The sequence below is a fragment of the Mytilus trossulus genome, chromosome 3 (genome assembly GCF_036588685.1).
Source record: "Mytilus trossulus isolate FHL-02 chromosome 3, PNRI_Mtr1.1.1.hap1, whole genome shotgun sequence".
NCBI classification, from domain to species: Eukaryota; Metazoa; Mollusca; class Bivalvia; order Mytilida; family Mytilidae; genus Mytilus; species Mytilus trossulus.
The window spans coordinates 1,981,352-2,053,440 of record NC_086375.1 but is presented as its reverse complement, the minus strand read 5'-3'; the positions used below and the strand labels follow the sequence as shown (position 1 = coordinate 2,053,440).

Below are 72,089 nucleotides of genomic sequence, written 5' to 3'. Positions count from 1 at the left end.
TTTCCTCTTCTTTGCAAATTAGTTTCAAATGATGAGGAAAGATTCAGAAATAGAATTGTTTTTTTTTAGGCAACCAATATCACTGTTCAGGGAAGAACTTAATAAAATGAGTATTGAAAATAAGAAGCTATATTGCATTTTGGTCATATGTATGTTGTATAATGGTTCGTTGAGTAAAAGTATATTCAATATTAGTCATGGTGTAAAAATTAGCACAATAATGCAAGCTTGCGGACTTCAAACAAACATGTCTATAAAAGAACTGAAAGATAGCGCTGTGTCTGCTGTAGGGTCCTATTTCACTGAAAGACGTACCAATTTTCTGTTCATTCATGATGCTCTTGAAGAGACTGTCGGCTATCACTTCTATAAGTTTAATCCCAGAGTTATGCTTACATACTGTGATATTTTGTTCATCAGAGATAGAGTCAGATAGTGCGGTGACAGAAGTGTAAAAAGTCGTCTAGATCGCGAGTTTAATCTCCCCAAATAACACACGGCTGAAAATGGTCTTAACTTAAAGACACATATGTCTTCTTTAGTTTTTGCCCTGTAGTGGTCACATTTTTCTAAATAGTCGTTTTAATGACTAGTAGTACATTGGAGAGTTTCAACCCCCCTTTTTCAAAATGAAAAATTGTGTATGTTTGCTTACATTTAACTGAAATAGTTTTTCCTGAAGCTATTTTCATATATCGAATTATTCTATTTAGTATTTCATTTTCTTATAATCTATAAAATTTGCGAAGTTTAGACTGTTAAAAATTGAGGTAATTTTGATTGCAAATTCAGACACAAACTTTAGTTTCTTCTTTATAGTAGTAATAAAAATTATCCCATAATAATTTTAGCATATAGTATTTCATGAAACTAATCAGTGATAAAAATTTCGGAACCAAAATATGAAAAAAAACCTTAAGAAATCAATGGAAAAAGAATGGAATAAAAAACTTCAATTTCAACACGGAACTTAATCACTTGCCTTCCGTCACATTTTGTGTTTTAGTCAATAATTTGCTCTCAACTGATATATGATATTACTACCTTTTTCGCTATTATATACACATATTTGCACTGATATATGCTACATATTTTTTTTGTATGTGTTTATATTCTATGATTTTTTTGTTATAAAACATTAAATATACTTGTCAGAAAAGTCTAATTGTAAAATCAAAATAATTGACGGATAGTTTCAGTAAATATTCCGTGATATGTCAAGTCAGTTGCAACTTGCTCCATTAAGTCCAAAGAAAAGACAAAAGTTGTTAAATTTTATGCAGTGCTTATTATGCAAAGAAAAGAAAAAATGGACTGAAATTTTGAGTCAATTTACCAGTAAGGGATAGTCGATTTTTGTACCTGCATTGAATAAAAGATTAGATGAGGTGAACATCAAGATGTTTCATGCGAAAGCTGTTAATTTACAGGAGTCCGTGCAGGCTGCTTATCATTGTTCATGCTACAAAAGTTACACAAGTAAACATATTTGTTCCCCCTTTTAGAGCGAGGAAGCTTCTAATCTGCTATTTAATGACGACATACAATTATCGGACTGTTGTTCCTCAGTTTCGGGTATGTGTACGCGTTCTAGAATGCAGTCGTTCAACTAGAGCGCTTGTATATTTTGTTGCAACAAAACATTTTAGAAAGATCAAAAACTACTCAAGTTTGAATCAGATGAGCGTATTAAGAATGTTTTAACCGTGTCAGTTAAAGTTAAAGTTAAAGTTGAAATAGTTTCCCGTCCATCTTTTAAACTTCAAGCACTCTGTCATTTTGGTTGCATTACAAATTATTTGCTAAAAACGAAAAAAAAAGCAAATATCTCAGATCACGATACTGCTTTTACTAATTTTATTTTGGCTATTGACAACGATGTAATGGTCATTCATCATGACACCGTTACTAGATAAATATCTTACTTAGTTGTAGATCTTTTCTTCCAGCTGATTCTAATTTAAAATATTCTACTTGTAAAATGCAGTCTAAACTCATTGATTTCTATAGAAATAAAATTGTCAAACAACTTCAACAAGTTCAAGGCAAATATAACAATATTTTGTAGCAAAATAACTATTTGAGATGCCATATCAGCTGCTAGTTAATTGAAAACTGAATTCAAAATTTTAATGTCAAATGTAAAAGACACAAATAACGGACAGATATATGTCATTCCGCTGCAAGTATACAATAGAAAAGACATCTCTACAAACTCTACAGAAATATACCCAACTTCGGAAGAATTGTCTCCTTCTTCTTCAATTCAGTCAATGCCTTCGTCTTGATTGCAATTAATTTTATGGTAACTCGATGAAACTGCATAGCCAAGACTATTCTCAGGAAACCGTTTGTGTGGCCATTTTATTTTACTCCTTTTCATTTTGGATTGGCTTTACAAATGTACCATGAGTTTGATTCGAAACACCTTGTTGAAATATTGAATGCCAATGGATTTTATGCTTCTTAAAGTAGAGTGCGATGCTCTCTAATGTGTTGCCAACCATGAAATTGAGCGAAATCAAGATAGTGTGTACGTCTCATGCACAATGTTTCCCCATCATCTTTGCAGACAAGCATATGGATGTCATCTTAATATAAAAAAGAAGATGTGGTATGATTGCCAATGAGACAACTATCCACAAAAGACCAAAATGGCACACACATTAACAACTATGGGTCACCGTTCGGTCTTCAACAATGAGCAAAGCCCATACCGCATAGTCAGCTATAAAAGGCCCCGATAAGACAATGTAAAACAATTCAAACGAGAAAACTAACAGCCTCATTTATGTAAAAAATGAACGAAAAACAAATATGTAACACATAAACAAACGACAACCACTGAATTACAGGCAAATACATAAATAATGTGGCGGGGTTAAACATGTTAGCGGGATCCCAACCCTCCCCCTAACCTTGGACAGTGGTATAACATAAGAACGAACTATAAAAAGTCAGTTGAAAAAGGCTTAACTCATCAGATAGACAAAAAATACAAGTGGACGTGGCAGGGTACTTATACATCCCGACAAAAAAAGACACACTGAACAGATCTGAGAGTACTCGCAGTTATCTGACAGCTAGTTCAAAGCCACTAACAACTAATTAAAAACCATGCCTCTAAGACTAAGCACTCAATCCGTACACATCCAACATACAATGGATTTAGTGTAAAGACGTCATAAACAGCCAGAGAAGAACATGACCGTGTTCAATGCCAAGTTACAGGTATCGACAGATTGTAGATCCATGAAAATGTATATAACCCCATTTAATAAGATCTCTGTAAAATCTGGGATGAATTGAAAGGGATGGGTTAAAGCTGGTATTTCTTTGGGAACAAATGTCTTCGGACTTCCAACAATATCTTGTCTGTATTTGAAAAGGAAAACTCAAAATAACGTGTTTGCTTTGAGCAGAACCTTTCATGTGCATACCTGTGGCCATGAGTGAAATGTGTAGAAATATTAAAAACATGTCTTGTGACGGTTGGTGAAAATGAAAATGATGGAGATAACGGTTGATTAGGTATAGAGCTGGTTGAACTGATACACATGGTCCCAGCCCCCGGGTTTGGGGAGTGTTGGCGTGCCCTTAAAAAAGTCAAACCCCCGCCACATTCTGTTTGTGTCTGTTTCAAGTCACGAGACGGTAATGCAGTGTTTGTCGCATGTTTCTATATACTATATTTTTTTGTTTCTTATTCATTTTGTACATTAATCAGGTCGAGAGATTTTTCGTTTGTTTTACAATATTCATTTTGTGAATTGAAGACTATGCAGTATAAATTTTACTCATTGTTGAAGCCCGTACGGGACGTATTGGTAATTTATGTCTCATTTGGAGGGTTGCCACATTTGCAATCATATCACATCTTTTTTTTTCTATATGGAATACTTTTGAAATACGTTGCAAGGAAAAAAAGGGGGGATATAGGTACAAAACTTATAAAGTTATAGATATTAACCAGAGTAAAATACGCAACAAAAGATAATATTATATGAAAGCAGTAATAATTGTGAAAAAAACAAAAGCAACGAATAGTCTATGATAAAACTGGAAGTATCCGAAATTCAATTTGAGGTCATATTTGACTGTAGTGTTCTATTGCTTTGATTTGATACCTCACCCAATATGATAAAGTTTAAAGTATTGTCCTGCATGACACTTGATTTTTACCTGAAATTGAAATTTTTCAAAAGGTTCAGGTGCTCTAAACATTTTATAGGTTGAAAACTTAATTTTTGAAGTTTTGTTTATAAAACGTCGTTTTAGGATTTTTTTGATAGAATAAATCTTAATGATTAAGGTTTATGTATAATAACAAACATTAATAAAGCCAAAACAGTATCGTTTGTATTTATGTAGAGTTTAGAAATAGAATAAAATGTCAAAATTGAAACCCTCCCAAATTTTCACAGATTTTCACATATAACCTTTGACCTCAATTTAAAAAAGTTGTGACCATACAAAGTCCTGACGACAGGCATATTATTATAGTACACGATTTCCTCTTTCCAATGATATATTATATAGGTGTGTGTTCGGTGGGGAGATTAAAATCCAAAAAATCTACCTTCAGTCACCGCACTAAGAGTTTATTCTAATGAAAACAAGAATGAAAATGTTTATGAAAACATTGTGATTATTTTGGAAGACGAATTAAATGAGGACCATCTTCAACCGTTGTATAAAAGATTGTGGAATGAATTAATAGTTGGGAGATTTTCCAGTTTGTTGATGAGCAACATTTTTACAAATAAAAGATTTGTTTGTAAATTTGGAAACCAATTTGAAAATATGAATAACAACACTTGTTTTAAAACAATTAGTTCCGAGCGGTGGGAACGAAGCGATAAGTCAATCTTCAAATATAAGATTCTATCCAATAATGAATTACAAGAAAAAAAGGATGCCATTAGTCGAGTTATAGAGGCTGTAAATTTTAGAAGTACCCTTATGTACTGGATTGTGGCGTTTGGCTGCTATGAATTCTTCATATATGCATGGCGTAAGATGACAACTTTAGATCGTTCTTGTATTTTGGGTAGAGATTATAAAATCATACCGTCAGGCACGTCCTTCCTTCCTCTAGCTGTTCTTGGTGGTAGCTTAGATATTGTAAAAGAATTAATTCGTAGCGGTGCAGATGTGAACTGCTTTTCCGAATTTTGGGAAACACCTTTATATCTAACAGTTAAATCAGATCGCTATGAATTGGCAAGCTTACTAGTGAGAAATAGAGCGCAAGTTAACCGACGAGGCTGGTTTGCAATGAAGATTCCGATAGTAGTCGTCACTTCAAACAAACAGGAATTTACTAGTTTGATTCTTGAATACGATTCAAACCAGACTGAGCTTCATAAAGCAGTCCGACATAACGAATTAGAACATTTGAGATCAAATATTCGATCCGAAAATATTGATTCTAAAACAAAGAGTGGATGGACAGTCCTTCATTACGCCGTATTGTTAAATAATTTAGAAGCTGTGCAAGTTTTATTTCATGAAAAATTGTTCCAAAAGCATCTTCCAAATGTTGACCTTACGCATGATAAGCAACGAAAATTGTTGTATAGAGAATAAACACCTAAAGTAAACATAGCTGACAATAATGGACTTACTGCTTTACATCTAGCAGTCATTAACAATAATATCGAGATATTATCTCTTCTGTTGCGTTACAAAGCTGAGGTAAAGATTTGTGACGTATTTGATAGAACCCCTTTACATTACACAACGAGTGAAAGTGCAACACATGCATTGCTGACTCATATCTCTAGGAACATGTGTTCAAAGACCAATCGAAGCGCAGAGGACGAGAAAGAGTCTAAAAATGCACCAATGTCAGCTTTTATGACCATGTGTTTAAATATAAGTCTGCAAAGTTCTTTCAGAAATATGTTCCGTGAATATGTGAACATGCCAGATAAGGACGGTAATACACCGTTACATTCTGTTATACACAGGCGCCTTTTAAAAGAAGAAAGCAGTCATTGCATAGAAGCATTGCTAAATAAAACGGCCAATCCTCATTTATTGAATGATAGTGGAAGTTCAGTATTAGATTTAATTAAAAACAGTGGTGATACAGCCAAGTACTTCAAAAATAGTGCTAAATATAAAAAATCGATTGAAAAGATTTATACAATATTTGCTTTAGTCATGATTTTCTTATTGGCACTAACTTTTGTCCTAGCATTTTATCTTATCTTTGGAACTATAAAGAAAAGTCAAACTGTATCTTGCAGTGCAGTAACTGGAATTATTTATAGGGACATTAGTTTGGTGGAGATTACGAGAACCATAAACTTTATATCACTCATAATTGTACTCCCTTGGTTATTATCACTAACGTTTTACATGAGGACTTCATTTCGCTTTGATCGATGTCATTTGTTTGTTTTAGTATTAATTATATGTGTTTTTTTCATATCAGTTGGTGTATTGGTGTACATTCGAACCATGAACAAGATAATGATTGCAATGATGCAGGTTGTGTTATGGTGTTTGACATGTTTGATGTATATGCAAACATTGGACTGTTTTATAGCAGTTCTACTTTTGGACATACGTGCGTTCGTTAATAAAATATCATACGTCATACTAGCCCTATTTTTCTGCTTATTTGATACTTTCTTTGCGATTATAATAACTGTTTTCCTCAATTTCGAAAGTTTCATATACGATATAAATACACTGCATATAAGAAATTGTAGAGGCTTTTGGAAAGGTAAAGTCTCGTGTACAAATTTAGTGTATGATATTTCGTATAAGCAAGATGTTCATTTTTCTGTACACTGCCTAACCGACACAAACTTAATAGGTGATTATGGTACACTTACCGTAGAATCAGGATTTATAGACGGGTTAGACATTAGACTGATGTTTTTATTTTGTTTGAATCTTTCGTTACATACATCATGTGCATATTGTTTAGCAAGCTGTTACAAAAAGTTTTATTATTCAGTATCGTGGTCTTTAATTTATTATATTTTTTTTCTCATTGGAATCCTAAGTGTATTTACATTACAAATTCAATAAGCATTTAAACCTGACCACATAAAAGTATTTATGTAATTGATTAAAATCATTATCTTGATTAAGAAATATTGCATTGGTGTTAAATTTTAGAAACTGTGTTGAATACATACTACACCTATCCATTATAAGGACCATTTCGTACTTTATTTGGCCTTTTTAACTTTTTTTTGTTGGAATCGAACGTCACTGATGAGTCTTTTGTAGACGCGTCTGGCGTATATACTAAATTTAAAAATATTCCTGGTATCCATGATGAGTTTATTCACGCTTACCATTGAGATTAAGCGTGGGTTTATCACTGTATATTGTATACTGTTTTATTGTAAATGTCTAAGATATTTAGTTATCTAGAGTTGTTGATTAAATGTTTCATCGATGTGTTCTATGAACACATTAGCTCAATGTTTATGTTAGAAGAATACATTAATATCTAGACTTTTATTGTACATTTATTGATATTCAATTATCATGAACATGATGAATGTATAGCTCTTTTACTGTAATTAAAGTTAATGTGTTGTAAACGGAAATGTAACTGTAACGTCTTTCAAAAGTAACCATTTGGTATTACTATTTGTTTTTTAATCCGAAGAATAGTTTTAAAGCCTGATATATTTCTTCATAGACACTATAACATGTTTTTTGTTATTCTTACTCGATTTATCTTTTTCTAACCCGTTGCAGTGGCGGATCCAGCCATTCGTAAAAGGAGGATTCAAAACTATATGCTCCCATTCAAATTGTACAGAATTTAGATCTGTAAAAAGTTTAGCCTATTATATTACTTATTGGAATTATGTCGATTTCTAAGTTCCATGTCGGTTAGACCCAAATAATTCAATTTAAAATATTATACATGGTACACTCGCAATGAAAGCATCGTTTATAGACTGGTCAAAAATAATCCTAATACTGTTATTTTCGTTGACTATGTCGTTACATTTAACTTTAGTCTATTGTTTTTTTCAATGTATATTAGGACAATTTGCCAGTCCGTTTTTTCGTCAGTGGTATTCTGAAAAATATATCCTTTCTATGTATTATTTTCTAACTGTCCTATTATTTTCCTTTATGATAATTCTTAAGAATCGTTTGCCTTACTAAAAATTTCCATTATAATAAGCGATACCTAGAAGTAAAATGTGAAGGAGATACAAGGTGCTCCAGAAATGTCTTATGTTGATAAGTAACATAACAAATGATAATCTTAGTTTCACAAAAGATGTACCTTGGCATGTTTAACTGACTGGGAAAAAATATGAAATCACCTAAATTAAACCTTGGCAAATCATATGTTGGAAATGATTAGATTTGTAATTCAATACTCATACTTAAAGGGGCACTGGCTACGTGATATATAAAAAATCTCAAGTTTGATTTTTTCCTTTCAATCAATAATGAAAGTTAAATAGTGAAATAACAATTCGTTTTTTGCAGCCAAAAGGTTCAATTTTGTCAAATTACGCTAAGAAACATTAGTTATTCAGTTGAATGAGTCGATCTCTTTAAAATGCGTATTTGTGTGAACTGTAATTCAACCCCTAGCTAGAGATTGACAACTGATGCATTGTACGTGTACTGGTTATTTAAAGAAAAAGAATGTCAACAATGAAAGTGAAACTACGGTAAATCATTTGATTACTAATTCGATGCACATAAAATCATTCTAACACGGTTAAAAACAATGAGAAACATCTATTTTTAATCTATAAAATAAAATCAAACAGACCTATAAAATCAAATTGCACGTGTTGGTTTAATCTATTCATATCTTATTTATGTTTACATAGCTTATATGGTCATCTGAGGTCAAATCGATAGTTAATTAGATAGCGTCTGAACTAAATTACACACGAAACGAACCTATATGTCATGTACCCCATACTCTCTAAACTGTTTATTTTAGACTTTAGAATGTTTGGATGAATGTTTTACATTGTTATGAATCAAATACGAGAATTTGAGTCAAATCGGTAAACATGAATTTGACAGCTAGTGCCCCTTTACCAACTGTACGTAAACCATAGTTAGACCAACCTAAGAGTAATACTGTGGATTCATTTATTTTCGTTGGTACCAATTTTCGTGGATTTAGAAAAACTTGCATATTCGTGGATATTTAATTTCGTGGTTTTGCTGAAGTCTGCATTCAAACCTATAGAAAAATTATCATTCGTTGAATATTGAATTTCGTGGTTTGACTGTGCCCACGAAATCCACGAAAATTGGTATCCAACGAATAATAATGAATCCACAGTAATACGAATTTTATGAAACTTTCTGACGAAAACAAATTAATTTGACTTTTAAGTAATGAGACACAGGAAAGTTCAAAACGGAAAGTCCCTTGAGATAGTGTAACAATAATTATAATTTATCATCTTTAAAAAAACAAAAAAACAACAAGAAATATATGTACTAATTAAAAATCAGCTGTCCCCCTTAATTATTCTGTGAAAGGAGTAGGTCCAGTATGACCCCTTTTTGGCCCAAAAATAGAGCAGTTTTACAAAATTGTTAAAATGTAAACTTTTAGTTATTTAATGGACAGTAGAATGCTTCTGCTACATAAATATGTGCTGTTTTACAATACAATAGATATAGGGAGATGTGGTGTGAGTGCCAATGAGACAACTCTCCATCCAAATAACAATTTAAAAATTAAACCATTATAGGTTAAAGTACGGCCTTCAACACGGAGCACATATATCGGGTACTAGCACCAATAAGTCATGCTAAATTACTTAAATCTTCATAATTCTAGCATTTCAATTAAATTTTAGACGTTTTCCGTGTAAAACGAAAGTGGCCGCATTCGTGTTCATCCTAAATATTGAAATGTAAGTTGTATTTGATGATAATACATAACATATTTAAAGGTTGAGGATAAACACGGATGCGGCCACTTTCATTTTTGACAAAAAACATCTGAAAAGTGACATTCTTTGGCATATTTGGTAGATTTTTCATATTTAAGCTTGAATCAGGACGTTTTTAATGACTAAATTAGTTTAAATCTTTCACATAAATTAATTGGATCAAATGAAATAGACATGCACTGAAGTGTTAAAAAATTGTCAAAATCTTTCGTCAGATGAATCTGAAATTTGAGGCCAAAATCGGTGCTTACCGGACCTACTCCTTTATGTGTTCCAAGTGGAATTCATGTTACTGTTTTCTGAAAGTTCACCAGTATATTAAATGCAGCTTTTAAAATTGTATATTAATGAATGTTCTGATCATTGCAATTATGATTAGTGTTGTATGTTTTGTAGCAATAATAAATAAACTAAGTATTCTTCTGTCATTCGGCCAATTCTGATTAGTCAATAAAATTATTCTATTTTAATGCATTGTATTGTTAATTTGACTGGCAAATCGTTTCCACAGAATTATTCAATAAAAGTATACAGGACATGTTCAACTGACTGATAAAATACCGCAGGAGAATCTTTCTTTCAGTTAGAATATATAACGACATGTTTAATTGAGGGGTAAACCATCAAAAGAGAATCACCATTTTACTAGGTGCACAATGACATATTTTATTGACTGTTTAAACCTCACACAGGAATCATAGTTCCATTAAGGGTACTAGTATACAATGATATATCAAACTGAATGTTCAACCATCGGGGGAGATTTGCCGTTTAACCTAGGGTATACAATGAGACGTCCACCTGAATTGTAAAACTTAAGAATACTAAAATCATGCCACGACATATATAACTGATAGGCATATCATCACATGAAAATCTTTGTTTCACTTAGAAAATACATGACACTTTAACCTGAATAGTTAAACATCACTGGCTATTCTTAGTTTCAATAAGGCAATTTATGACATGTTTATCTGACCAGTAAATCACGGCAGTGGAATCAAATATACTCTTAAGGTCAAAGGACGTTTAACTAAATGGTAAAATTTCAAAAAAAGATCAAGATGGCCGCTGAGCTGATAACACTGTGAAAAGTCAGCTCCCAATTTTTGCAATATTTTCAGCAGTTTAATTGTCTGAAATGGATTAATTTTATGGCCAAGAAGTAGTTTTTGAAGTGATGCATCCATTGATATGCTTTTTGTGTGATATATTTCAAGAAAATAGGAAATATTAGACATTTTCAAGGATTTTATTGTGTAATCTTGAATGATTGGATTTATCTACAATAGACATATATAATTATATTGTGTGCAATATGCCTGGAGGTAGTAACCCTTCAAATAGACTTTCAAGTCAATCAGCAGATAAACAGAAACAAGTTAAAACTGTTCAGTCTTTATTAACAGCTAAGAAAGATAAAGATATTAGTAAACAACCTACAAAGAGAACTCGCTCAGATGTGTCAACAGATTCCAATACAAGTATGGATTTATCAGGGATAATTAATTTTCAAAAAGACCTAGATGAAATCAAGTTTAGCCTCAAGGATGTAACAACAAAAGATGATCTGAATGAAGTAACAAAAGACCTTGTCAAAACAGCTAACCTTGAGAATATGGTTACTGGTATCGTGAAAAAACTTTTTAGTAAATTTGAATCCACTTTAGATAAAAAGATGAATGAGAGATTGAATAAAATCCAAACAGAAATGCAAGAAAAAGTGGAGGCCTTATCGATTGAAAATGAACATTTGAGAAGGAAGATAGATCAAAATGAAGCCAAAACAATATCAATTAAAAAAGAACTGTCTGAAACAACAGAAATTGCTAAAGTAACAAATATAAGCAGTAACTACAATGAACAATACTCCAGAAAGAATAACATCAAGGTATTTAATTTTCCCTGGAAAGAGCAGCAAGATCTCCGTCAAGATTTTATACAAATGGTAAAGTCTGACTTAAATATAACACTGCATGACCGAGATATTGTAGCCATCCATCGTTTACCTGCACAGCGAGAACCACGACCATTAATCGTAAGGTGTTTTAATACTGACGTTAAGAGGAGTATAATGAGAAAAAGAAAAGAACTAAGAAACAAAGTAAAATTTGTAGATGATGTTACCACCAGAAATATGGCTCTTATAAAAAGACTTGAAGATAGTGGAAGGTTTGATCAGGTGTGGTATTTCAAATGTGGCATTTATGGCAGAACGGATAATGGTCTCCAAATGAAATATGGGTTGTATGATGACATCAACAGAAGACTGAGAGAAGGGAAGTAACTCTGACTTTTTGGAGATTAAGAAATATACATGTACTTTGTTGATTTATACTCAATACTGAAAGAAGGGAGATAATTCTAGATACTTAAAAAAAAAAAAAACACAATTATTACTTAAAGTTTGTATATTATTTCGAAATTTCTGATCTGATTATATATTATGTCAATCAAAATAAAGATTTATTAAGATAGCTGAGTGAATATTTAACTAAACAGAGAAAAATATTGCAAAAATTGAAACTGCATCATTACATTGTATGCAGAAAACAGGAAGAATGCCTGTTGTCTTGATACTGTTTATAATTTTTTATCTCATAGCTTCATCACTTTTTCAAATTTATTTTTTTCCTTTTTTGTTTTTTTTGTTAAAACAAGATACTTTTTCAGTACAAATAACCCATCTGATGAATATTGCTTTTAATTTATTGTATTCTTTTTGGACTTCACATTTTGTTCTTCTCATAATTGAATGGGGTCTCTAAAGATATTATCAGTTAACTGTCAAGGTCTAGGTGACATTGAAAAGAGAAGAGATGTATTTAATTTCCTTGAGACTTTATTGATGGAAATCAGAGGATAGACTATTTCATATGCAAGTTATAAGAAAAAAGAAAAGGATAAAAAGGTTCTAGATTTACAAAGGGAAATTGATTTATTAGAAGCAAATTTTAAGGAAGAATTAATAAATCAATTAAAAGATAAAAAGCAAGAACTGGAGGATATAAGGAAAGAAAAGATGAAGGGTAAATTAATACGTTCAAGGGTAAAATGGATTGAGGAAGGAGAAAAGCCAACTAAATATTTTTGTGGTCTTGAGTCAAAAAATTTTACTAGTAAAATTATACCAAAAGTCGAAACAGAAGATGGAAGGATTATAACAAAGCAATGTGATATTTTAAAAGAAACAAAAGTATTTTATGAAACATTATATAAAAATAGGGACTGTAGTTTAAATGGCTGTAAATTAGAACAATTAGAAAATGATTTAAAAAATTTAAATTTTGAAAAATTGACAGAGGATGAAAAAAATAATTTAGAAGGGGAGATAACTATAGCTGAGGCAGGTTTAACATTACATAAAATGAAAAATAATAAATCTCCTGGATCTGATGGTTTTTCGACTGAGTTTTTTAAATTTTTTTGGAAAGATTTAAAATATTTTATTGTAGAATCTCTAAATTATGGATTTCACATTGGATCATTATCAGTCACTCAAAAACAAGGTATTATCACATGTTTGCCAAAGGATAACAAGCCACGCCATTTTCTGAAGAACTGGCGCCCAATTTCATTATTAAATACAGTTTATAAAATTGGGTCAGGGGTGATCGCAAATAGATTTAAAAAAGTTTTAGATAAACTTATCAATTTAGATCAAACTGGCTTTATAAGTGGGCGTTATATGGGAGATAATATCCGACTTATATATGATATTTTGCAGTATACCGAGGAAAAAGATATACCTGGTTTATTACTGTTGATAGACTTTGAAAAAGCTTTTGATACAGTATCCTGGGATTTTCTTTTAGCAGTTCTGACTTTTTTCAACTTTGGGAATTCCATAATCAACTGGATAAAAGTACTTTACAATAATATTAGCTCTTCAGTCATTCAGGGTGGAAATTTATCAGAGTTCTTTGGTATTGGACGAGGCTGTAGACAGGGGGACTCATTATCACCGTACCTTTTCATATTATGTGCAGAGATTTTGGCAATAAAGGTTAGAGGTAATAAGAAAATACAGGGTATAGAAATTTCTCAGGTTGAACATAAACTATCTCAGTTTGCAGATGACACTTCTCTGATTTTAGATGGAAGTGAAGAATCTATGGAAGAAGCTTTATTAGAGCTAGATTGGTATGCGAAACTTTCTGGACTAAGGATAAATTTTACAAAAACTCAAGTAGTATGGATAGGAAGTAAAAAAATACAGTAGAGAAATGTTATGCCAGAACAGAGATTTATCATGGGGGTCAACTTCTTTTAAGCTGTTAGGGATAAACTTTGATATTGATCTTGATAAAATTTTAAACTTGAATTATACTGATAGGTATCATCAGATAAAAAATTTGATAAATACATGGTCTAAAAGAAACTTAACAGTTATTGGTAAAATATCTGTGGTTAAAACTCTTATTCTTCCAATACTTAATCATCTCTTTTTAACATTACCAAACCCAAATGCTGAGATGATTAAGAAAATTAATGATGCTATTTATTATTTTTTATGGAACTCACCAGTTCATAGAGTTAAAAAAGAAGTGTTACACATGGACTATAAGAATGGTGGTTTAAAGATGATAAATATTCATCTATTTATGATAGCTTTAAAATGTACATGGATAAGAAAATTGTTTAGTTCTAACTGTAAATGGTCAACTATTTTATTTACAAATATGGATAAAGAAAAATTGTTTAAACTAGGAAATAGTTACACAACAAATACTATTTCAAATGTCAAAAATAAATTTTGGATTGATGTATTTAAAGCATGGCAATATTTTGTAGATAAAGATATAAATTCTACATGGGAATATTTTCTTGCTAGTCCATTATGGATGAATAAGAATATAAATATCAACAATAAACATGTATTTTATAGAAGTTGGTATAATAAAGGTATTGTTTTTGTAAATGATGTGATTAGTAATAGTGGAAAGTTTCTCTCATATGGGGAAATAAAAGACAAATTTGATATTTCTGGGAATGTAATGATGTATAATAGTATCATTTCAGCATTAAATAAGACAAAGAAGCTGTATTCAAGGGGAGATAATAAGCTCACAGAACCTTTTATTCCCTCTTTTGTTCAAACCATTTTAAAAAGGAAAAAGGGAACTAAAGATATATATTGGATGTTAATACCTAAAGTGGTTCCTAATGGGGAGAAAAAGTGGAATCAAATTTTGGAACTTAATGAATTGGAATGGAGAGAAATTTTCAAACTTCCTTTTGCAGTTACTAATAACACAAAATTACAATGGTTACAGTTTAGAGTAAATCATAGAATATTAGCTACAAACAAATTTTTGTGTAAAATTAATGTCATAAATAGCCAGCTATGTAATTTTTGTAAGGAAGAAATAGAAACTATAGAACATGTACTATGGAATTGTGAAAATGTCCAGAATTTATTAGAAGAAATAGATATATGGTTTTTATCTAATGGTATAAGTATTTCATTCACCAAAAAGAATTTTTTGTTTGGTGATGTCTCACATGTATACAAGGGTGAAATTTCAAACCTGATTTTTCTGTGTCTTAAACAATATATTTATAATACAAGATATTTCCAGAAAGTTTTATCAATTCATGCTGTGAAGAAAGTACTAAAAGATCTATATAATCTAGAGAAGTGTACAGCAGTAAGCAACAATAAACTTGAGAGTTTTAATAAATTGTGGATTCTATTTACTCATTTGTTTCAATTGTAATTAAAGTCCTATTATAATTCATATGTGAAAAACATGATAGAATGTTAATTTTTGAACTATCAAAAAAGCTACATAAAAAATATTCATCAGAAAATTATATTTTTTTTTTTTTTTTTTTTTTTTTTTTTTTAATTTTTTTTTTCTGTATTAATTTTTAATTTTTTTTTCTTTATTTTCAATTTTGATTAATTTAAATTGATTAATTTAACCTCAAATTTTCCATTCTTAAAAAAACGAAAAAAAATCTTGAATATCTGTATGTTTGTTAAAATGATTATTCTAATATGATGAATTCATGTATTTGTGGTCCTTATTTTTGAACTTTTATTATGTTATTTTTTATTGCAAATGAAAAATGTTGTATTATATTGTAACTACAGCTGATATATTTTTTTGTAAAATGAACTAACAAATACTAACACATATATATTTACATGATCTATTGCTAACATTAACGAGGCCGGGATAAGGTACCGGTATTCGATGTTTTCATTACTAACAAATGTACAGATTTCAATAAAAAAATGAAAATTAAAAAAAAAAAATAAATGGTAAAATTTCATTGGAGACTACTTGTATCACTAAGTTGATATCATGACATGTTTACCTGAATGGTTTTACACTGAGGTGGAATCGAAATTCTCTGAAGGTAAAAGAACGTATGACTTAATAATAATACCTTATTGGAGAATTTTAGGTTTACTTAGTGGATATCATGACATGTTAAACTGTTCAAATGGTAATACACTGTAGTGAAATCGAATTTTCTCTGAAAGTAAGAAGTCATTTCACCAAATGGTCATACTTCATTGGAGAATTCCTGATTCACTAAGGGTATACAATGACATGTCTATCTGACTTACAAAAAATCACATGATTATCTTAATTTTACCTTTTGTATCCAATGAGATGGTTATCTGGCATAGATACCAGTAGCCGTATTTGGTTCAAATTTTTGGAATTTTGGGTCATCCATGCTCTTGAACTTGTATAGTTTTCTAACTATTTTGATCTCAGTGCCACTGATGAGACTTATGTAGACGAAAAGCGCGTCTGGCGTATCCAGTTATAAGCGTTGTACCTTCGATAATTAGTACATTACCGGATTATTTAGTTATACTAAGGTATCAGGAAAAAAACACCACAGGTGATTACAAGTCGCACGTAAAGGAAATTCTAGTTTCATTAAGGGTACTAGTATACAATGATATATTAAACTGAATGTTCGAGCATCGGGGAGATATGCCGTTTAACTTAGGGTATACAATGACACGTTCACCTGAATTGTAAAACTTAAGAATACTAGTGTCAATACTATCATAGCACAAAATATTTAACTCATAGGCATAACATCACATTAAAATCGTCCATAGATTTGATTGTTAAAAGTTAAAATGGTGGAATATAATTCAATTTTGTATGTATCCATTGCAACATTTTGCATTAATATTCCATAAAATATTGCAAAAAAGGGGGTAAATATGTCACATTTTCTCCCAAAATTTGGTTCAAACTAGAATATCAATGCCTTTGAGTGATACCTTTTCATAAATTGTTGATATTAATCTATCTTATGATTAAATGAAAATTGGTGTCTGCCGTCTCCTTTTTTCGTAAAATTTAATCGCATAGTTTGTGCGACAAAAAGTTGGAAAAAAAAATTACAATAATTGCCGGACCAATATATGGTATGGATGTAAAAATACGGACTTTTTGGGCCCTTTATAGCTTGTTGTACTTTGTGAGACAAGACTCCGTGTTGAAGGCCGTACATTGACCTATAATGGTTTACTTTTATAAATTGTTATTTGGATGGAGATGCACACACCACATCTTCCTTTATCTATGTCATACAGAAAACAGACCTTATTACATAAATTACATAATCGTGATGTTCCTATAAACCCACGTTGAAGGCTATTTTTACCCTCAGCTATCCAAAAAATTATTTTATTCTACACTAACTATCAGATTTAAAAAATCCACAGGGACCAAAATACGAAACCACACACCTAACTGTAGAGTACTACCTATACACAATACTTGTTACTGGACAACTCAGATCTTGAACACACTTGCGAAGCTTCACATGTACTGTTCTTGAGTTGTGTCCCTTTATAATGTTGAATTTCGGAACACGTTTTAGAAACTTATATGTGACGTCACTTTGGGCGCTGCATTGACTATGGCTTACAGGACTGTGATTTTGTTCGTATCTAATTCTATTGCCAGTCACCAGTTCAGTTTATTCATGTATTCCTATAATATAGTCATTTATAAAATTTACTATTTGCAAAACTATGTATCATTCTTGATAATAATGATGTTTCCTCAGGCGGATAACCCTGGCCTTGGAGCTTTCGGTTCTGGGCGATCTTCAACTTGATATTTGTTATGGCTCTCAAATTTTTTAAGTCTGAGCATGGTTTTGTGTGAACGTAGCGCGCGTCTGGTGTATAAAAATATTTTTTATAAATAAAAGGAGAATATTGTCCCAATAGTTTTATTACCAGGATTATAATTTAGTACGCCAGACAAGCATTTCGTCTACATTAGACTCATCAGTGACGCTCAAATCAAACAAATACAAAGTGGAAGAGCATTGATAACCAAATATTCCAAAAAGTTGTGCCAAATACAGCTAACGTAATATGTTTTAAACGAGATTGTAGTCACTGGTTTTAATAATTTGTCATTCAAAGTTTTTCCAGAGGAAACTATATAGCTAGCTCTGTAGAAGAGCCATCCTTCCAGCTTATTTAAAAATCTAACTGGCTGATAGGATACTATAAAGAGTTCTGACCTTGGGGTTGTTCCATAAATAGATGTAAGAGGATGTGGTATACGAGACAACTCTCCATCGAAGAAACAATTTATAAAAGTAAACCATTTCACGTCAAAGTACGGCCTTTAACAAAGACCCTTGGCTTACCCTGAAAAGCAAGCCATGAAGGGTTCCTAAAATGACTTGTGGAAAACCAAAAAATGACAAACAACAGGTTCCTGATTTATAACAGGTGCAAACACATGCATGTTTAATATCCAGGGTACTTTGGATAATTTTACTTGTATTTTTTGTAAAAGTATATGTGTACATTGTGCCATCGATTGGTTGTGTTCTATAAATGTTAAAGACAATATAATTTCTTTTACCATACATAAATTTACAGCCTAACTTCGTGAAAAGTATGTCTAGATAAGTAAAATTACTACATTTTTTTCAAATAACTGCAAAAATGAGTTCACCTAGTTCAAAACAATGAGTTAATAGCTTGATAGCTAATGAGACGTTTCCACTTTCAGTCGAGGTCCAATAACATGTCATCATCCTGCCTTTTCAACAATTGGAATTACTAATGTGGTATAGCTTAACAGGCTGATAAACGGCTATAAGATTTTAACAATTTGTGGCGGACATCGGATTGCAGGCTACTAGTATAGGACATGGAAACACTAGCGATGTAGCTTGTTGTCGAGCCTGTGATTTTTGCAGAACGCTAGACTTGGGATTGTGATCCGGCGTTAGCTAACTCCTTAAAAGCTTTATATTTTAGAAGGTATGAGACCTGGATGCTCCATACTCTGTATTGGGATGCCTCATGTTATGAAGTTTCCGTCAGTCGCATGTCCAATGGCATTGACCTCATTTTCATGGTTCAGTGACTACTTGAAAAGAAAGTTAAGCCTTTTTGTAATGCTAAATTCTCTCTTATTGTAAGTAATAGGATAACTATATCTGGTGTGTGCGTAACTTGCAAGGTCCTCATTTTATGGATCAGATACTATAAGCAATAGGTCAAGTATATTCGGTGTGTGAAAGGACTGTAAGGTATACATGTCTAACTAGCAGGTATCATCTAACCTTGACCTAATTTCCTTAGTTCAGTGCTTATAGTTAAGTTTTTATACGACCGCAAAAATTTAAAAATATTTTGATCTTATATTGGTATCACGTCGTCGTCGGCGTCGTCGTCGTCTGCGTCGTCAGTGTCGTCCGAAGACGGATTGTTTCCCGGTAATAACTTTTGCATAAGTAAAAAGAAATCAATAAAATTTTAACAATGTTTTTACCACAAAAGGAAGCTTGGAATTTTGATGGTTATGGTCCAAAAAGTTTGGGAATAAGGGGTCCAAAGGGGCTAAAAACAGCATTTATCTAGTTTCAGGACCAAAAATTGTATATAAGTATTTCAATTGTTCTGATATTGTACCACAATGTTTTCTACCATAAGTAGAAGGTTTGGATTTATTTTAAGGGGTTATAGGGCAAACAGTCTAGGAGTTAAGGGTAAAAAAGGGGGCCAAAATACAAGCATTTTTCCAGTTTCAAGACATTAATATGTGTGTAACAAGTACTGGATGGATCCCTCTGACATTGTACCACAACTTTCCATATAACCCAACATATACCCTCAAGACACTTAACAAAGAGGAAATACTGGATAATCATAGGTTTGTTCTATGTTCCTTTGGAATTTCAACCAAAGATGATGAACTGGATCTTCCATCACTATAACTAGGAAATCCTGGATAATCATAGGTCTGTTCTTTGTTCCTTTGGTATTTTAACCAAAGATGAAGAACTGGATCTTCCATCACTGTATTGGATACCTAAACTACATAAGTGTCCTTACAAACAACGGTATATTGCTGTGTCTTCCAAGTGCTCCACGAAACATCTTTCTAAATTATTAACATCTATTTAATCAACAATCAAAGACGGGCTTCAAAGTTATTGTGAAACTGCCTATCCTAGAGGTGGCGTGAATCAAATGTGGATACCTAAAAATTCTAAAGATCTTTTAGAGTACATACAATATACCTTTCTTTCATCTTGTAATTGTATTGAAACATTTGACTTTTTTACCCTTTATACAAGTATTCCACATTCCAAACTAAAAGACAAATTGAAAGAGTTGGTATTACTTTGTTTCATAAAAAAGAATGGTCAACAAAGATACAAGTATCTTGTAATGGGAAGGGATAAATCCTACTTTGTAAAGAATCACTCTGATTCAAACAAAAAAATATCTGAAACTGACATTATCAAGATGCTTGATTTCTTGATTGACAACATATTTGTTACGTTCGGCTAACGTATTTTTCAACAGACTATCGGCATTCCAATGAGAACGAATTGTGCCCCGCTTCTTGCCGACTAGTTTCTTTATAATAATGAGGCTTCATACAGGAACTTCTTAGGAAGAAAGATAAGACGTAAGCAATATCCTTTAACTCCCCTTTCCGCTATATAGATGAAGTTCTTTCACTAAATGATTTAAAATTTGGTGTCTTTGTCGAATGCATCTATCCCGTTAAACTATAGATAAAGAATACAACAGATACAGTTAAGTCGGCCACATATCTTGACTTACATCTAGAAATTGACAATGAGGGTCGATTGAAAACAAAACTTTACAAAAAAAAGATGATTTCAGCTTTTTAATTGTGAACTTTCCATTTCTAAGTAGCAACATTCTAACAGCACCTGCTTACGGTGTATATTGGGTATATCTCCCAATTGATACGATATTCCCGTGCTTGCATTTCCGATCATGATTTTCTTGATAGAGGGTTGTTGCTCACAAGGAAGCTATTAAATCAAGAGTTTCAAATGGTGAAGTTGAAATCATCTCTTCGTAAATTTTACGGACGCCATCACGATTTGGTTTATCGTTATGGAATAACCGTTTTACAAATGATAGCTGATATGTTCCTTACGTAGAAACTACAATCCCCTTCCCTTGCATAAATATGACATATCGAATTAGACTATTTCCCGGATTTGATATCTCATAAGCAGCACGACGGGTGCCACATGTGGAGCAGGATCTGCTTACTCTTTCGGATCACCTGAGATCACCTCTAGTTTTTGTTGGGGTTCGTGTTGTTTATTCTTTAGTTTTCTATGTTGTGTCATGTGTACTTTTGTTTGTCTGTGTGTCCTTTTCATTCTTAACCATGAGTTTGACTGTCCCTCTGGTATCTTGAAAGGGGGCCCAAAATAATCAATCATTTTTGTAGTTTTCAAACAATAACTTATGTTTAGGTGTATGAATCTCTCTGAAATTAAACCACAAGTTTCCATGCCATGAAGGGGTAGTTTGTATTGCCCTTGGGGGGTTATGGCTCAAATGTTTCGGAATAAGGGATAAAAAAAAAAGGGAAAAACTAGGTATTTCTGGTCAATGGACAATTAAGGTGGTACCTAACACCTTCATTAAAATTGATTTGTGTCTTTTAATTTTCATAAAATTTAGACAAAGTATTTACTTTGACCCTTTGACAAAAATATAAAAAATTCAAAAAAATGAACCAACAATGTTATCACAAAAAAATACGCTGGTTTAAAGCAGTTTAAGAAACACTAATTTTGATCATTGAGAAGCTTGATATTTCATTAACAACGAAATATAATCAAAACGTTCTGCTGATTGGACCAATGGCAAAAAAAAGAGGGGGTGGTAGTTGTTTTTAATTTTGTATATCTTATAATTTCTGAAATTCAAAATTTCTGAAAAGTTAAATTCAGAGTTGTATTAAGCTTGACTATTGTGTCCATACTTGCACCAACTGTTCAGGGTTCGACTTCTGCGGTCATATAAAGCTGCGCCCTGCGGAGCACCTGGTTGTGTTTAGATTTCTTTTTCATATACTGTGCAATATGTCTTCTATCTTTTGTGTATGGAATGATGTTAAGCTGTATATGTCTAGCTTGTAGGTTTAATCTGACCTTGACCTTGTTTTCATAGTTACGTGATCATAGTTAAGTTTTTGAGTTTTGGCTTTAAGCTCAAGGTTCTGTCTGGTGTAAACTATTTCAAACATCTTCTCTAATAAAAATAAACCAATTCCAACCAAACTTAAGCTGAATGATCCTTATGGTGTCTAGAAAAAACTTTGTGTTTTATTTTCTGTTTCGTAAAAAAAACATGGCCACCATGGCTAAAAATAGAACATAGGGAAGTAAAATGCAGGTTTTGGTTTATATTTCAAAAACCAAAGCAGTTAGAGCAAATCTGACAAGGAGTAAATGTGTTCGTAAGGTTTAGTTCAATCATCCCTGAAATTTTCAGGTGAATCAAAAAACCCATTCTTGGGTTGCTGCCACTAAATTGGTAATTTAAAGGAAATTTCGCAGTTTTTGGTTTTTATTTTGAATAGTATTTATGATAAAGATAAGCTGTAAACAGCAAATATGTTCAGCAAAGAAAGATCTACAAATAAGTTCATATCACCAAAATTGTCAATTTAAAGAGTTATGGCTCTTATGGAGAATTTGACACATTTTGTTTATCTTGTTTTCTAACTTTAGATAATCTTCACCTTTTAACCCACTGAAACAATTCCAACCAAATTGACTCTGATTGATCCGTAGGGTATCTAGGATAAAGTTTGTGTTTTATTTTCTGTTTTGTCAAAAAAATGGCTGCCATAGCTAAAATCGGACATAGGGGTAAAATGCAGTTTTTGGCTTATATCTCAAAAACTAAAGCATTTAGACCAAATCTGACATGGGATAAAAGTGATTATTAGGTCAAGTTCTATCAGCCCTAAAATTTTCAGATGAATCTATTAACCACTTGTTGGGTTGCTGTCACCAAATTGTTAATTTTAAGGAAATTTGGCAGTTTTTGTTTATCATCTTCAATATGAGCGATTCAGGCTCTTAAGAGCTTTTTGTTTTCTAATACTATATCAATAGGTCAACAATTTTTTTGTATGGAAATTTTTAATGATCTATATGTTATCGCGATTGTATAAATGGACCTTGACCTCATTTTTACAGTTCATTGCTCAGTGTTAAGTTTTTAGTGTTCCGATAAGTTTGTCTTAAACAATAAGCAATAGGTCTATTTTATTTATTTTATTAAAGAATTGTTAGCTGTACCTGCTTGCCTGGCATGGTTAATCTGACCTTGACCTCATTTTTCTGGTTCATTGGTCAGTGTTTTCTTGATTAATGTTAAGTTTATGTCAATTTTGTAATATTTAGGACTTTCAACATAATACCAACGATAAGTAAAGAAGGCGTGTGTGCACTCTTGTTTTATTATTAAATATGTGTCAAATATGTAAATACAATCCAAATTCAGACCTGTATCAAGCGCAAATATAGTGTAAACCAACTTAATTTCGCGAACGATTCATTTTCGCGACTTTCGCGAGAAGAAATATAACGCGAATATAAATCGTCGCGAAAATGTAAAACTTGAATCTTTCCTCATTAAACTACATCATATAAATTTGAAAATCGCGAAATTCAAAAGCCGCGAAGTTGACTCGTAAAGATAAAACGAGAAATAAAGTATCCGCAAAAATAAGTTAGTTTACAGGAGTGTCCATTTATGCCCAACTGTTCAGAGTTGCGGTCTGCGGTCGTATCCAGCTGTGACCGACGAAGCAATTTATTATGTTTGTACGAGTTGAACCTTACCTTTACCCGGATCAGTGATGTATTTTTTGTGTTTAGGTTTGTTAAAAGGGATCTAATGTAAATGGTATTTGGTATGCAGTTGTATTAGCATTGGAACATCACAATTCCATGTAGATTGTTTAGTCATGTTCATTCAGTCATAGTTCATTGAATTTAAACTTTTTTCAATTTTTTTCCATGTAAAACTGCTGCTATCTTAATTTCAACATTTGCTTTATCGAAATAATAAAAAAAAAAGAGACATATCGCTGTGATACCAGTTTATTGAATGTTGAGGGACAATTCTATCTTTTCAACATATCTCGGACATATGTTCTGTCAGATTCTACAGTTCTCAGCTCAAGAGTTTCAGAAAGTCAAAAGCTACTAGAACACAAAAAGCGTGGTTGAAAGTATTTAAATTGTTGTAGGATTTTTTTTGGTAATAATTTATTGTTTAGGAAAGTCATCAAAAGTGATAAGTACTAGAGGACAGGACAATATTGGAAGCCTTCACCCGCTCTACTTACTATATCAGTGACCGCTGTGGATAGTAAACTTGGATTGATCGTCAATAGCAAATACACTTTATCTATATATGTATGATCATCATGATCATAGTATACAGAAAAAGCGAAAATAAACGTTCTGTTTCTAAGTACTTAAGAATTAGGGGTAATTTTGAAACAGTTTTAAACGGAAGTCTTGTCTATCCAACATTGACCAACAGCCTAATGATCTCCGACCAGGACAGGCAACAGCACTGGCACGTTCAATAAAGCGTTATTTGATTGGTCCGTGATTAACTCTATTCAATACAGAAATTAACGTTTTGTTACTATTAATCATCGTGTTTATAGATCGAGTTATCTCGCCTACCACAATCTTGTTAATTTGCAATTATATTATTTCTAAAAAAAACAAATTTAATCAATAGTTCTTTTTATCTAAAAATATATGTATATCTATACGCGAACTAACTAAACAATTGAGGGAAGCATTTTATAATTGGGCGAGAGATGATAAAAACCTTAACTGAATATTTTTATTAATTTTCTATTTATAGAAAATTATCTTTCTATGTAAACATATGTCGATTGTAACAAAAAATGACATAATGTTGTTGGGTTCATTCATAGAAAACATGGCGAACATTAACATAGGAACTTGGGGACAGGACATTTTTTGCCTTCCCCCTTTTTTCAAAATCCATCCATGATTTAAATTCCTCAAAAGTTGGAAACAATATTCGGACACCTTTATTTTCATTTTTCTCCCGAAATAACACAAACTGAACAATCATATGCGGGGTTACCAAATGCGACTATGCATGGTTCGTTTATGACACAGAGGCATGATGATCAATTTATTGTGGAAGGAAGAGCAGCGACACACAAAATGCGGTCTACTAGTTTAATAGTATAAATTTTGGAGTAAACTTATAGTTACTCGTATCCCAGAAATCTCCAAATTCCATTATAGGATCGTGTCATAATGTGCACGATATTCATTTTATGCGCTTTTTATGACGTATCCTTGCAGAGCCTCCTTAGTTGCATGATTTATAAGTTAATTTTCCGGTAACACCGTGTAGAACGCCACATGCGGGGTGTTGGCTATGTTTGACATGGGGTGGCAATTTTGAAGCGACAAAAAAGTAACAAGGTAAGTTCAAGCATCAAAATTTCTTATTTCAAGAACTCTCAGTACCATTAAATGTATTGCACGGAAGGAACCGCAACGTAATCTATTTCCTGAAAGCAGAAGCAGTCGTTTTCAGTGCTCAGTTTTCTCAAACACCTCGCCCTAGTTTTCCATGTTGCAGATTTTGAGGCTTTATATGCAAATTTCGGTATAAAAAACTACTTTACACAACTACCCTCCGTATTATTTCTATAGACGTGTATTCCTCTCATAAACTTCTACCAAATACCAGTTTCTTAGTTAAAATTATTTGGTTTTAAAACTATTATTTATCAAAATTTAAAGTGTCGCTCGGGGTGTCAGATTTTGCATGTCAAGGGGTAGAGGCTTGTCATAAAAAAGATATATTTGCATGTAAATTAGTCTTCATATGATACATTTTATTTCAAACACAATTTCTATACTATGACAAAATAAGGGTACTTCATTTTGACTGCTTTAGTCTTATAAAAAATATGCTTTTGATTTCATTCATAGTACAAAATGGCTCAAAATATTTAATTTGAAAGCTGGTAAATGATTTCTTTCCTTTTCAGTTTACCATGGTTAGACAAAAGTCAAGACTATGGCTCAATAAACCCAAATCTGGTGGAAAATCACAAAAAAGTCCTCAATATAAGATCTACCCGAAAACTCCACCAGCGTAACTGCATGTATATACTTCATCACCAGGTTCATCTAACTAGAGGCTCTCAAGAGCCTGTGTCGCTCACCGTGGTTTATTTGCATATTATACAATGGAAATAGATGGATTCATAAAAAAAACATTTTTTGGTGATGGTGATGTGTTTGCAGATCATACTTTACTGATCATTCTTGTTACTTACAATTTTATCTATCTGTAATTAACTTGGCTTTTTGGTTACAGAGGAAAACACTTTGTAAAAACTTACCAACATTTACCAAATTAATGAAAATTGCTAAAAATTGACTATAAAGGGCAATACCTCCTTCAGGGATCAAGTGACCATTTTGGTAATGTTGACTTATTTGTAGATCTTAATTTGCTAGACATTATTGCTGTTTACAATTTATCTCTATCTATAATAGTATTCAAGATAATAACCAAATACGGCTAAATTTCTTTAAAAATTACCAAAAGGGGGGGGGGGGGGCTGGGGCAGCAACCCAACAACCCAACAATCAGTAGAACAATTCATCTGAAAATTTCAGGGCAGATAGATAGTTACTAGAAAAACAAGTTAACCCTGTAAGATATGCTTTAAATGCTTTGGTTTCAAAGTTAAAAGCCAAAATCTACATGTTACCCCTATGTTCTATTTTTAGCCATGGCGGCCATCTTGGTTATTTTGGCGGGTCAACGCACACAATTTCTAAACTATATACCCTAATAATGAGTTTGGCTAAGTTTCGTTAAATTTGGTCTAGTAGTTTCAGAGGAGAAGATTTTTATAAAAGATAACAATAATTTATGAAAAATTTGTAAAAAAAGACTATTAAGGGCAATAACTCCTTAAGGGGTAAATTAACTGTTTTGATCATGTTGACTTATTAGTAAATCTTACTTTGCTGAACATAATTGCTTTTTTACAGTTTATCTCTTTCTATAATTATTTTCAAGATAATAACCGAACTAAAACGGACAAAATTTCCTTAAAATTACCAGTTCAGGGGAAGCAACCCAACAACCCATTGGACTAGTTTGAATCTCGGTCTATTTCTGTAATTTATTCTTACATACTTTTGATTTTTTAACCCTGTATGCGTACATTGCCTAGGTAAATTTTAAAATTGTTTGTATGCACATTGAACGACAAATTTATGTGACGTATATAACTTTTCTGACGTCAGACACTCAACTCAATCCATGAGTTCGTAGATAGTAGATGTTTTTGTGTCCTGTTAAATTGTTCCTTTTAAAATTGTTATACGATGATGACTGATGTACCCATATTTTGACTATTTTATTAATTGTGACTGTTTATTTAACGCATCATGTAAATGTAGCGGAATTTGATGAGACTGTTATTAAAGTGAAAGGGTTAGCGCTATAGAACCAGGTTTAATCCACCATTTTCTACATTTGAAAATGCCTGTACAAAGTCAGGAATATGACAGTTCTTGTCCATTCGTTTCTGATGCGATTTTTTTTTTGATTTTGCCATGTGATTATGGACTTTCCAAATTGATTTTCCTCTGAGTTCAGTATTTTTGTGATTTTACTTTTTGTCTGATTCATCTAAAAATTTCAGGGCAGATAGATCTTGACCTAATAAACAACTTCACACCATGTCAGATTTGCTCTAAATGCTTTTGTTTCAGAGTTATAGGCCAAAATATACATTTTACCCCTATGTTTTATTTTTAGCCATGGCGGTCATCTTGGTTATTTTGGCGGGTCACTAGATAAAAAAAACTAGATACCTCAATGATGATTGTGGCCAAGTTTGGTTAAATTTGGCCTAGTAGTTTCAGCGCAGAAGATTTTTGTAAAAGTTAACGACGACGGAAGACGGACGACGCCGGACGCCAAGTGATGGGAAAAGCTCACTTGGCTCTTTGGGCCAGGTGAGCTAAAAAGCATTCGTGCACGCCGCAAAAATGCATCACTCCAAAAAGAATTAGAATACTCTCTCCATATAAACACTCACCGGAATCTTTTTCATCGAATGAAAACACAACTTAATCAACAAGTAATCCTGAAGACAATGATACTACAATTGTAAATGATTTCATAACAGCGAATAAATTAAAAAAAAAAAAGTTCATTTGGCTGCTGAATTTCTATCATTTATCCAAATGGTAAAAGAAAATACATTTCCTCTAGACAATATTTCGCTTAACTTTTTCCTGGAAACAGTCAGATTCATGTTAGAATAACATCAGATTGGTCTGTTCAAATCATTCAATTAATTGTATTCCTATACAACTAAATTTAAATCAAAATGATTTGATAATAAATCGGGTACAGTCACCCTCCTTCATTCATACGTGTAATTTTTATATTCTTACGTACATTTGTCATTTTTTTTGTTATTTAAAGGTATACTATAAAACAAATCACATTTCACTTCTATTCATATACAGTTATTTTTCCACTTTGAGGCTCTATTTGCTATGTTTATCAATAAAAATGCACATTACTTAAAAGACTAAAATATGGACCAAATGACATACATTATTTTTGTAATTTGTCATCATAATAGTGTAGGTGTGTTTGAATTAAAAAGTTTCAGACAGAGACCGATTTATAAGAAAATGTATTCTTTTTTAATGACAAGCCTCTACCCCTTGACATGCAAAATCTGACACCCCGAGCGACACTTTATATTTTGATGAATAATAGTTTTAAAACCAATTAATTCTAACTAAGAAACTGGTATTTGGTAGAAGTCCATGAGAGGAATATAATTCTATATAAATATTACGGAGGGTAGTTGTGTAAAGTAGTTTTTTATACCGAAATTTGCATATAAAGCCTCAGAATCTGCAACACGGAAAACTAGGGCGAGGTGTTTGAGAAAACTGAGCACTGAAAACGACTGCTTCTGCTTTCAGGAAATAGATTTCGTTGCGGTTCCTTCCGTGCAATATATTTTATGGTACTGAGAGTTCTTAAAATAAGAAATTTTGATACTTGAACTTACCTTTTTACTTTTTTGTCGCTTCAAAATTGCCACCCCATGTCAAACATAGCCGACACCCCGCATGTGGCGTTCTACACGGTGGGTAATCTCTAATTGTACTTGTGCAAAAACTTGTGTTCCTAGTCACTGATAAGAACAACAAAACTTTACATCGGCCGTTATACCAGATCACATTAGAGACATTCGGAGACGTTCTACATCAGTTTTACAACACATACGTCTTACGTGCCTTTCATTAATGAAGTATAATTAAGTATATGTAATTGGCGATAGAACATGGATCAAATTGGATAATCCCACGTTAACAATAAACAGCTAAAATCAGAATAAAAAAAAAACCAGTTTTTTGTATTTAATTGGTATTTTTTTATTTTATTTTACAGTTCAAATTCAAATTTAATTACATCCTAAAGGGTAAAGTTTTTGGGACATTAATTAACTTTGTCAGCCTTTATATAATTATCTGGAACCTTACCACAAGCTTTTTGTGTGATTAGTTTGTAATGTCGGAATAAGAATTATATATATTTTTTTGTTCTTTTTCAGTTAGATAAGATGACATATATCTTTGGGATCAAGAAATAGGATAAGAAAATACAGTTTTTATTTTTTCTCTCTCTGTTTTTAAATTAGGATAGATAGACGTATGAACCCTATATGAATTGTTTGAATAAATCCTTAAAAATTTGATCAAAATCTTTCAAAATTTCTCACTATTATATTGTTTATACCAATTCACGGTGACACATGCATCTATGATGAGTTTATATGCATAAACATGAAACATTGGTTAAAGTTGGAGAAGCTTTTTTGAAAATGGCTTTAGTACATCCAAAATAAGTTTTGATGATTTTTTGCCTAAAAGAGGGACGGAAGATACCAGACGGACAGTCAAACTCATAAATCGAAAATAAACTGAAAATCCCATGGCTAAAAATAAAAAAACTAGACAAACAATAGTGCACATGACACAACATAGCAAACTAAAGAATAAGAATATTTATAAAGATGTGATTAACTGTTCCGAATGGATGGTTACATAAATAACATATAACAAATTATGAAACGGTGATCAATGTCACTTCCGAGAATTATTTCCTTCTACATGTAACTGATATTGTTGACATGCGCACAATTATCAGTCTATTCATTAGCTGATCATTTGTGGAGATGATGGATTCAGTTGCTGGAGGTAGTATACGTAAATATTTATTAAATCAAACTTTAGTGAAAAAACTGTTATTAAGCACAAACAACACACACACAAGAGTTAAAGACATAACAATTACATGTATGACCAACAATTATAATGATATCATTACTATACCTTACTTTTAATTTGGAAACTAATAAGTACTATTTTATTAAGCTCAACATAATTTCATTCTCAATGTTATGTATATATTTATGTTGTCTCTGGCGATTTTTTTAATGATAAATAGGTGGTTAAAATTATTTTATTTTGAAAAAATACAATACACATAATATATATACATGTATTGTAAATATTGCGTAGTTTGGAAATACGCTTAACCAAAAGTATTCAGAAAATGTGTTTGCCTAGGCACACAGCAATAGGATAGGTAAGGAGGCGAAAGATCGTTAGAACTAAATCTTGGTCTGACCTGCCTGTCACAATTAAAAAATTAACAGTTTAGTAGAAGAAAACATCTTGATTGTTAAGGCAATTACGCTTCAGACTAACAAATATTTTTTGTTTTCATTTCAAAAACTTAGATGACCTTGATGAAAATAGCGACATTTGAAAATTAAAGGAGATGACCAACTATTATCAAAAGTTGCAAGCTGCTAATTTCGTCATAGTTTTGCTCAAACTATTGTCATTGTTCTGTCCTATTTAATCCAAAATGATAATCATACTTGCAAAAATCTATTTAAACGTTGCCTTCAAATTCCAATTATTTTTTAAACCTCGGTCACACCTTACCGGATAGCACGAACGGACGCCTAACGGATGAAAATAAAAGTTGTTCGATGACAAAACTGTTATCTGTTGGGAGTCAATTGATGTACTGACCGGATAAAACGGACGTGTAACGAATCCATAACGGTCACACACCGGATATGCAACGCACGAGAAACGGATACGTACCGGATAGAACAGATGTCGTACGTACATCCAACGGACGAGTACCGCATAAAACGGACACCTAACGGAAGCGTACCGGATAAAACGGATGAACAAGATATAAGGAAAAATTAAAGGCGACAATAATAATACTTGTAAATCGCACACATATTCAAATGTTTCTGTGTAACTGGTTTTGGTTTGATTTGCAAAATGCCGCCAAAGGGCAGTGTCTGGCCTCAATAAAAGCTGCTTGATTGTGAAGACGTGCCTTTACTCTAAGATCGATTATGAATAATAAGAATTCATGAACCTAAAGAAACCTGACAAAGCAATAATTGGCATTTCTGACGCGAAATTTTCAATTGGCATTTAATCCGTTTCAGCATTTATTTGTCCGGTAGAAGTCCGTTTCTCATTCGTTCAACATCCGTTTTATCACTTAAACGTCCGGTAGAAGTCTGTTGGTGATTTAATCTTCCAGACATCCAACGAATGTATAACGGACATGTAACGGATACACAACGGAAACGAAACGGACGAGTAGTACAAAACAGACGCCTAACGGACGTTAAACGGACATTTTATCCGTTGGACGTCCGTTCAAAGTTTTGAATATGCTCTAAATTTTCCTCCAGACAGAACGGACGTCGACGGATAAAACGTACGCTTAACGGACATGCAACGGATATGGACGGACATCGAACGGATAAGAACGGACGTATAACGGACATGAGCAGATTGAAATAAAGTTATCCGTTAGGCGTCTGTTCGAGCTCTCTGGTAAGGTGTGACCGAGGCTTACAAAGATTCTGATTGATTTTCCATTTTTATAAAAATAATATAACACAGCAAACAGATACAATATGGGAAGAAAGCACCCATAAATTGTAAGAGTACATACATATTTTTACATTATGTCACACAAGTTTGATGTTAAGCAAGCAGTAAACCACCACGTTATATCCGCCTTTTTCTACATAATGTTATGCATATACTAAGTCAGGAATATGACAGTTGCTGTCCATTCGTTTTATGTGTTGGAAATTTATTTTGATTTTGACAGCTGTTCATCCGTCCGTCCGTCCGTCCGCCCCGCTATAGGTTAAAGTTTTTGGTCGAGGGAGTTTTCGATGAAGTTGAAGGCCAATCAACTTGACAATTAGTACACAGTTTACCTATGATATGATCTTCTTGTTTTAATGCCAAATTAGAGATTTTACCCCATTTTTAAGGTCCACTGAACATAGAAAGTGTTAGTACAGATGGTGCATCCGTGTACTATGGACACATTCATGTTTGTTATTTATTTACAACTACATAATTCGTTAAGAAACTTTAATGTTCCTACTGCATTGTTACGTCAAAATTGACGGTAGATTCACTTTGCTAATAATGTCGATCTCTTCTGGCGATAAGTCCTGACGTGTTATTTTTCTTTGTCCATGGTCTTATTGTATAAAGAAACTGAAAATATTTAATTAATATATGTATGTTATATTTTGATACAACTCGAAACTATTTTTACATAAAATATTAGAAAAAAAGGAAACCGGAAAACTTGTCAAACATTTGTCAAGTGTGATGTAATATAACAAAGATTTTATCAGCATTTCCGAAAATACTTAATAAGCTTTCTTTTGTTTTAGATATTCCTTGATGAAAATGTAGCCATGTTAGTTAAAAGCTTCCCTTTTTTTCAACCTTTTGTTTTTAATAATTTTTTCCTATGTTTTCGTTATATAACAATGCAAACATTTCCGATGTAACGCAAACATTTTGATTTCAATATTATATTATATAATCTTTATTTGTCATATAAGTAACATTATACTTCGACATAAACACAAAATATTCATTATTCAATTATATTATTCATTAAGTTTGTTATATGTTATGATAAAAAACTAAATTGGATTTACAATTTAACATCTATGATATTTTTAAAGCAGTGTTTTGTAAATATCGGCATTTGCATTTATGTCTCATGGTCATTTAATTGCGGCTTTGAAAAGTAAAATAACAAAAAACAGAACCCTTAGAAAAATTCAAAACAGAAAGATCGTTATCAAATGGCCAAAATAAAAGCTCAAACACATGAAACGTGTGGATGACAACTGTCATATTCCTGACTTGGTGCAATTATTTTTATCTAGAAAATGATAAATTAATTGGTTTTAAAGCTAGCTAAACCTCTCCCTTGTATGACAGTTGCATCATATTTATTTTATTCGACTAATGATTGTAATTATTGTCATGTTGATATTTATTGATGGATTATGTTTTATAACTATCTTTTATAATTTTCAAGACATAAAAATGGATAAAACAAGAGGCTCTCAAAAGCCTGAATCGCTCACCTTAATCTTTTTGGTTAAATCTCTCAATGATTATTTGGGCTCTTCAATTTATTTAAATGTTCTTTGAATCGTCCTATTTTCTTCAAAAGCAAAAAAAAAATCATTTTCTCCTATGTTCTATTTTAGCCATAGGAGCTATGTTTCTTGACATACAAGGAAATAAAATATAAAATTCATACTAGATACTCTGAAACTCATTTAGCCTAAGTTTGGCCGAAATTGATACAGCAGTTTCAAAGGAGAAGATTTTAAAAAGTAAGTCAACATGATGAACAAATTGTGAAAAAAGTCTTTAAAGGGCAATAACTCCTAAAGGGGTCAATTGACAATTTTGTTCAAATTGACTTATTTGTAGATCTTACTTTGCTTAACATTTTTGCTATTAACAGTTTTTCTGTATCTGTATTTATAATAATATTCAAGATAGTAACCAAAAACTGCAAAATTTCTTTAAAATCATCAATTCAGGGGCATTATACCTGAAAAAACAGTTACCCAATTTGACCTAATAAATACTTTAACTTCTTGTCTTATTTGCTCTAACTGCTGGAGTTTTTGAGATATAAGCCAAAAACTGCATTTTACCCTGTGTTCTATTTTTAGCCATGACGGCCATGTTTTTTGACGAAATAGAAAATAAAACACAAACTTTATTTTATACACCCTTCTGATTATTCAGTTGAAGTGTGGTTGAATTTGGTTGAGTAGTTTTAGAGGAGAAGATTATTTAAAGTTAGCAAATATGATGAACAAATTGTGAAAAAATGTCATTAAAGGACAATAACCCCTTAAGGGGTTAATTGACAATTTTGGTCATATAAACTTATTTGTAGATCTTACTTTGCTGATAATTTTTGCCTTTTACAGTTTATCTTTATCTATAATAATATTCAAGATAATGACCAAAAACTGCAAAATTTCCTTAAAATAACCAATTAAGTGGCAGCAACCCAACAATGGGTTGTTTGATTCATCTGAAAATTTCAGGGCTGATAGATCTTGACCTAACAAACATGTTTACCCCATGTCAGATTTGCTCTAAATGCTTTCGTTTTTTAAATATAAGCCCAACACTGCATTTGACCCCTTTGTTCTATTTTTAGCAATGGATCAAAACTTAAGATACAATTTATAAATTAGATACCCTGAGGAACATTCAGTTAAAGTTTGAAAGTATTTGGCCTAGTAGTTTCAGAGGAGAAGATTCTTGAAATAGTTTACGACGACAGACGACGACGACGACAACGACGACGAGACGACAGACGACGACGACGACGACGACGACGAGACGACAGACGACGACGACGACGACGACGACAGACGACGACGACGACGACGACAGACGACGACGACGACGACGACGACGACGACAGACGACGACGACGACGACGACGACGACAGAAGACGGACGACGGACGACGACGGACGCCAAGTGATGGCGATTCAAAGAACATTTAAACGTCACAAAAGGGCAACATCTCTAATAATGAGTTATTTTTCTGTAGCAAAAGTATACAGTGACAGCCGTGGATAGTTAACTAGAAATCTTTAGTAAATAGCCAATACGAGAGATTTCTCGTACTTCTATGTTATATTCTGAATGGAGATAAACTGTCAAAATGACCACCGAATTGAATCAAACTATCTAATTAGATTTACAACATACTTAACTATATTGAAATAATAATAAAAGGGCCGTAGTAAATTATATGATATGCATGAGATGGCAATTTTATGTTGAAGAAGTTAACTCTGACAAGTCTATGACGTCATAGTGACATCACAAGTAATATTTCAGAACTAAAGTCGACTACTTATTGCTCTTTCATAATAACTGTTTGAACAACGGTAAACTACTGTTGCTTTTAATTACCCATTTAAGCATTATTGTATAATATCTTGAACACTGTAATAGATAGAAAGACACTTTACATAGCAAAAATGATTCGAATGCCAAGATCTTCACATAAGTTAACAAGATAATTCGTTAGTCAACTTTTTTTAGAGGATGTTATTCTAAAAATGACATGCTTTGCAGTTAAATGATATGTTTAATATCCAGGGGCGGATCCAGGATTTCAGATTAGGGGGGGGGGGGGGGGGGGTGCAATGTTAAATTATTCGCGAAAATATTTTTGAGGTATAATTATCGAAATTATTGGAATATTCTGTTAGAGCGGATGCAATATAGATATCTTGCATGGCAAGCAAAGCGTGCAATTTTTTTGTGTTAAAGTTTCAAGCTAAAATCGCATAAATCGCATAAATCCACCCCCGTCAATCTACAATCACCATAATTAACAAGAAATGTGTAAGCTTCTATTCATTGACTCAATAATAGCTCACCTGACCAATAATAGATTTTAAAAACAAAAAGCTCTACTTTTGCCAGCGATTTCCATTGTTTTTTCTTTTCTTTTTTTTTATTCTTTTTTTTAGTTTTCGGAGGTCGTGCAAATTTTTATATACTATTTTTTTTACCGCAAACCACAAAATCGGAATTAGATCCTTACGAAGATGTGTTTATTTTCATGGGATCCTATGTAATACGGAAATACGAGTTGCATGGAGCCTTGATCGTTTATGCATGCTTCGGCAAACTTTACAGGTTGCAAATGAGAAACATATATTGATACAGAGATATTGAATAATGATACAAAATAATAAATTAACCTTTCGCTTGAACCAGTATTTTTATCTTTCATTAAGAAAGAATCTAATCAGTTACCAGGACTGTTTCGCAGTGCAATGATGATATAACCAGCCCAACCGCGGGTAGGGCACTTAAACCTCCTTCGTTGGAAAGTGAGTTAGTAATGTTTTGGAACTTCGATTATCAAAGAAATTGTTTATAAAATCAGCAACTGCACTGTAACAATTGTTTTACTTTCACTGCCAAAGCCTATGATATTTGTCATGAAACGCAGTACCGCGTTTGCAGGACCGCGTTGGACACCTTTTTTTTGAAATATAATATATTTATAATAGAACTTTTAAAAAAACAGTAGGTCAGTTTATTAGTAATCACGTTGATTCTGTTAAACTTACTAGTACTGTTTTATATATACTTCTTGCAATGATAAAACAGATGCAATGCGACGACCGTTTATTTTTCGTCGTCTGATCAGATACTTTATTGAGCTGGGGACAACCCATGCTTTGCAAATTTTAGGGGGGGGCGCACGCCCGCCACGCACCCGCCTTAATCCGCCCCTGAATTATCATTTAACTATATAAAAGAGGGACGAAAGATACCAAAGGGACAGTCAAACTCATAAATCTAAAATAAACTTACAAAATATCTTATAAACCATAAACGATATCTTATAAACTATATCCCAAATGAGAAACGTATTCACAACATACGATATCTCATTTGATAAATAAGAAATCTGAAAAATTTACAAGATATATCATAACTACTGCTAAAAAAAGATTTCTTAAAATATATATTATAGACTTTTAATTATAATATCTTATATTTATCTTGAGATATTTTGAAGTTAAAATAGACAGTATAACGGCTTGCCATGCATTTGATATGCCCGTGCCAGATCAATTTAGATTTTCAATGAAAGTTATCAAGATTTACTTGGTAATAAAACTATAAAACTATCAAATATTTTCCAAGCATCAACGCAATATAAAAACAAGGTATATTATTTCTTATTTAGCATCTTGTCATTGAGGTTCGTTTATTGCAATAATGTTAGTTTGATGTCAAACTTTTATCTTAAAACTTTAAAAAATGTCAAATGTAGCATCGTGTTTTGTCTAAACTTTAAATTTTTTATACACAATAAAAAATAATGTTTTTGCTTCTAACAGTTGATTGGTGCTGACAAAAATTTATCAAGAGCGTGTATGACTTCACACATAAGACCACAAGTGTTCCTTAGACACCGGCTAAAACATTAATCATGGCTTCAAATTCACAGCTTACAGAGGAGGAGAGAAACCTCATACGATTTAACTTGCTAAACTTTAAAGTATCACCTGACATTGTAAGGCGATTCTTTGACGGAGTATTTCCACCAGCACAATTAGCCCAAACTATCAACAGTGGTATGAAGAAGATCATAAATTTAAAGAACACAAAAAGAATCAATGCGGCGCAACTAGAAATATTAATGAGTGTCACAGGAACTATATGGCCACCCTATCTTCCTCCAATGCCATTGGGAACAAAACGTAAATATTTATAAAAAAAAGTTAATATATTTTTCTAGTGCACTTGCAATCTCTTATGAAATAGATGTTAAAGAATAGTCGACCTTTACATTTGATTGTGACATTCTACTTGTTGTAAAATACAAAAAGAAATGTGGTATATTTCCCATGAGAAAAAAATATACACTAAAACCGTAAACGAAAAAATTAAAACACATAGAGGTCATCGTAAATAATATCAAAATATTTAAGTACAATAAAAGAAAAATCGAATAGCCAAATTGAAGTTTACCACATTAAACAATCCACTTTTAGGACAGATGGCCACTATGTACAGTCTGTTAGCAGGAACGTAATTTTTGCACTTTAAACCTTAGCTCTAACACACATAGCACTTATAGTATGGGTTTATGGGTTTGATATTTTTTGAAATTCAACATCGTTAATTTAATTTCATATATACTTTTATACGTATTTATAATGATTAATATAGTTGAAGCTTTCTTTCTATACTATGTAAGGGTTGACTTTATATTTTTAGTATTATAAGATTCACATGACGAGTTGTGGTTACATCCTTCCTTCATTGATCAGAACTACGACATAACGATGTTAATTTCTCAAAGTGTTTAATGGTGTGAGTTATAATTTATTGAAGAATGAAAGTATTGAAAAACGTTTTTAAATGGCCCAAGTGTTAACTACTTTTTTTCTTTTTTTTTTAAATTTAGCCTTCTTTTTGTTCTTCGTTGTTTTTTATAGCTTCTTCGTCTAAGGACTTTGATTTGACATTGATGATTTGTCTGCTGCGCAATCTAGGAGGTTTATTAACACCCTCCAATGGATGGGATCAACTTCCGCCTCCGAACGAAACAGCACCAGGAGCAGACTTGGCTACACTAAAGTGGTATAGAAACCAGTTGGCCCATATGACTATAACGTCTATGGATATAAATGAATTTACAGACAAATGGACGCGAGTTGACAATGTACGATTTGACACCCAAACAGATAATTCACAAAAATATTGAACCCCGAGGAAAATTCAAAAAGGGAAGTCCCTAATCAAATAGCAAAATCAAAAACTCAAAAACATCAAACACATCAAACAGGCGGATAGCAGCAGTCATATTCCTGAATTAGTATAGACATTTTCTTTTGCAGAAAATTGTAGATTAAGTCTGGTTTTATAGCTAGCTAAACCTTTAATTATTGTATGAAAATCGCATCAAAAGCCATTTTTGAAAATTAAAATAAACTAAACTATCAAATTCCATTACATTGACTACGATGTGTGAACAAAACAAAAAGATATATAATACTAGAAGATAAAATGTCAGACATAGGGGTACAGCAGCCAACATTGTGGTATAATCTTAATCACTACAAACCAAAACATTTATTTTGAAAACATTAATTATGATAGTTAATAGTTATCAAAGGTACCAGGATTAAACTTTAATACGTCAGACGCCCGTTTCATCTGCATAAGACTCATCAGTGACGCTGAGATCAAAATAGTTATAAAGCCAAACAAGTACAAATTTGAAGAGCATTGAAGACCAAAAATTCCAAAATGTTGTGCCAAACATGTCTACGATAATTTAGACATGTAATCTAAATTACAAAAAATAAATCCCAAATACATGGATGGCTCATGAACAAATGATTTACGATCATATCAGTTCATGTAAAATCTGAAAGATGAAGCATTCTCACAGCAATGGCTGCAAAAACGATATAGGAAGTATTTTTAAGAGGGATACATTCTGAAAACATTATGTCAATATGTAAAATTGAGAATGGAAATGGGGAATGTGTCAAAGAGACAACAACCCGACCAAAATAAAAAAACACAACAGCAGAAGGTCACCAACAGGTCTTCAATGTAGCGAGAAATTCCCGCGTATGTTAATTGTACACCTTGTAAGAGGTATCGAATGCAGTTAAAGCTTACACGAGCATAAGGGAAGCAGATAATTAGGCGATCCAATATAATTACTAAATAATGAATTGATTTAAGTAACTTTAAGCAATATTGGTTGAACGACGGTAACGTTAATTGCATATTCATTTTTTAATATTTCAATATAAATTAGCCTTTAATTTTAAAATTTGAGGGCACATATAGGTGGTGTAAAGAATTGGAAGTTTGAAGTCATCATTTAGAAACACGAATTTTGAAGACGAATGGTAGAAAATATGATTTATTCCTAATTTCTATGGGATGAAATGTATGAAAAGGTTATGTTCTTTTGAAGATTAGATAGTCAAAAACTACTTCTATACTTTTCTCATTTTAGTCATTGACATCTTTAAATAAAGGCCAGAGACCATATGAAGTCACAGAAATATTAAATTACGATCTTGACGGAGAACAAGCAAAGATATTAGCACACGCAGAACTGACACTACTAAAAAAAGAATACATGGAATGTGAAAAGGAAAAAGAACAGATAGAAAGTGTTTTATCTATTTGCGTTAAGGAAAAAGAACAGATAGAAAGTGTTTTATCTATTTGCGTTAAGGAAAAAGAACAGATAGAAAGTGATTTATATCACTACAAGGAAGGTAATCTTCCGAAAAACATTGCAGGTATGTTTCATTCATATCAGATAAAACGTCACGTATTTTTAAGTCTCAACCTGTATGTCACGTTTTTAGTGATTGTAGAGATATTTTTGCGGGATTTAGCCTTAAACGTGTAATTTTCTGTACTGTAGGATAATAAATTATTTGACTGGTTGACTAATGCATATGAACAAAATCTTCTGATCTTCTCCAGTTTGACAGGAAGAACCAAGCTAAGGTGACAGGATGGCATAAATCTTGTCCACACGAAAATGGTTATTGGTTGCCCTGTAGTGTAAAGCTTTCCGAATGTAAAATAATCAATCCAATAAGTCTAGATGGGGTTTGATCAATAAACCCAGTCTGAAATATTTACAATTTATCCTGCTCTATCCACTATGAAATTACTCAAATGATTATTTGTTAAATGTGTTATCGTCCTGAATAAATTTGATATTTTCCACTGTGCATAAAGCAAACAAACATAGTATCTCAATATGATGACGATAGTGAAGGAGAATTCCAAAACAATTCTAGTTAAAAAAAAAGGTTTTGTAAATTTGATTGTCCTCTTGTTTTAGTTCCATATCGGCGGAGACAAATTGGGATACTATGTTTATTGACCGTCAGTATTGTATTCAATTATTAACGCTTAAATTTTCGGTACCGTTTTCTATTATAATTAAAATAAATGATTAAATGATTGTTTGTTTGCTATATTCCAATGCATAAATATTCCATCAACATACAGCATGAGAAGTTTCGCCCAACTTTTTGGAACAACTTTGGGGAATTTTGGATCCTCAATGCTTTTCAACTTTGTATTTGTTTGCCTATATAACTATATTGATATGAGCGTCACTGATGAATTTTATTTAGACGAAACGCGCGTCTGGCGTACTAAATTATAATCCTGGTACCTTTGATAACTTTTTTCGGCATTGCAGCTCGCCCAAGAAAAGGGCGGGGAAATTTTGACTGTCTTTGGAAATTAAGGGTGCATTTGAAAATGGCAGATATTACATACAAATGGTTAAATTGTTGTTTGATTAATCCATTAATTGATTATAGACGCTCATTGAGAAAATGAAAAAAAGTAAAGGGTTCCCGTTTATAACGTCCACACGAAACGGTTGAAATTTCAACACAATCGAGATATTAGAATCTATTGAACATTTGAAATTACAGATTTCTTATTTATTCATTTATAACACAATTAAAACAATTAATGTGAAATATATTCTCAATTGTAAAAAATAAATTCCACTTATCATATTTATAAATGTTTACAGATGCGAATGCACGTTTGGTTGAAACATGGCTAAAGGATGACAAAAGCTTTTATGAAACTAGGGGAACAGATTTTGTTTATAAGAAAGTAAAGGAGTTCACCTGTATATTGGTTACATCAAATTCAGGATTAGGAAAGACAGCCACTATCCGACATATTGCTTTAAAACTTCAACAGGCAGGATTTGAAATTGTTCCCGTTTGGTACAATTTCACAGAGATCCATACACTTAAACACATGTTATTGTCTGGAAAATATAAAAATGATTATTGTTGGTCTCTTTAGGTCCCTAATTCCTAAACTGTTAGTACCACAATCCCCACATCACCCAAACCTTTCTTTTGAAGTATTGAACCTTTTTGAAAATTCATAGAGCTCCATTCTTTTTGACTAAAACCAAATGAGTCTTCGGACGACGACGTAGACGACAACATCAAAGCATTATACGAAACAAAAACATTTTTGCGGTCGTATAAAAATCGTCAACTGATTACAAATGTTTAAAAATAGATTTCAGTTTAAGCATAACATTTAAATTATTATAAAACGAAATAAATAAAGCAGGTAACCACAACACAGTTGGAAATTTTCTGACTTCAAGTGAATATCACGCAAAAGGTTTTTTTCAAGGTCATTCTCCGTTTCTCTGGCAAATGAAATATATTGTTCATTTTTTCCTGTCTTGTTGCTGATTTATATTGCTCAATAACAATTCATTTCTCAAAGATGTTTTGTCCTGGTATCTATGATGAGTTTATTTGCAGTCAACTTAGCAATATTATGTAGAACTGAAATCAGTATGTGGATCATTACGGGAATTTTTTTTATAAGTACTGCAACTGAATCCAACTGAACCATATTTTATGTTGGATTTTGACCTAATAATGATTTTCCTAAATGAATAACGGGTTGTACATATTTTGAAAGTAAATTTAAATACCGAAACTAGTAGAGCAGGTGAATAAACTTATCATAGATACTAGGATTGAAATTTCCTAACCACAATACAATACAGTTGGAAATTTTCTAATTACTTACTCTGAGATTACTAATGAATAAAACATGTGAGGTTCCTTTCAAGGTTAATCGTCGTTTGGTGTACTTTTTTTGACAACGAAATGGCTAAAAATGAAAGAAGACAAACAGACAAACAAAAAGTACACATGCCACAACATAGAAAACTTAAAGATAAACGACACGACCCCATCAAAAACTAGGGGTGATCTCAGGTGTTGCTCATGTTCTAAAATCTTTTAACAGATCCGGTAAATAGTCAACATGCTATACTGGTGCAAAGGCACATTCAAAATAAGCCAATAGACAAAGAAAGAGTGTAAATATAAACACAATTCAAGAAACCCAACACAACGCGAAGGAAAAGAACATAGTTTTCACCTACGGACACAAACATGCTGTAGCGCAAGTTAGTTCAGGCATTCAATGTATTATATAGGATATAATAATGCGAGGAACAGATATAGGTGGGGACAGATGAATTAGACTGAACACTTGATATAGGTAGGGACTGATGAAATAGACTGAGCACTAACAAAAATGTACCAAAAGAAACGGAAAAGGTTTCAATATACATTACAAATGTTTAAAAATAGATTTTAGTTTTTGCATAATATTAATGAAAACGAATCATTCTGAAAAAAACATATCTGAGTATTTTAATTTAGTACAATAACTGAATGCAAAGGAGACACATATTATACTAGTATTGGATTTTGACCTTACAATGTTTATTTCAGACGAATGACCGTTTCTTGAACATGATGAACTACGACTGTAGTTTTTAAAAACCGTCATCTGATTACAAATGTTTAAAAATAAATTTCAGGTTTAAATAACATATATGTAATTTAAATCGAAAATAAAAGAGCAGGTAAACCGACATTACAGTTGGAAATTTTCTAACTTCCAGTGGATGACACGTAAAAGGTTTCCTTCAAAGTTAATCTCCGTTTGTTTTGGTTTGTTGAAGAACGAGTCTGGTGTGAGTAATGTTAATTGTTTTATAAGCATAAAATGTATCAAAAACAATCGACAGTAAGTTAATAAGATTATCAAGCAATTACGCCAACATTTCTTGATAATTAAATTTTTGACGATTTTTACATTGAATGAGAGTTCTAATTTGAATAATTCTAGATATTTTCAGAGTATCATGATTCATTTATTTAATTTGAGAATCATCACAAAAGCATTATATGACCTTATTGTTTTACACATTAGCTTATGACAATCGAATTTCTTTCAAACGGGAATATAGTTTTGTGTTATTATGCAGTAATCATTTCACCTTTAGAAATACTTTTCAGTAGTACTTCTGCTGGTGGACTTCATAGATTTCAGTTTAAGCATAACATTTAAATTATTATAAAACGAAATAAATAAAGCAGGTAACCACAACACAGTTGGAAATTTTCTGACTTCAAGTGAATATCACGCAAAAGGTTTTTTTCAAGGTCATTCTCCGTTTCTCTGGCAAATGAAATATATTGTTCATTTTTTCCTGTCTTGTTGCTGATTTATATTGCTCAATAACAATTCATTTCTCAAAGATGTTTTGTCCTGGTATCTATGATGAGTTTATTTGCAGTCAACTTAGAAATATTATGTAGAACTGAAATCAGTATGTGGATCATTACGGGAATTTTTTTTTTATAAGTACTGCAACTGAATCCAACTGAACCATATTTAATGTTGGATTTTGACCTAATAATGATTTTCCAAAATGAATAACGGGTTGTACATATTTTGAAAGTAAATTTAAATACCGAAATTAGTAGAGAAGGTAAATAAACTTATCATAGATACTAGGATTGAAATTTCCTAACCACAATACAGTTGGAAATTTTCTAATTACTAACTCTGAGATTACTATTGAATAAAACATTTGAGGTTCCTTTCAAGGTTAATCGTCGTTTGGTGTACTTTTTCATGAAGGAAGTGTCTTTAATATGTGAGTTATGTAAATATTTTGTTCTAAATGTTAATAACTGTTCATGTATATAAGGCAATATATAATTTCTCTTATCAAATGAAGGTAAGTACTATACTAGTTGCTCACTTTTTTCAGTCTTGTTGTTAATTCAAACAATTCTCACACTTATTATGCAGTCAACTTGAATAAATATTAGCATGCAGAAAGCGCACGTATAATTAAAAATTAAATTTCTGCTGGTTTTTTTGTATGTGTAAGAAATTATAGGTGGTTCTTTATTATCAAAATAGGGAGGTATAAAGTTTTGAACGGAACAGTCATTAAATATACTAGATAAGTTGATAAAATCAATACCTCTGCTAATATATTTAATTTTCAAAAAATGACGTTGATGATCTTCAGGTATCTTCGATACGTGGGAACAGCCTTTGGTGGCCAAATGCTGTAATTATACGGACTGAAGAATGATATGGTGTCACACTCTTTGAAAATATCGTGTAATTCACTAATGGGTATTTGACCCAGTTTACATAATAATTGATGCCTACCATTATTCTTATTCATATTTCGCCTTCGGTCTCAAGTAATGAATTAGCTTAACTTCTCTTTGAGGGGTGAAGCTTACATATAATATCTCTGTTTAAAGAAACAAACTATACCTGACCACACCATAGCTGGCCAGTGACCTTGACCCTAGTATATAAGCACCTGTTCCATAATAACTTGTCATTATTTTTCTTGAGGGTGAAGTGGACACTTCACGTGAGTTCTTTTTAATTATTTTATTTTTATCTTAAATTTGGGAGAAAGTTATTAAAGTTACATTAACTTGTCTACGAAGTACGACAAGTTCTAATGTTATTTTGTTATTTACAAATAATAATTCCTCAATTGTCTACGATGTATGACAAGTGTTGATGGAAATGAATTTAAAAATTTCTTGTCTACGATGTATGACAAGTGTTAATGGAAATTAATTAAATATTTTATTGTCTACGATGTATGACAATTTTATATATTCATTAAGTTTTTTGCATTAGTACGATGTACGGCACATGTGTTACTTAATTCATACTCCTGTTTGTTAAACAGGTAGATATTTAAAAGTATTTCTATTCACCTGAAGGTCGTGAGTACTCTTCACAATTTACACGTGTTTTACCTGCACAGGTACACATTTTTGTATTACAATGGCTGAATTTGTTTATGCAAATGTATTGTTTTTGCAAGATGTTTAGAATGATGTTTACACTTACTAGGGTGATGGTTATGATTTTCATCACCTCTGGTAAAGATGATAAATTTAATAGGAAATCAAGAGGTATTTTGAATAAATCCTCTTCTTAAACAGTTATAAAACCTAGTAGTTTTATAATAGGTCATAATGGCATGGCAATTGGAAATAATTGACAAATTAACAAAACCTGTAAAAAGTAAATTTTAAAATCTAGTGCTACTTCAAAATCTACTTGATTTGTGAATGTTTCTCACGAAAGTGCTGTTGAGATTTAAGATAGGCATGTATATTGTTACATTTACTCATTATTATTAATGTAGTAAAGAACCTGTATGAATCATGAGGTTTGAGACAGTTTCACTGCCTTCAACTCTAGCAGAGTTTGTAGAGAAACCTGCTGCTTTATTTGAATTTTGCCATTAGAGGCTTACTTTTATGAAGATTTAGTTCTAATTTTTGATCTGATCTAATGATACGGTGTATGTACCTCTTTTTGGAGTTTGTGCCATGGCTGATGATAGTCCAGCCGGAGTTGAATTTGATACGTCTTTTGATCCTGCATTAAGGTTTTCAGAAGCCTTTAAGGCTTCTTTTAGTGAGATTAATGGTCCATTATCTCATCCTGTTTGTTGAACAGTTTAATCATGATTTTGATAAAATCAGGAAAATATAAAGTTCATAGAGGAAATAATACTATCACACTGAGAACTGTGACAATCCTAGTGTGTCTAGGATAAATAAAAAATCGAAATGGCACTGCCTAGACAGACCAACTCTGTGGTTTCAAAGATGCAGGAAAACCAGAGATTCTTTCTTAAGGGGTTGATCATCACCCCTATTGTTGAGTTGGCTATTTCTTGTTGTAAGAATGAGCCATTGGATCTTGATAATACAAGGATTTTATTGTAAAATTCTATTTGTTTGTTTGACCATGGGTTTCTGGTTAAACCCATAGGAGATGCTCAGAAATATTTAGATGATAAAACTTTTTTGTAATTCTGTTGTGATAGTTGCTTTATCACATTTCTAGTTATGATTGCAAAAAGCAAACTTGTGTTTATACAAAGATTCTAAAGCAAATTATAGATTCCTTGGAAGAGGTTCCAGGTCTAGCAATTAATTTACTCCCAGCTGTTATGGGAAAGGCAATATCAGTTTTTTAACTGCAGATGCTCTGTTGGTCAACTAGTGTACTATACTAGTAGGCAATTCCCTTCATTGAGAGGGAGAGGTTTCCAAAAGGGAACAGAGAATTTCGAAGAGGTCACTTTTCTCAACCAGTTGCTATATATACAGTAGATAACTTAAATATTATGATTTGGAAAATGTTTCTAATGATCTATTGATATTAGATATATTAAGAAATGGTTATAAAATTATTTTTAATGATGTACCACAAGGTTTATCTTTTTGAATTAAATACATTTCACCTTTCATAAGGATGAATTATTTTCATAAGTCCAAAAATTGATAGCTAAGGGAGCTATTTAAGAGGTTGATCGATCAATGGAAAATCAGTTTATTTCCTATATTTTCTTAGTTCCTAAGAAAGATTGGTCTTCAAGACCTGTATCTATTTGAAAAATTCAAACAAACTTAGTTTGTGGCTAATCAGCATTTGGAGCAGGACCATTTTTCTTTTGTTTAGATGTAATTCTTTTTAGAATAATTATCTATATATATATAGAGAGAGAGCTAACATCTATAGATCTCACAGATGCATATTTAGGTATCATTTATGATTATATCACAATTTCCTGATTCATGTGGAAAAGACATTGATATAATATTTATGTTTTTTGTTTTCGATTGGATCTGCATCAAGATTTTTTACTAAGGTTTTAAAACCTGTCTTATGTATTTATGAAATAATGTCACTTAACGTATATACATGCTATAGTTTATACATTGATGATTCTTTTATTATGGATCAGAGTTTAGATGATTGTATTGTGAATACAGAAGAAGTGGTGCAAATGCTTTATAAGCTGTGCTTCGGAATAAATTTTGAGAAGTTGGTACTCATTCCTTGGAAGCACATTGTTTTCCTTTGTCTCATTATTGATACTGAGCTATTTAAGTTTTTTTCTGACAGATGAGAAATGGTAAAATTATCTCCCTTGGGAAATTTTTCTTAAATAGAATTGTGTAACTGTATTTTAGATGATTATATCATATATTGGTCTTGTGACGAATGCTTTTAATGCAGTATCTTTGGGAATGTTACATTGAAGAAACATGGCGAGAAATAATGTTGAAACACTGTATAGTTGTTACAGTGTTTATATCATCAATGGGCATGATAGGTGAAATTTTTTAACAATTTAAAATCAGAAATTAAAAATTTGATTTATAGACACATCTAAATAAGTTTTTGGATTGAACCAGATTCCTCTGACAAAAGAAGGATTTGGGATCCAAATTTGAAGAAAATGTTTCTGTTGGTAGAATTTATTGGAGCTTCTTTAAGAGTATGCACTCATTTAATATAGATTTCGTAGTATTGTTGGCTATATTTTTCTTTTGGAGAAAAAGTTTTAGTCACAGAGATCTCGAGTTATACAATCAGAAAATACTATTTCAGTAGCTTTTATTATGCAATAGGAGGTATAACCTCTTTGTCACGTAACACACTTACTACAAATATTTCATTATTTGGGCTAAGTGTTCAAGAAAGAACATTTTTATCACAGCTCTTTATATTCCTGGTAAGAAAATTTTGATGCTTATCATATGTCTAAAAAATTTACAGATTCAAAAGGATGGCAATTGAAAGAAGATGTATTTGTTTTGTTGTTATTACATTTTCATTTTCAAATCTGTAGATAATTACTTCATTGTCTTTAGACCAACAAGTTCCTTTCAGAGATGTTTGTATTTTTCATGATCAGAATTAAGACCTTATATTTTCCCATCTTTTTCATTGTTGGGGATAATTATAAAGAAAATTATTAGTGATAAAGTTCAGAAGGCTCTTTTGGTTATCCTTTTTGGCTTGCTCAGAGTTGGTTTTCTTTGCTAAGACCAATTTTAATTTATTTGCAAGTTAAACTGCTAAGCATAAAAACTTAGTAACAATGTTGTATTCGGAAGATAATGTCTTTCCGTCAGGAAGAGACTTAATTTAACTGTATATTGTAAAACATATAAGTGAACCAACACCTGAAGGGTTGATTGTGCAGTAGGGTAAAAACGTGTGTATTATACTCAGAAATCACTTTAATATAAACAGGAGATTTCAGAATTATTTGTATAACATATTTACTCTTCATCTTGGAGACCTTGCATCTATAATCAAGCATTATCAATATTTTTTGAGAAATTTCATTATTTGGTGTGATCAATTCCTTATCACCATCTAAAAAGGATGTTATTGATTATTGAAATTTTGTAAAACACAAGCTTTTCATATTCAGCATGTTTAATGTGAATTTTCCTTGTTCTATGTTGAAACAGACTTTATCCTTTAAGAAAAAGATGTTACTTAATTTGTTTGTTTACTACATGTATTTGTGTAAGGTTGCTTAAACCTGAATCTGCAATTGAAGAGTTAGATACTCTTTCACTTGGGAGATAAATTTAGTGCTATCTTTTTTAGGTTCTTAATATTCATTGGAGTATTTAACATTGAAGACTGTCTTTTATACTTGTGTCTTTATTTGCCTTGACTACATCTGCCTTAAAGTACTATCTTTATCAGCTGTAGATTTACATTCTATGTCTTTCATTCAGAGACATGGCACTTTATTTTTTCATATACATGAGTTTTTGAAAAATACTAGATCTGTTAGATAGTTTACCTAATGAGGTGATAAACCAAAACTTTGTGTTGTTAAGACAATGATTTGTCATGTTTTGTGTACAAAATAGGTGAGAGAATTCATCTAAGCCTTTTCGTAAAGTTTAGATAGTTAGAGAGAGTTCTAATTTTATCCTAGGTTTTAAGGTTAACTCATTTAGAGGAACCTCTTCTTAAGTGCATTTAGCTTCAGGATGTTCTATTAAGGACATTATGGCAACAGTTTTGTCTGGACATATGGTAAAACTTTTTCAAGTTCTATAACAGGAAAGTAAATAATATCAGTACTAAAACACTTTTCTTCAGTTGTAGTTACTGGATGATCTTGTGATTTTTATCCTTATGACAAGTTATTATGGAACAGGTGCTTATATACTAGGATCAAGGTCACTGGTCAGCTATGGTGTGGTCAGGTATAGTTTGTTTCTTTAAACAGAGATATTATATGTAAGCTTCACCCCTCAAAGAGAAGTTAAGCTAATTCATTACTTTCGAGCCTCAGGCTCATATTCTAAGAATGACCTTCATCCTGCACATCCAAGATATGCTTGGATGAAGGAACATTTTTAAATATAGATAGATTATCAAGTGTATAATTTATACGATGTTTAACTCGTTGATTTCGATTGATACGTTTCCCATGAGACCTATTATTTCGTTGTTTTTTTTCAATAATATTCATGATATCAATAGAGGAAGTAGTAGATATGTTGCCTTGTCCAAGTATATTGTCATTTAGACCCAGGGGATAAGCTGTTTGAAGTCGTTTAATCCAAGACAGTTCGATAATTTTACGGGAATCTTCAAATTGTTTATGCAACTGCCCTTGTTGTTTCTGGACCGTTTCAAGCGGTTGAAATCTAATAAATTTAATATTGTGGTTGTGTTTACCTATATGTTGATAAATTATGCTTTTGAATTTCTTAGGTTTTCGGAAGCGGTATAGATGTTCCTGTGTTCGTTTAAAAAAAAACTCCCGTCCTGTTTGTCCTACATATTGTATACCATACTTGTGCTTAGTTCATGTAACCAGATAAATGAGGCTTTGGGTTTTTCATGTTATGTCACAGGAAAAGGAAAGCGATCAAGCTCTCCCGTTCCCTGTTGACCTTATAGTATTATCAGAAGATAATCTAGAACAGGTTTGCCATTTTCTGGCATTGCACGGAAATATTTGTGGATATCCACGTGCATTTTTATTGAATAATCTGGCTGCAGCAGCATTGCCACCTTTAACACAATTATAAAAACTGCTAAATTTAGATGGGGAATTTCGATTGACGGCGGTTGCATTCATATTTGGGATAAGGTTTTTATAGCACGTGAATATCCTTGAAGGATTTGAGTTGAGTGTTTTCTTACCATTTCGTAAAATCATGATTATTTAAAAGGTTATGAGAAGATAAAATGAGGCCGAGAGTCATAACATTGAATTAAGAGTTACAGTAACGGAATTAGTTCCCTTATCGAGAAATTTTCTCTGTCATTTAGGAAAGGAGTACTTGATACATGGTTATTAGTGTGATGATAAAGAAGGATCATGATCTGGTTGATTTATATGGTAATAAAGAACCCTGAATTGTGGATCTGTATTACTAATTATCAGACCGGTGTTGATTCATCTTTTTACGCAAAATTTGTCGAGTTTCGCCAACATAAAGTAGTCGACACATAGTGCATTCAATTACTTATACGACATTGTCTTTGGAACAGTACTGAGGCTCGGAATATTTAGTATAAAATGTTTTACCTGTTCAATTACTGGTAAAATCAGGAGGCGTGATGAACATCTTAACTGAATTTTAATTTGCGTATTGTTACAGTTATGCGTTTACTTTTCTACATTGGTTAGAGGTATAGGGGGAGGGTTGAGATCTCACAAACATGTTTAACCCATTTTTGCGCCTGTCCCAAGTCAGGAGCCTCTGGCCTTTGTTAGTCTTGTATTAGTTTAATTTTAATTTCTTGTGTACAATTTGGAAATTAGTATGGCGTTCATTATCACTGAACTAGTATATATTTGTTTAGGAGTCAGCTGAAGGACGCCTCCGGGTGCGAGAATTTCTCGCTTCATTGAAGACCTGTTGGTGACCTTCTGCTGTTGTTTTTTTTATTTGGTCGGGTTGTTGTCTCTTTGACACATTCCCCATTTCCATTTTCAATTTTATCTTACATGTCTTACACGTGGTCCTTTTTTCCTTTTTTATGTTTACAAGAAGAAATGATAGATGTTGATGCATTTGTAGCAGGTGTCTTTAAACAGTCGAAAACATGGCTTTAACTTCGAGTTTCCAAAATTGTCCTTTAGAAACCACCGATAAAAACTAGAGGCTCTTAAGAGTGAAACTGTGTCGCTCACTTTGGTCTATGTGCATATAAAACTAAGAACACAGATGGATTCATGAAAAAAATTGATGGTGGTGTGTTTGAATATCTTACTTTACTGAACATTCTTGCTTCTTACAATTGCTTTTTCTGTAATGAACTTGGCCCCTTTAGTTACAGAGGAAAATATTTAGTAAAAACTTAACCACCAAAATTTACCAAATAAATGAAAAATGTTAAAAATTGACTATAAAGGGCATACATTTTTACATAAATAAGGCCGTTGGTTTTCTCGTTTTAATTGTTTTACATTGTCTTATCGGGGCCTTTGATAGCTGACTATGCGGTATGGGCTTTGCTCATTGCTGAAGGCCGTACGGTGACCTATAGTTGTTAATGTTTGTGTCATTTTGGTCTTTTGTGGATAGTTGTCTCATTGGCAATCCTACCACATCTTCTTTTTTATAATAACTCCTAAAGGGTCAACTGACCATTTTGGTCATATTGACTTATTTGTAGATCTTACTTTACTGACATTATTGCTGTTTACAGTTTATCTCTATCTTTAATAGTATTCCAGACAATAACCAATAACGGCAATTCCTGGGGGGGGGGGGGTAGGGGGCGGACGGGGGCAGCAATAGTGGTTTAATATTCATCCAAACAAACTTCAAACATTAGGGAATGTTTTAACATAATAAGTAGCTTTCCAAAACAGAATTTGAAAAGTGAGAAAATAGAGGGGTTTCAAAAACAGGCCTTATCGTAGTCCAATTAATAATGACGTCTGGCAAAGCTTTTTTTCTGGGACGCCTTCCTGTCGTATAAAAGCGTCCCAGAAAAAAATAGCCTTGCCAGACGTCATAATTATTTGGACTAGCCTTATCGTACCTTGTCCTTTCTATTTTACATTCTGCAGAAAGTAAGCCTAAAAGAACTATAGGCTATTCTTTCATACTTTGAACGACAAAATCATTTTATATATCTACCTGTATGACGTTTACAATCGGACGTCAAACTCGCGATTCTACGTCAGTGTCAATGTTAATCTAACTATTCAGTTCCAGTGCTTAAAATTGGTTTAAATATTGGTAGATTTAATGCTGAGTTCACACGTAATTCTCATTCGAAACGTTTTACGTCCTAACGTGAATTCGAATTAATAAAGAAGAGAGTGAGAACGCGATACGCAGTTGATTCGCATTCGATTCGAATTTAATCGAATAAACGTACGCGTGAACGAGGCATAACATATAAGGACTCAATTCAAAAACAAGACCTCAATGAATGAGGTTGCCTAATTTGATTTAATGCCTTATAGTGCTTCTTTTTTTATTTTATTTTTTTGTAAATTGTGCTGTAATTATATTATTGTTTATGATATTCTTGTATTCTTGTCTTTCATTTTTGCTAATGTGCTTTGTCTATATGCTTTTTGGTGGTGTTACTTCGATACATATAGCGCGTTTCTGTACTTATACATCTCGTCATTGTACTATAGGAATAGTAAATTTGTGTATTCTTGTCTTAATTTTAATCGTTGTCAATATTATACACTGGGTCGATGCCACTGCTGGTGGACGTTTCGTCCCCGAGGGTATTACCAGCCCAGTAGTCAGCACTTCGGTGTTGACATGAATATCAATTATATGGTCATTTTTATAAATTTTCTGTTTACAAAACTTTGAATTATTCGAAAAACTAAGGATTTTCTTACCCCAGGAGTAGATTACCTTAGCCGTATTTGGCACAACTTTTTGGAATTTTGGGTCCTCAATGCTCTTCAACTTTGAATTTGTTTGGCTTTTTAACTATTTTGATCTGAGCGTCACTGATGAGTCTTATGTAGACGAAACGCGCGTCTAGCGTATAAAATTAGAATCCTGGTACTTTTGATAACTATTTACACCACTGGGTCGATGCCACTGCTGGTGGACGTTTCGTCCCCGTGGGTATCACAAGCCCAGTAGTCAGCACTTCGGTGTTGACATGAATATCAATTATATGGTCATTTTTATAAATTTTCTGTTTACAAAACTTTGAATTATTCGAAAAACTAAGGATTTTCTTACCCCAGGAGTAGATTACCTTAGCCGTATTTGGCACAACTTTTTGGAATTTTGGGTCCTCAATGCTCTTCAACTTTGTATTTGTTGGGCTTTTTAACTATTTTGATCTGAGCGTCACTGATGAGTCTTATGTAGACGAAACGCGCGTCTGGCGTATAAAATTATAATCCTGGTACTTTTGATAACTATTATAGAATTTCATTCAGTTTTTATCCTTTCGTTTTATGTGTTTTATCTTTTGATTTTACCATCTGATAAGGAACTTTTCTTTTTTCAATTTTCCTCGGACTTAACTTTTTTTCTGATTTTAGATATTTCCATAGAAGCTAAAGCTTGAACACAGGTTAAAAGAGGTGAACATTTGATTGGTCAACTTCTAGTGATAGTTATTTTCTTATATTCATGCAATCAATGGTTGATTTGAATGGTTGATAAGCAGTTTGATTGATTAATATATATTTTGCATCTTGTCATTAACTTACAACATAGAAACAACATTGAACATCATTTTCCTAATCCACTATTTACATTTGTAATAAAGATAAAAAGGACTACTCAGTTAACACGTTATATATGACCTGTTCAGATTATATTGACCATGGACGAAGTATGGCCTAGTCAAACGTCCATAATCATGATCAATATCTATACTATTAAACGAGAAGACCTCATTTTGGGTGTCGCTTCTCTTCTTTCCACAATAAATTATTCATCATGCCTCTGTGTCCTATGGGTACAGTGCATAATCGCATTTGTCAGCCATTCATATGATTATTCAGATTGAGTTATTTTGGGTGAAAAATCGAGAAAAAAGAAGTCCGGATATGTTTCCGTCATTGGGCGAAATTTTAAGTCAGATTAGACTTCCGGTTTGCGTTTTTTTCTGTATACTTGAAACATACATTAATACTACGAATACAGTGTATTTTCTGTCTTATCTATACTATTAAACGAGAAGACCTCATTTTGGGTGTCGCTTCTCTTCTTTCCACAATAAAAACATACATTAATACTACGAATACAGTGTATTTTCTGTCTTATCTATACTATTAGACGAAAAGACCTCATTTTGGGTGTCGCTTCTCTTCTTTCCACAATAAATTAATCATCATGCCTCTGTGTCCTATGGGTACAGTGCATAATCGCATTTGTCATCCATTCATATGATTATTCAGATTGAGTTATTTTGGGTGAAAAACGAGAAAAAAAAAGTCCGGATATGTTTCCGTCATTGGGCGAAATTTTAAGTCAGATTAGACTTCCGGTTTGCCTTTTTCTGTATACTTGAAACATACTTTATTACTAAGAATACAGTGTATTTTCTGTCTTATATCCGTCAATAGACGAAATTTAAGTCAGATTAGACCTCCGGTTTGCGTTTTTTTTTTTTTTACTTTGAAACAAATACATATACCACGAATAAAGTGTATTTTCTGTCTGATTATCATTTATCTATTTTATTTAATAGAGAGTGTGAAGATCGAAATTTCAGGAGTGACCATTTCGGGATCCGGGATTCCTTTTTCGAATTTCGGGATGACGAGATATTTAATTTGAATAATAAATTCAGAACCTCGGAATTTCATGTTTTTAAGCCCGGGATATTGGGATCAGGACCCAGACATTTTCATACGCAGGGGCCCGCTCCGGTCATGCTTCAGTGATTCACTATATGAGCAACCAACTATTTTCCAGAAAAGTGGGGGGGGGGGCTAAATCCGCCTCTGCCCCGACCCCCCTTTAATGAATGTTCATAATATACAGATAAGCGCTAAAATTATGCATGTGTCATTAAAATTAATAGAGAATAAACAAACAAAAAAGGGATTTTTTTGTGGAAAAAGGAAGAGCCGGGCTAGAAAAACAATTATCCTGTCCCAAATTACCTATGACTTTTGATACCTTTTCTGAAATTCTCAAGTTACTAAATGTTTTACAAAAAAAAAGATGATGTGGTATGAATGCCAATGAGACAGCTCTCCACAAGAGACCAAAATGACACCAAAATTGATATTTAAAGGTCACCTAACGGCCTTCAACAATAAGCAAAAGCCGATACTGCATAGTCTGATATAAAAGGCCCCGAAATGATAATGTAAAACAATTCAAATGAGAAAACTAACAGCCTTATTTATGTACAAAAAAATAACGAAAAACAAATATCACTGAACCACTGAATTACAGGCTCCTGACTGGAATGTTCATAATACATGTAAACTAAATGTATGTTCATAATGAAATTAATAGAAAACAAAAAATGGGAATTTCGGAAATAAAGGAGGAGGGTTAAAAAAAAAACATTTGCCTGTCCCCAAGTACCTAATTGACTTTTGATACTCTTCCTGAAATTCTCAAGTCATTAAATCTTTTTACAAAATTCTTCCTACAACACTTTACATCCTTTCAAATACGCTCTGAATGCCCGCGATTTCGCGGGTGTGTTCTAGTATATTTAGAAAATTTAAAATCATGTGCAATATTTTTTTATATAGATGTATATATTCAATAATATTGCATTCTGTGTAATATTTGTTATTAAGGATCTCATTGGCTGTTGCAATTTATTATTGAAATTATTATAAATAAAGGAATGTATCTCCCTCATGCAAAGCTCTGATTTCTTTCTCAAATTTAACTATACTATTTGGAACTTTTGGATTATAGCTCTTCATCTTTTATATAAGCTTTGGATTTCAAATATTTTGGCCACGAGCATCACTGAAGAGACATGTTTTGTCGAAATGTCCATCTGGTGCAACAAAATTGGTACCGTTGATTTTATTAAACGAGTGCGACACAACTTGGCCCGATGATAACTCGGATGAAAATTCCAAAAAGGAAAGTTCGTAATCAAACGGCAAAATCAAAAGCTCAAACACATCAAAGTAATGAATAACAGTTGTCATAGTCCTGACTTGGTACAGATATTTTACTGATGTTAAAATGGTGGATCAAACCTGGTTTTATAGCTAGCTAAAACACTTACTTCATCTTGTACTACAGTCGCATATAATTCAATTATTTTGACAACGATATATGAACAAAACAAACAGAATTTAGACTACAAGAAAGTTCAAATACACTTTAAGTAAAACTTCAAGTTAATATAACATAATTATACAACATGTTTAACCCTGCCACATTCTGTATCTGTGTGCCCCGCTACATTATTGATGTATGTGCCTTTCCCAAGTCAGGAGTCTGTAATTCAGTAGTTGTCCTTTGTTTATGTGTTACATATTTGTTTTTCGTTCATTTTTTGTACATGAATTAGACCGTTAGTTTTCACGTTTGATTTGTTTTACCTTGTCATTTCGAGGCCTTTTATAGCTGACTATGCGGTTTGGGCTTTGATAACTGTTGAAGGCTGTTCGGTGACCTATAGTTAATTTCTGTGTCATTTTGGTCTCTCGTTGAGAATTTTCTCATTGTGTAATAATGTTATTCACTATACAAACAAACAAATATGTAGCAAAGAAACATAAAAAAGACATTGAATAACCCATATTTCAGCCAATACTTACATCTTATATATCCCAGTGAACTTGAAATTAAGAATACTACTGATACTAGAAGGACTGCTTCATACCTTGATCTTTTCCTCAATATTGACGCAGATGGACGACCTCACACGAAAATATATGATAAACGGGACGATTTCAACTTCCCAATGACCAATTTCCCATTTCTCAGCAGTAACATACCCTCTGTCCCTTCGTATTGTGTTTACATATCACAATTGATAAGTTATTCTCGTGCTTGTTCACACTATACGGACTTCATATACAGGAGTGTGCTCCTTACGCAGAAACTGCTCCAACAAAGTTATGAGGAGGACAAATTTAAATTTTATGGACACCCATCACGAATTAATGGATCCATACAATGTGTCTTTGACCAAACTAGCTAAGGCATATTTTCCACATGGTAGATTGTCTTTTGTCATTATGTTGTCTAATCTTTTGATTACCAAACGTGACTTATTCCTGATTGTGACTGTTTTGCTGAGTGTGAATTCGCACTACTATAAGACGTGTTACGGTACTTATCTATCCCAAATTCATGTATTTAGTTTAAATGTTTTTATTATATTTGTAATTCTCATCGGATTTTGTCAAATGTGTTGACGTCTTTTTTATTATATCCATATGTTATGGTAAAGAAAATTAATCTCCGCCTTCATTTATTTGATTTGATTTTGTTCAACGTAATCAGTACGATGTTTTACGTTTGAAATTAGATTCAAAACAAACCGGACATAGCTTTATAATATAGTTAATTGCTACCTAAGTTTGCTATTAACAAGTTTTGAAATATGCATTGTTATTAAATGCAATATCAGTATTTAGTTCAAATATAATCTTAAATCAATCCTAATTATATCTTATTCATTCAAATGTGACGTCATTTTAAATTTTTTGATGATCTGTTTTACAAATTCAAATGTGACGTCATTTTTTGTCATTTTTATACGGCGACCGCAAAAATTGAAAATTTTTTGGTCGTATATTGATATCACGTCGTCGTCGTCGTCGTCGTCGTAGTCCGAAGACTTTTGGTTTTCGCACTATAACTTTAGTTTAAGTAAATAGAAATCTGTGAAATTTGAACACAAGGTTTATGACCACAAAAGGGAGGTTGGGATTGATTTTGGAAGTGTTGGTCCCAACAGTTTAGGAATTAGGGACCAAAAAGGGCCCAAAATAAGCATTTTCTTGGTTTTCGCATTATAACTTTAGTTTAAGTAAATAGAAATCTATGAAATTTTGACACAAGGTTTATGACCACAAAAGGAAGGTTGGGATCGATTTTGGGAGTTTTGGTTCCATCTGTTTAGGAAAAAGGGGCCAAAAAAGGCCCAAATAAGCATTTTTCTTGGTTTTCGCACAATAACTTTAGTATAAGTAAATAGAAATCAATGAAATTTAAACACAAGGTTTACGAACACAAAAGGAAGGTTGAGATTGATTTTGGGAGTTGAGATCCCAACAGTTTAGGAATAAGGGGCCAAAAAGGGGCCCAAGTAAGCATTTTTCTTGGTTTTCGCACCATCATAACTTTAGTATGAGTAAATAGTTATCTATGAAATTTAAACACAAGGTTTATGACCATAAAAGGAAGGTTTGGATTGATTTTGGGAGATTTGGTCCCAACAGTTTAGGAATAAGGGCCCATAGGGTCCAAAATTAAACTTTGTTTGATTTCATCAAAAATTGAATAAGTGGGGTTCTTTGATATGCCGCATCTAAATGTGTATGTAGATTCTTAATTTTTGGTCCCGTTTTCAAATTGGTCTACATTAAGGTCCAGAGGGTCCAAAATTAAACTAAGTTTGATTTTAACAAAAATTGAATTCTTGGGGTTGTTTGATATGCATGTACTTAGATTGTTGATTATGGGCCCAGTTTTCAAGTTGGTCAAAATCAGGATCCAAAATTGTCATATTAAGTATTGTGCAATAGCAAGAAATTTTCAATTACACAGTATTCAGCAATAGCAAGAAATCTTCAATTGCACAGTATTGTGCAATAGCAAGAAACCTTCAATTGCACAGTATTGTGCAATAGCAAGAAATTTTCAATTGCACAGTATTGCGCAATAGCGAAAAATCTTCAATTGCACAGTATTGTGCAATAGCAAGTATTTTCAATTGCACAGTATTGCTCAATAGCAAGAAATATCTAATTGCACAATATTGCAATTGGAGTAACCTTTCTTTGTCCAGAATAGTAGTTGAATCAACACAATGTATATTCACTTTTACTACTGATAAATTAAAACAATCTTTACCATTCAGTGATAACAAGCACTTTTTTACATTTTAATATTTTATGATGTATTCAAATGAGTAGTTATTGTTGCAAACTCCATTAGAAATTTGAATTGAGGTCAGTTTTGGAATAAGGGAAAGGGGGATGTGAAAAAAAAATTGGGGGGTGTTCAATTTTTTCATTTCAGATTTCATAAATAAAAAGAAAATTTCTTCAAACATTTTTTTGAGAGGATTATGTTGTGTCCATACTTGCCCCAACCGTTCAGGGTTCAACCTCTGCGGTCTTATAAAGCTGCGCCCTACGGAGCATCTGGTTTACAATTTCAAATATGACGTCACTTGGCGTTGAGGTTTAAACTTATTCGGATGTGTCTACTTTTTGTGTTGCAACTGTCGGGTTATGTAATGTATTTCGGTTGTTTCCTGCAATTAGTTAATACTTCAGTTTTATCATGTACATCTTTTGTATAGTCATTTTATAAAATTACTGTATGCAAAAGTATAAATTATTCTAAATAATAGGGACGTTCTGGTAACTAACAGAAAACCCTGGCCGTTTTTTGCACAACCTTTTTAATCTTTTGGTCCTCGATGCTGTTGTATCTAGGCGTCACTAGCAAGTCTTGTGTGGACAAAATGCACTTTTGGCGTATTAAAATGTTAAACTTGTTGCCTTTTGTTAGCTATTATTCGTGAGTTTCTTTATCAATTGTGTTCTCCAATTAATTTATATTGTAGTCCTGTAGTGTGGTGTTGTCATTTTAATGTTATATTTCACATGGCCATAAAAGAGGGAGTTTTGGCAAGCCACAAAACCAGGTTCAACCCACCATTTTTTCCTTTAAAAATGTCCTGTACCAATTCAGGAATATGGTCATTGTTATATTATAGTTCGTTTCTGTGTGTGTTACATTTTAACGTTGTGTCGTTTGTTTTCTCTTATTTTTTTTAGTGTAAATTCACATTACAATTAGACGTGACACGGTACTTATCTATCCCAAATTCATGTATTTGGTTTTGCTGTTATTTTTGTTATTCTCATAGGATTTGGCTGATGCTTAGTCTGTTTCTGTGTGTGTTACATTTTAATGTTGTGTCGTTGTTCTCCTCTTATATTTAATGCGTTTTCCTCAGTTTTAGTTTGTTACCCCGATTTTGTTTTTTGTCCATAGATTTATGAGTTTTGAACAGCGGTATACTACTGTTGCCTTTATATATAGACAAAGAACATTAGCAAAAATTAAAAAAAGAATACGAAATATTTTACCGTAGCACATGAACACAATTGTGGGATTTAATATACAGAGCCACGTCATATGTAATAAAGAAACACAAAAAGGCATATAGACAAAGCGTATTAGCAAAAATTAAATACAATTATACAAAATATGTTACCATAGAACAATTACACAATGACGGGATGTATAAGTACAGAGCCACTTAATTTCATCATTTTTTCTTTTTTTTTTCTTTTTAAGCATTCTTTCTGTACTATGCAGTGAATAATGGCAAGTAACAGCGAGTGTCAAAGTAGTTTGTTGTCAGATAGGAAGAAGTTTCGTGGTGATTGGAATCTAAAAACAGAGTTACTGGATGAACCCATTGACAACACTGAGATGTAAGCGCACATATCATATTCTTTTATTCCTTACTTTCGGTCGTCTTTTATTAACTAAACACACTAATATATATGAATATATGTTTTTAAAAAATAAGCTCATTTGGAAAATTTATGTATTTCAAAAGGAGTGAAAAAAAAACTGTTTTCACTGCCATTTTCAAAGTTACTTGACCATCAAATTTTACAATACACGTAGTCATTGAATCTAAATGGTTCTGCTTCCGAATTTGTGTCGATGAAACAAGGTTGAATTTAGCTAATAAGTGAAAGATTGATGTGAATTATCTTGATAACAATACATTTCTTTACAAACACTTTCAGCAGCCTGATCATGCCAATGTTTTTATGAAAGTCGAGTTTAAGAGAAAAAATATCGTTCAACAAATAAAGCTACATATATAAAACAAATATCGCCTTTACAGAGATGATTTCAAAATTCGTGAAAAAGGCACAGTTATCTCTTACCAAATCAACTCTCAAGAGTCCTAAAGCTCTTCAGTTATTGATTCAAATTCAAAAAGTATATAGTGGTTGCAATAATTATAAGCATCGCTAGCTTATTCTATTCAGATCTGGGACGTATACTTTTAAAGCCGATGATGATATTAATATTTTCAATATTTTCCATAAACAATCTTCGAAGAAAACAATACCAAGTCACTTCAATAATTGTCATTTCAAATACCTATACCAAACTTATTTCATCCAACTTTTTCAACAACAAGAGGTCATCACAGACCTTTACCATCCAATAGGGGTAAACATCCAAACCTTTCGATTGATTTTGTGCATCTTACTCATACAAATATAGTACCGGTGGTAATTTTATAACTTGAGACCTTGGCATAGTTTACACATAGCAAGATATTAACTTAAGGCCCGAAATATCGACTATACCAGCCGCCAATCAATTGAAGAAGAATGGGAGCTTATGGATGCAGTTGAGGATTATGCCATGTTGGTAAAGCACGACACAGATGAACACAAACTATACATTGTATCTAAATTTATCACAGCTGATCGGTCATTCATTCAGAAGTGGATTCATAATCTACGATGTACATTGTGCACATGGGCTTCTGGCCCTTTAGAAAATCACGAGCCTGTGGATTCATTATCCTCTCTTCATGACAAAAAGTAAAATCACAAAAATACTGAACTCCGAGGAAAATTCCAAACGGAAAGTCCCTAATCAAATGGCAAAATAAAATGATACAGCACATCAAACGAATGGACAACAACTTTCATATTCCTGACTTGGTACAGGCGTTTTCAATTGTAGAAAATAGTGGATTGAACCATGTTTTATTGCGCTAAACCTCTTACTTGTATGACAGTCACATCAAAATTCATTATATTTACAACGATGCGTGAACAACAGGCATAATAGGTAAAATGGTCAAAATAGGGATACAGCAATCATCACTGTGTCATAATCTCAGTTAGAACAAAACTGACAAATATTTAACAAAGAAACACAAAAAGCATCTATCAAATTTAACAACCACATTCATTACTAAGAGTCGCGTGTTTTGCGTCAGAATTAACATTTAAACACGTTTTTCTCCCCTTTAGACAATGCCTCAAACAACATTATTTTAACGCAAAAATCATTATTTGTAATTTATCACTTCAGAAATTGGAATTCATAGCAAATTTAAAAGTCCTACATACTCTCCTATAACTTGGCAAAAGAGTAGACTTTAGAAAATCACATCATATCATTCCTTCACTCTTTTTGGTACTAAATGTATAAATTTTACAGTAATATCAAACCTTTATCTTTTTTTACGATTTATACTATCATAGAAAGATCCACGTCAAAGCTTTTCTACAAAAATTTGAAACGTAGATGAAAAATCCTTGTTTTTGGTCTTGAAAATTGTTACTCTATGAAAAACGCATCTGTTCGTTCAATAAATACCACAAACCACAAAGCTGATCTTATGATTGGTAGACTTTTGATCGATGATATATTTTTTGAGTTCGGTAGATTGATACATCACCAGACAGAAGGTAACATAATGAATTTAATTGTGCACCACTACTGGTCGATTCATGTTTATACCAATATGAAGCAGAATTCATACAGAACCTTCTGAATGACAAAAATTAAAAGCATCCTACAAAGTTCATAAGTGCTTACATCTTATATATCGCAGTAAACTTGATATGAAGGTAACTACCGAAAGTAGAGTGTGTGCTTTATATCTTGATCTTTTCGTCCATTGACACAGATGAACGACTTCAAACTATGATCTATGACCAACGTGATGATTTCAACTTTCAAGTTGTTTCTCTCCAGTTGCATACAATCTGCTCGATCATATGACATTTCATTATCTGTGTCAATATTCCTAATGCGCCTCAAATTGAGGAACACATAAAATCTTTGTGTTTTGATATTTGACATTTTTCAATTTTTAACAAGTGACTGAGCTTAACCAGTTGTGATGATTTGAGAGTATGGGATCAAAGAATAAAGATGAAAAAACAATGGAGTCATTTGATGTTTGCAAAGAACTAAATTTCCAAAGAATTTAATTATTTGAAAAAGGGATTTGTTTTACCTTCGGACACCGCATGACGAATCTCCTAAATTCCCCTAAAATTTAACCACACAAGTGAAATGTCTTCGTTTTCAGTCGGAAACCAGGTTGAAATAGAACAAAAGAATCGAAGCTCTTTCTTAGAGAAGGCGATAAATGTTTACTGTTTTGTTTACAATAGTGACAAATTTTTTAAAAGTTAATGGAAACAAACAAAATTGCAATTTTCTTTTCAACTACGAGGTGTTTTATTTTAAAAAATCATTTGCATAAGTTTTCAATTTATCTAGTACATAGTTAAGCAGAACAATTAGATATCAAGTCGACGACATGGGTATCTTTCAAGTTGGAAGAGGAAAATGCATAACCTCCGATTTTTTTGAAAAAATTACCACGGACGGAAAAAAGGGTGAGAAATTCAGATTAAATATATCAATAGGTTGATATTTTCACTTGCTAGATTATATCATAAGTATATGAAACTATTCAGATGTTCTGATCTTTTTGTGATGCTGTCAAACCACAGTCGTAAATGCATCAGCTATTTGTAAAACCAATTACACTCTAGTTATTCCAATGTGGTATTTCCACTAATGCTAGTTATAGATGCTACAAATCTCATCATTTTAACATTTGCACCTAAATTAATAAGGCCAAGTTCGAATGGAACTCGAGTTCTGACTAGAGTTTCATATGAACGGTAAATAATTTTGAAGAGTAAAGTCTTTAGATTACCGGAAGTATAAGGCCCCTACTCTGAATATATTTACATTCACATTTGATTGGATTGACGTCATAACATCCGGGATATCGAGTCGATCTCTATGAACCCTGCCACAACTCCTCGAGTTCAAATGGCGTGAAAGCTTTATCCAATCATAACAGGTGTTATGTATGACCATGTCAATCCCATCTTCTCTAGATATCCATCCGTACTTGGCCGAATCAAGGTTTGTTTACATGAAACATGATAACAATTATTTAAAGAAATAAGAAACTCCATAGTGTCAGCTTTGAGAGGGAACGGCGATTTATCTTTTGATCAGTTTTTCATTAATATGAATATAGAAAAGAAGATGTGGTATGATTGCCAATGAGACAATTCTCCACAAGAGACCAAAATGACACAGAAATTAACAACTATAGGTAATCGTACGGCCTTCAACCATGAGCTTACTTATCATGTTTATAGATCGGTTAAAAACCCAAAACGAATATTACGTAATGGAAATCTAGGCGATAGGAATACACCGGAATGCCCTCATGGTCATCTGCTGTAAAAAGTGATTTATCAATGATACATGAAAGTTAACCTGAATGATGTCTTATCAATAAATGGCTGTGCATAAAACTAATAGTGTATTTTTTATATCGAGATGACCGTGAGGACATTGCGATGTATTGCTATCGCCTAGATTTGCACACGTAACTTTCGTTTTGAGTTTGTAACCGATCTATTAACATGATAAATACGCGGATCTTAACTAGTGCAAACTAACATTCCTTATCGGTTGTTTTGAATACATCTTTGCAATGAATACTGATAAAAATATTTTTGTTTAGAACATAAATTAATAATATGAAAATGTTTTGTCGTTATATATATTTAAGTAAAAAATCATTGATAATAACTATGCACACGTACCGAAAAATTGTGTTAAAGCACGCGGAAGAATATCCCAAGAACGTTTTGCGACAATCCCGGGAAGGAACGGATACTCTGTTTTTTCGGGAAAATATGAAAGCCTTCTCATATCCAATCTTTTAGAAAAATCGAATTTTTCCAGAAGAGTGTCCACCATGCACTTGCGCTGCACTATTATTATAATAGTATAATAGAATGATATACAAATGGATGAAAATTATATATACTAGAACACACCCGTGATATCGCGGGTCTGTGACTGAATTAAAGAATATAACTATGCGTAAGCCTTATTTTAGTATTGGTAGTGTCATCTGATAAAGTCATGCCGATTATAAGATGCACAGTTTTCTCTGCTTTCAACATCTTTCTGTTTGAACCCGTCGACCTGGAACTTATCAATTATTGGTATTATTATTAATTTGGAAAACAAAAGGGCCTGGAAAGGAGTATTTTTTAATCAACAGCATTGTCCTTTATGAGTTATAAATAAAGTTGAATCCTTTGATTCGCTGTTTTACGTCATTCCGGCTAACAAATTGAAAACTGTACATGCTGTACCTATACGCCTTATTTTAAGTCCAGATTTTTATTATTCGTATATTCATCTTAGAAAGTCATACTGATTAAAATACTAAAATCGGGAACAATGTGACAATGATTGAATTTAGATGTGTCAACTCTGTGATTACGACCCGTGTATATAGCAAAATCTTAAATACATCGTTTGGTGGTGCGCCTGTCAGATGCGGAACATACAGATTATGTAATAGGTAACAGGTGAATATACTATTGGTATCGGTATCGGACTCGACCCGGAACTTCTTAATTATTGGCAATATTAATTACGTGGAAAACAAAAGGGCCTGGAGTGATGTAATTTTTAATCTACACCTTTGTACTATATTAGTTATATATAAAGTTGAATTCTGTGATTCGTCGTTTTTACGTGATGACGGCTGACAAATTGGACCTCGTAATTTTAGTATTATAGATATGTAACTGTTATATCAATATAATATATAACAACAAACCAGTAGATACTTAAGAAATAATTCATGGAAGCCATAGATTTGTTAGAAATTTACACATGGCCTAAGCCGTGATATTCGAATTTTATTCTGAGCGTTAGCGAGGGGTAAAATTAACGAATATCACGGGCCAGGCCATGTGTAAATTTACAACAAATCTATGGCTTCCATGAATTATTTCGATTCTAATAGGTCAAATATTAAAGTTCATTCAAATACTGAAGCGAGTATGGGTATGTCGTGTGTGAAGCTGTTCTATTCTACTCTTGGTTAGATAAAGCTCAAATATTCTCATAAATATTTAGCTTGCATTGATTATTTCGTTAATAACCGCTAGCAAAAATATGTTTAATTCTCAAACCCAATATTTGCAATTTTTAATTTAACTGTTTTCTCGTAAGCTACCGTCAAAACCAAATTTGACATTTCGTAATCGTAACGAAGGAGCTGCCATGTTGACTCGCTGAAATTATTTAATATGCGAATAATGCAATAGAATAGAAAATAAAACAAAAACTACCTCATAATTCCATTTTAATACAATATTATACGAACTTCGATGGTTACAAAAAAATTATATTGTTTTTATAATGCAACTTAAATTAGTATATTGATAGCTTTTAAAATTTTACATAAATATCAAGATAATGTTCATCCCTTATGCCCGCGTCACACTGTCCAGATTTTTACGCCGATGGCAACACGATTATGGAAATTTTCAAAATCGGGACTGATCGTATCCAGATCGGGCTATTCGTAGTACCATCTTTTATCATCGTAGAACCATCGGCCACTTTTTCTAGCATTCGGGGACAACTTCGGGAAGGGTTTTAAATTTTTTAACATGTTAAAAAATCCCCGAAGGTACGTCCGATGTTGAGGGTTCGTATTGAGTTCGTATCACCATCCTCACCATCGTAATGTCACCGGGAATGCATCTTTGAACATCGTATTGCAATCGTGTTTCCATCGTTTCCATCGGGCAGTTTTGACATTACGATGTCTACATGAATGAATCACGAAGCTACCCGAAGGTCTTGCGATGGCAACACGACTTCTTGAAGACCTCGTAATCCCGTCGTGTTGCCATCGAATAAAAGTACGAAGGCGACAAAATGAAACTACGACGGCAATAAATCCAGCTAAATGTAAGTTCATTTTCGCGCTAAAATACATTTAAAGTGCAATGCGCAATATATACTGGTCAGTCTACTACGACAGTTAAGAAAGACGTTCACAAAACATGGAGTTCATATCATATGATTCTATGAGAACAAGAAAGGCGACAGCGTTGTATCTATTAATTCAAATGGAACAAGAAAAGCAGCTATAACAGGTTCAGGATTTACTTTTACAAGTAAAATATTATTTTTTGTCAATTTTTCATATCAAGTAACATAGTGAAAATCATAAACGCGCCTCGTACACCAACACTGCAGGTACACGTATATAGGGAAACCAACTTTTTCTTCATTATTTTGATTTTTTATGTATCGTACTCCATAACCATTTGGTTTTTTATATGTCATATTTTGCCGCATTTGTTGCTTTCTTCACATCCTTCCTTTTGTCTATATTATTATGATATTCTCCTGGAAAGGGCTCTTTTTGAATAAAAGGGATCAACGAACCAATTAACTTACCTTTAAGATAGACAATAAACATGGGTATAACTATGGGTGATTATTCAGATTAGTACACACATTTTACAGTTCAAACAAGGCAATGAAGAGCGTGGCATCCCCTCGTATGCGACATATTGGAGACAAATATGGACACTATATTTGTATATGACACATGCAGAAAATAGTAAATTGAATATGCATATTTGATACAAAAACATTCAGTAACTGGAAATACCTTTAATATTGTCTTTAGAACCAGCAGGTTAAAAAAATGAGCAAACAATTTCCTGTGTATTATGCTATTTCAAGGAGACAAAACAAGTCCATCTGCATGAAATTGACCTTTGGCATTGAACGTAAAAAATGTCAGATTATTACAAGGAGGAAGAATATACCAAATGTGGTTAAAATCTTTTGAAGCATATTGGTTTTAGAGTGTCCACAAGGGTGATATTGCCTTGACCTTTGAACTTTAAAGTCAATAGCGCTTAAGGTATTCTTAACGAGTAACATTTTGGTTCTAGAGTGTCTTTTAGACATCGTATGGCCATCGCGCCATCAACGTAATCCATCGTGTAGCCTTTGTAATCCATCGTGTAGCCATCGTGATCCATCATGTAGGTTACGGCTGAGATATAAAGCTTAAATACCCGTCTTCGGTAAACTTTCGTGTGTCCATCTTTTGCTATCGTATATAATTTCGGCACCATCGTATAGACTTCGTTATTCATCGTACTTGCTTCGGTCACTTTTTTGGTATTTTAACGAGATCGGGACCAACTTCGAACGAACTTACAATTTTCGCATTCGGGTGTCCATCGTATATAAAAATCGGGACAGTGTGACGTGGGCATTAATGAACCCCTTATTTTGGAGAAAGTGTTCCATGATGAAATTGACATTGCACTAAATATAGCTGTGTTACTATATTTAAGAAATAAACACAACTATAGTTGTAGTATATTAATTCTTTTTATTATGCATCCGAATACGAATTGAAGTTCTTTTGTCTTTTGTTTTATTACAATTTCTGATACAATAAAATCGGCAATGCGTTTGCAAATAGGTTCAAATACATGTGGATTTACGTGGGAGGTATATTGTAACATCCATTATTATGTATATTTCTGAGTCTGCGCTAAGTATAGATATATCGAGAATTTTCACACGGTGTTGTTTACAAAGCGAAAGAAGCACGTCATATTAGAATGATTGGTATCACTACAATATAATAGTTAGATTGTATAACGGTGCGGTGAATTTCCTGTCATTTATTCATCATCAACGCACGAACTTGTCTCAGAAAAAAATATATCTCTGTACAATAACCACAGTTTATGGTAAAGAGATGTGATATTTTTCTGTGACAAGTGCAACTTGCGGTCATTCGATGTTCAGTACTTCAGTACTTTGATTTATACATATCTGTGTTATGATTTTATCATGATATAATCGTGGTTTTTTTCTTTTGCAGAAAGTCCAATAATAAAACTGATGTTCTAAAAACTCATCTGGAAATTACCGTCGAAGAAAACAAAATAAGGGAAAGAGAAGAACAAACAAATTGCGATCTAGAAATAATTTGCGGTGAATTTAAAACAAAGGCACATAGGGATGTTTTGTCTAAGATTTCTGATTACTTTAAGGCAACTGTGAATTTCGATAAGCGAGCACGAATCATTTATCTAAACAGAAAATTTGTTTCCTCAGAGGCGTTGTGCCATGTCGTAAATTTTGCGTATACTGGAGATCTTGAAATAAGTAGTGACAGAGTACAAGATCTTATAGCAACAGCTTCATATCTCCAATGCAAACTTATCTTTGACGAGTGTGAAAAGTTCTTGATAAACAACGTCGATTACTCCAGTGCCATTCGTATTCTTCCTTTTGCCATTCGTTTCGACCTGCGAAGTTTGATTGATACTCTAGTCCTGATGATCTCTGAGCATTTTGATACAATTGTGGAGCAAAATGCGTTCATCAATCTTCCTGATGACGATTTTAAATTCTTGTTAATGAATAGAAATCTCTCTGTTTTTCGTAAAGGGATTCCAGTTGCCAATCCCGAACTTAATATTCTTGATGCTGTAGGTAAAACCTTAACAGCTAAACAAGGAAATACAGAATCAACTGTCAAGGAATTGCTTAGTGCGATTCGGTTTTCAGATATACCTGAAAGTGATCTGAGTAATTTATTTCATATTTATCCTGTGTTTCAGATCTTAGATAAATCTACTTTCACAACATGGAAAAACAGTGTTCTCAAAAAAAGGAAATTTTCAAATTCTATGAAAGTTTTAGAACATTCCATCGTTATGTCAAGAATTCCGGAGGATATATTTCGAGATCAACTGAAGTTCGTGAAAAATTTCGAGGAAATCACAGATACAAATGATCGACCTAAAACGATAAGGTTATTGGTACTACGATGGGAAGGATATGTTGTTATTGGTGGATTACGAGTGGAATATTGGAGCGGAAAGAGTGTGTTCCATGGTATCCGACCAAAAGCTAAACATTCTATTATATCGGAGCATGAGTTTGAACTTGGTGAGGATGAATTCATAACAAACATCATTCTTCGATATAGCATGCTTATCTGTAGTATGTCATTCAATACGAATTTTGGAAGAACGCACGGCCCTTATGGGGGTGTCGGCGGAATAGAGTCATCCTGTTCACCCTCACAAAAACGTGGTTATCTTCATTCTTTCCGCGGAATTATATTGAAAGGAAGATACGAACATTATGTTGCTAACATTGAATGCAATTGGGTTGTGTTTGAAAAACCCTGTGCAAACTTAGATTTACCCTCAAGACAAGGAAATGAATGTGAAACCGTATCCTCTAGCTTAGCTAATCTTAATGATAATATGCTAGAGACGCATGTATCAATTTTTACTGGTCATGGTAAAATTTTTCCACTAAACGAAGATTTTGGGATGATGGTCCCAACCGATTAGGAATAAGGGGCCCAAAAGGGGCCCAAAACAAGCATTTTTCTAGTTTCAGGATAATAACTTGTGTAGAAGTATTTCAATTGCTCTGAAATCATACCGCAATGTTTAAAACCACAAGTAGAAGGTTTGGATTCATTTTAGGGGTTATGGAGCCAAAGTTTAGGAATTAAGGGCCAAAAAGGGGTCAAAACAAACATTTTTCTAGTTCCAAGACAATAACTTATGTGTAATTGTATGGATCTCTCTGAAAGTGTACCACAATGTACCAAATAACAAAGGGGAGGCTGGGATTAAGTTTTGGATTAATTGCCCAAAATATGTTGGAATTAGGGGCCAAAAAAAAAGGGCCAAAAAGAAGCATATTTCTAGTTTCCAAACAATCATCAAAATAACTTGTGTTTAAGTGTATGGATCTCTCTGAAATTGTACTACAAGGTTTTATACTGCAATGGAAAGCATGGAATTGAGTTTAAGGGTTATTGCTCCAAGGGGGTTTCAAAAAGTTTGGGTGGGGATTTTTTTGTTTACCATTTTTTGAAGGGTTTCCTTTTTTTTCAAAATTTTTCAAATTTCGAATTTTGAAAAGTTTCAAGAAGAAATCTTCAATTGCACAGTATTGTGTAATAGATTTCTTAGATCTTTGACCACAT

The 72,089-nt window shown here is 32.6% G+C and overlaps 4 protein-coding genes across 4 annotated transcripts in view; all 4 read left to right on the top strand.

Moving 5' to 3' along the window:
• The window catches only part of LOC134709873 (golgin subfamily A member 6-like protein 10), a 16,789-nt gene extending 16,579 nt beyond the window's left edge, over nucleotides 1-210 (top strand). Inside the window, exon 4 of the mRNA XM_063570004.1 lies at nucleotides 1-210. This exon is cut by the window's left edge and continues 580 nt beyond it. The gene's annotated coding sequence lies outside the window, so the exon portion shown is untranslated.
• Nucleotides 211-5,019: 4,809 nt separating this feature from the next.
• LOC134709872 (putative ankyrin repeat protein RF_0381) lies at nucleotides 5,020-5,589 on the top strand. Its single transcript, XM_063570002.1, has one exon. The coding sequence runs from the start codon at nucleotides 5,020-5,022 to the stop codon at nucleotides 5,587-5,589; it is 570 nt and encodes a 189-aa protein (XP_063426072.1).
• A 24,875-nt stretch (nucleotides 5,590-30,464) lies between these two features.
• Nucleotides 30,465-51,088, top strand: LOC134709871 (E3 ubiquitin-protein ligase DZIP3-like). The gene is made up of 6 exons (XM_063570001.1): nucleotides 30,465-30,566; nucleotides 37,652-38,014; nucleotides 38,756-38,982; nucleotides 40,297-40,588; nucleotides 41,857-42,053; nucleotides 50,912-51,088. The coding sequence occupies exons 2-6, from the start codon at nucleotides 37,744-37,746 to the stop codon at nucleotides 51,086-51,088; spliced, it is 1,164 nt and encodes a 387-aa protein (XP_063426071.1). The 5' UTR covers nucleotides 30,465-30,566; nucleotides 37,652-37,743.
• Nucleotides 43,743-71,442, top strand: LOC134709870 (uncharacterized). The gene is made up of 3 exons (XM_063570000.1): nucleotides 43,743-43,854; nucleotides 61,487-61,626; nucleotides 69,954-71,442. Exons 2-3 carry the CDS (start codon nucleotides 61,514-61,516, stop codon nucleotides 71,440-71,442), a joined length of 1,602 nt encoding a protein of 533 aa, XP_063426070.1. The 5' UTR covers nucleotides 43,743-43,854; nucleotides 61,487-61,513.
• The last annotated feature ends 647 nt before the right edge of the window (nucleotides 71,443-72,089 follow it).

What these genes read in the sequence shown, in the direction of transcription:
- LOC134709872 (XM_063570002.1), top strand. Translation starts at nt 5,020, where the DNA reads ATGACAACTTTAGATCGTTCTTGTATTTTGGGTAGAGATTATAAAATC.
- LOC134709871 (XM_063570001.1), top strand. Translation starts at nt 37,744, where the DNA reads ATGGCTTCAAATTCACAGCTTACAGAGGAGGAGAGAAACCTCATACGA. An exon ending in AATGGACGCGAGTTGACAAT is followed by an intron (nt 38,983 to 40,296) that starts GTACGATTTGAC and finishes TTCTCATTTTAG; the next exon opens with TCATTGACATCTTTAAATAA. An exon ending in TCTTCCGAAAAACATTGCAG is followed by an intron (nt 40,589 to 41,856) that starts GTATGTTTCATT and finishes AAATGTTTACAG; the next exon opens with ATGCGAATGCACGTTTGGTT.
- LOC134709870 (XM_063570000.1), top strand. Translation starts at nt 61,514, where the DNA reads ATGGCAAGTAACAGCGAGTGTCAAAGTAGTTTGTTGTCAGATAGGAAG. An exon ending in CCCATTGACAACACTGAGAT is followed by an intron (nt 61,627 to 69,953) that starts GTAAGCGCACAT and finishes TTTCTTTTGCAG; the next exon opens with AAAGTCCAATAATAAAACTG.